Source organism: Prunus persica, chromosome G1 (assembly GCF_000346465.2).
Source record: "Prunus persica cultivar Lovell chromosome G1, Prunus_persica_NCBIv2, whole genome shotgun sequence".
NCBI classification, from domain to species: Eukaryota; Viridiplantae; Streptophyta; class Magnoliopsida; order Rosales; family Rosaceae; genus Prunus; species Prunus persica.
The window spans coordinates 19,879,133-19,949,880 of NC_034009.1; the positions used below are offsets into that span (position 1 = coordinate 19,879,133).

Sequence of the window (70,748 nt, forward strand, 5' to 3'; positions counted from 1 at the left end):
ATATTACTTCAGGGTGGAGAAGCGACTGTTACAATGCCTACAGAGATAGGCACAGAGGGCAAAACGCAGTTTAGAGGAGCCTCGTCCAGTGGTGGGATCCAGACTAGTGTTGCCAGCCGAGGTGGCAGTCAGCAGCAGGGACGAGGTGGACGTGCTAGAACCACAGGCAGGGTGTATCACATGTCCCAGCAGTAGGCACAGGCGTCGCCAGATGTGGTGACAGGTATGTTATCAGTCTTTGGAACTCCTGCTAGAGTATTGATTGATTCTGGGGCTACGCACTCATTTGTTACGCCTAGTTTTGCCCGCAACGCTGATGTCAGACAGTCAGCCCTACGGGATGAATTAGCAATCTCTGTACCGACAGGAGAGATCTTTTATGTAGGTACGGTATATAGTAACAGTGCAGTATTAGTAGGGGATGTGTGTTTAGAAGCAGATTTGATTCCACTAGAAATGGTGGGCTTGGATGTTATATTGGGCATGGATTGGCTAGTTAAGCACCATGCCTCAGTAGATTGCTTCCGGAAAGAAGTTATACTTCGTAGCCCTGGACGCTCTGAAGTGACATTTTATGGTGAGCGTAGAGTGCTCCCATCTAGCCTCATTTCAGTGATGATGGCAACGAGATTTCTCAGAAAAGGGTGCTCAGGATATGTAGCTTATATAGTGGATAGTAGGACTCAGGAGTTAAAGTTTGAGGATATACCAGTAGTTCGGGATTTTCCAGATGTATTCCCGGATGATCTTCCTGGGTTACCTTCCCATCGGGAGATCGAGTTCACTATTGAACTCATGCCAGGAACAAGCCCTATATCACAGGCACCTTACAGGATGGCACCTGCAGAACTAAAGGAGTTGAAGGTGCAGCTGCAGGAGTTAGTAGACAAGGGCTTCATCCGACCTAGTTTTTCTCCTTGGGGTGCCCCAGTATTGTTTGTGAAGAAAAAGGATGGTACCATGAGGTTATGTGTCGATTACAGGCAACTGAATAAAGTCACAGTGAGGAATAAGTATCCGCTACCCCGTATTGATGATTTATTTGATCAGTTGAGGGGTGCTAAGGTATTTTCCAAGATTGATTTGAGATCGGGGTACCATCAGTTACGGATCAAAGAAGAAGATGTACCTAAGACAGCTTTCCGCACCAGGTATGGGCATTATGAGTTTTTAGTAATGCCATTCGGATTGACGAATGCCCCAGCTGCGTTTATGGATTTGATGAACAGAGTGTTCCGACGTTATTTGGATCGCTTTGTCATTGTATTCATAGATGATATTCTGGTGTACTCCAAGAGTCGGAAGGCGCATATGAAGCATTTAGAACTGGTACTGAAGACGCTGAGGAGGAAGAAATTGTTTGCTAAGTTCAGTAAGTGCCAGTTCTGGCTAGATAGAGTAAATTTCTTAGGGCATGTTATTTCTGCAGACGGTGTTTATGTTGATCCTCAGAAGGTTGAGGCAGTAGTGAATTGGCCGCAGCCAACCAGTGTTACAGAGGTACGGAGTTTTCTGGGGTTAGCTGGTTATTATCGTCGCTTTGTAGAAGGTTTTTCTATGATAGCGGCGCCTCTCACCCGTTTGACTAGGAAGGGAGTTAAGTTCGAATGGTCAAAGGAGTGTGAGAAAAGTTTTGATGAGCTTAAAACCAGGTTAACTACTGCTCCAGTATTGACGCTTCCAGATGACAGTGGTAACTTTGTGATTTACAGTGATGCCTCCAAACAGGGTCTTGGATGTGTACTGATGCAGCATGGTCGGGTGATCGCTTATGCTTCTAGACAGTTGAAGAAGCATGAGTTGAATTACCCTGTGCATGATTTGGAGCTAGCAGCAGTAGTATTTGCTTTGAAAATCTGGAGACACTACCTGTACGGAGTTACCTGTCAGATTTTCACAGATCATAAGAGTTTAAAGTATTTATTCACTCAGAAGGAGTTGAATTTAAGACAAAGGAGATGGTTAGAGCTGATCAAAGACTACGATTGTACCATAGAGCATCATCCGGGGAAAGCTAATGTAGTAGCTGATGCACTTAGCAGGAAATCATCTGGTTCAGTAGCTTATCTCCGAGGAAGGTATGACCCATTTATGGTTGAATTGAGAAAGCTTAGAGTTGAGCTGGATGTAGATGACCAGGGAGCATTGTTAGCTACTCTCCGGGTGCGACCATATTGGTGGAACGCATAATAGCAGCTCAAGCAGAGGATCCTTTAATTTGTACTCTTCGAGCAGAAGTGGAGAATGGCACTAGAACAGACTGTTCAGTGAGGAACGATGGAGCTTTAATGCTGGGTAACAGATTGTATGTTCCTCATGATGAAGCTCTGAAGAGGGAAATTCTTGAAGAAGCCCACAGCTCAGCTTTTGCTATGCATCCCGGGAGTACTAAGATGTACCACACGCTGAGAGAACACTACTGGTGGCCTTTCATGAAAAAGGAGATAGCAGAGTATGTCAGAAAGTGTCTAATCTGTCAGCAGGTGAAAGCGGAACGACAGAAACCGTCTGGCCTGTTACAGCCTCTTCCGATTCCGGAGTGGAAGTGGGAGCATATAACTATGGATTTCGTGTTCAAGCTTCCCCGAACACGAAATAAGTATGATGGAGTGTGGGTGATTGTGGATCGACTTACGAAATCTGCTCATTTCTTACCAGTAAGAGCAAATTATACTTTAAATAAGTTGGCCCAGCTCTTTATTGATGAGATAGTAAGACTTCATGGAGTACCAGTTTCGATCACTTCTGATCGAGATCCACGGTTTACCTCACGATTCTGGACAAAGTTGCATGAAGCTTTTGGAACCCGGTTACAGTTCAGTACTGCTTTTCATCCTCAGACGGATGGTCAGTCTGAGAGGACGATTCAGACTCTAGAAGATATGTTGAGAGCTTGTGCATTGCAGTTCAGAAATGACTGGGATGAGAAATTGCCACTCATGGAGTTTGCGTATAATAACAGCTACCAGGCAAGTATTAAAATGTCACCCTTTGATGCTTTATATGGAAAACAATGCAGAACTCCATTTTATTGGGATGAAGTCGGTGAAAACCGACTGGAAGTGGCAGATGATGTTGAGCGGACGAAAGAACAGGTGAAGATAATCCGAGAAAGGCTAAAAATAGCCCAGGATAGACAGAAGAGTTATGCAGATAACAGGAGGAAAGACCTCCAGTTTGAAGTAGGAGATTGGGTATTCCTGAAGCTTTCGCCTTGGAAAGGCGTAGTAAGATTTGGAAAGCGAAGAAAGCTAAGTCCTCGTTATATTGGCCCGTATGAGGTTGTAGAACGGGTAGGCCCAGTAGCCTACAGACTTGCTTTACCTTCAGATTTATCTCGGCTGCATGATGTGTTTCATGTCTCGATGCTCCGGAAGTACATTCCAGACCCATCTCATGTACTGGAGGAGCAACCGATAGAGTTGCAAGAAGATTTGACTTATGTAGAGCAGCCAGTGCAAATGTTAGATCGAAAGATGCAAGTTTTGCGCTCGAGAGAGATCCCTCTTGTGAAAGTTTTATGGAGGAGCCACACTATGGAAGAGGCTACCTGGGAACCTGAGGACCAGATGCGGGAACAGTACCCGTATCTCTTCGAGTAACAGGTACGTAAATTTCGAGGACGAAATTTTCTTAAGGGGGGTAGATATTGTAAGAACCCAAACCAAAATATCTAAAAATTGAGAGCCAAAAGACGATTTTGCCCTCGCATATTTTAAAAAGGGGAAAATTTGACTTTTTGATCGGAAAAGAATTTGGCAATTCCGCTTATGCCGTTGCGTAGAGCACGGCGAAACGAGTTTGTAGACATGGAGTAGACCCGAACCGGAGTTGTAATGAAGAAGTTACGGTCAAAATACTCACGAGGGCAAAATGGAAATTTTGGGAGATCATTTTTTTTAAATCTGTTTTCTTCTCTCACTCTCTCATTCTCTCTCTCTCTCTCTCCCTCTCTCTCTCCCTCCCGATAGTTCAGAAAAACCAGAAGGGCAGCCACCTTCCAAGCCACCCCGACCCTCCGGAACGGACCCAGCAGCACCGGCCAGCTCCCGCCAGCAACCTCAGCCCGTCCGCCGCCCCTGCTGGAGCCGCTGGAAACTGCTGGAAAATGCAGCAGTTTTGGCCGATTTTCCAACCTCAGTTTCTCCCTCATCCGGACACCAAATCAGTCGTGTGAGGTATCGATTTCTAGCTATTTTTCGTGCTCTAACTGATGGTTGGCTGGGTTTAGATCGATTTCACCTTTAGGTTGCTTAATTTTCGATTTGAAATTGGCCGAACTTCGGCCGCCGGAATCGGCCCTTTTCAGCCACTTTTCGGGGGTTGTCCAAGAACAAAAGTGACTCCAAATGGGGTGTTTTACCTAGGGTAGGAGTTTGGAGTCTCGGTTCCAAGATTGTTTTTCGGCACACCCGAATCGCTTTGGACACCCAATCGGTCCGCGCGTGTGGTGGCCCGTGGGCCAGGGTGGTGGCAAGGCTCTGGCCAGTTTTGAGACCCTTGTGCCATCACGAGCGCGTAGGATTTCGCGGAACTCAATTCGGAGTCCGTTTGAGCCCCGAACGGATTTTCCATAATATGCGATTCCCGGGTACAGTGTCGTCTAGCCGTTGGATCGCACCCCATTTCGGATATGTTGTTCTACATTGTTTCAGGATAGTGTAGGATTCGACGGATTGCAAATCGGAGTCCCGGATACTCTTGAATCGCGAACCCTGGGGTTAGGGTTAGGGTTTTAACCGACCGTCCATTTCGGACCAAACTCGCAGGGCATGGGTTTTACACAGTGAGGAACCTCTAGAGAATCCCAGATTGGCCATCGGAGATCGTGGACCCCACGGGGTTCCGGATCGGCCGGTCTAACAGTTTATCGCTTTGTAAGGTTTCCGGTCTTTTAAGGCCATTCTGGACATAGAGTTGACTTTACAATGAGAGCACGTATTTCTAGGAGCCGGGGGTCAGGGTATTTAATTTAATGTTTTTATTGAGCAGTTTAGTAATTGAATATTCATGGTTAAACAGGCATCAGAAGCCAAACTGAACCACAGGAGGGACCTTCAAGAGGTCCAGCTAGCTCGGACCAGCAGTGAGTGGACCTTTCTTTTTTTTATGATTTTCTGAATCAGTTTTATTCAGTGTGATTTATTCCTATGAATTTAAAGATTCCTTCTATACATTGCTTAGCTGATTTTGCTAAAGTTATTTGGACAACAGACTTTGAGATTTATGATTCAGAAATATCTAGCTCAGATTTTATCAGAATACAGAGGATGTCAGATTTTATCCAAGATAATTATTTTAGACCACCATGAATTATAGAAAGCAGAGTTTGAGTTTTCTATCAGATAGAAAGGGCAGCACAGTTATAGATTGAATAAAGATTCAGTTATTCATCAGATCTTTCAGAAATATTATGATATTTATATTTGATATTTTCTCAGCAGTTAATATTTCCTTAAACCACTGTGGGTACCCGGTTACAGAAACAGGTTGCCGTCAAATAAGACGATGTCTACGGACATCCAGATTGCCTTCGGTTTATGTTGCCTTCGGATATGATGATGTCTACAGACATCCAGTTTACTTTCAGTTACGTCAGTGCACTTGACATTTGCCTCACGAGTTTTGGGGACGCCCGGACCGTGAGTGCCAGGATTGCGGATCAGGCTGACTACGGTCTCCTGAATCCTGCCAGTTTGCGGCTCGGATACACTATGTGTCGCCGAGACCTGCTAGGGGAATTGACGGATTTACAGAGGATTTGACAGTTTTACAGGGGTACACCTAGGTAGTAGTTTTAAAGAAATTTCAGTGCTTTTATGCAAATATTGATTTCAGTGATTTTACTCAATATTTCCTTGGTATTGAGCATATCCTACATCTGGATATATATATAGATGTATATATTTATGTGAATGCTTGAATTTACCCTAATTCAGTGCAGTTTACATATTCAGTTTTATGATTATCATTGTTTTTACAGTGGGGGTTATTATGTTCATACACTGTTTGAGAACTCTATTTTGGTCCACTCACACTTTTAATGTTTTGCGCCCCCCAGGCCGTAGAAGAACGAAGGAAACCACTCGGGCCATCATCCTAGCTTCCGACCCACCACCAAAGTGTAGGAGTTCGTTGTAACTCTTTTGTAAATCCTGTAAATTTGTATAGAAATGCTCTGAGATCTTGTTGAACATAAGGAACTGGTAGGATTTTTGAGACTGTTTGACAGGTGGAAGACTTTGTGTTTGGTCAAAATACAGGGTAGACTCTGCCGGATTTTCGGCAGAAGTCGAAAGTAAATTTTAAGAAATTTGTTTAAGAAAAGGGTAAAAAGGTCATTCGTGCCCGGCATTCGCCAGGTGTCGGACACGCACAGGATTCGGCTCGGATTCCAAAGCGGAAATTGGGTCGAGTCCTGTCACCTAGGATGTACTAACCTGAGTCATGTAGGCTACAAAGAAGAACAAAGTGTATAAGATCAAAGCTTTTTGACGCGAGCCTCGACGTTGGTTAGACAAGAGGCCCGGTTACTTGGCAAGGATCAAACACTTATTTTACTTTTCTTTTAATTAAAGAGATGTTACAAAAAAGTGAGCTCAGTAGCAAAAAGTATAATGCAAATCTAGTATCAAGACAAGGGCAAGATGAGGATTCATTCAAAAATTAAACAAGATTAGAGTGTATGTGCTAAATGAGAGACATGAGATATAATATAAAGAGCATTTAATTGAATTTAAAAAAAAAACAAAGACAGTCGAGAACCATTCACATAAACCCAATCTTAATCTGCCAATGTGATCCAACGCCAAAAATCCAGTCTAAGATCAGCAAAAACTTCCAGAGGTCAGTAGGATTGATATAGCTTATCAATCCCTGCATGTGCTGAACAAAATACTTAGAATTTAAACAAATTTCAAAAACAGATAAGAGAATAGCTGGAGTCTTTTGGCATGCATGCAAACAATTATTCAAAAGAACAAATACCTAAAGATTTTCTAAGAGTGTCAAATCGAAGATTATCCAAGGGTTTTGCAACAAGACATTTAAGATCCAAATTTTCTAAAGCAACGGGTTCATGCACAACATTAGTGGAGGCAAACATACAATTATGATTTTCCTTTTTCCTCCACACTAACTTTGTCTTAGTTGACGGCAAATAATGAAAAGAAGATAGTTTGGATAAGCGGTTTACCTCTTTCATAAGATTTGAAATCTTATGTTGGATACTTACTTTTCCACCCATGCCATGAGAATTTGAATGAACAAATTCGTTTCGAAGCTTATTGCATCTTGGTCTTATGTGCCCACGAGTTCCGCAAAAGTGACAAATTGGAATAAATTTTTTGACTTCATGAGCGGCAGAAGGTTCAATAGGTGAAGTGGATTTGACAAACTTTGTTTTAGACACAGCGGAAGACTTATTACTTGGTTGAAATCCCAAGCCTCGTTTGTCACCATCTCTTCGTCCCATGCTAATCATCTTGTCAATTTTTTCTGCACCAATGGTTAAAGAAACAATCCTTTCCTTTGAATTTTTAAGTTCAAGTTCAAGGGCTTTGTTGTCAGAAGTTAGAGAAGCAATTAATTTATTCTGATCAGTCAATTTTTTCTGCAAAAACATCAATTTTTCGTTCATACCTGCACTTACCTTTTCGGAATCTGCATCAGGGGATTGAAGCTCGTTTGCAATCCTGCAATTTTTCAGCTTCAGCATAGCAACTTCTTTACAATCATCATCCTCATGTGATTCATCCAAGCTAACTGTGGTTATGAGTGCAACCGTCTTTTCATCATTCTCGCATTCCGATTCACTATCACTCCAAGTAGTATGCATTGCCTTATTCTTGCCATCCTTTTGTTTCTTTAAGGTGTTGGCACATTCCGAAGATATGTGTCCATAGCCTTCACATTCGAAACATTGGACCTTTTCTCTTGGATTCTTTCGTTCATTTGACCTGCGAAATTTAGACCCACCATCAGTATAGTTAACAAACCTATTTTTAGAATTTATACCTTTTGAATCTCGACTCCTTGGATCCTGATTCTTGAGAAAGTTCATGAATCGTCTTGTGAGAATTGTTAATTCGTCATCACTGCAATCTTCCTTTGAATGCCCATCATCTTCTTCATTCACAACCTTGAAAGCAACGTTTTTGCTCTTTTTAGGAGCTAGATGTTTCATCTCATAGGTTTGTATGGACCCTATGAGTTCTTGAACTTTCAAGGTGTTCAAGTCACGGATCTCTTCAATAGCCGTGATCTTTGGTTGAAATCGTTGAGGCAAGGATCTCAAAATCTTTTTCACAACCCTGTCTTCTGGAATTTTTTCACCTAAACTTGAACAAGCATTCACAATTACACATAGTTTAGCATAAAATTCAGAAAAAGTTTCATTCTCATCCATCATGAGTGTCTCAAACTGTAAAGTATGCATTTGAAGCTTGGCTCCCTTGACAGTATCTGTTCCTTCATGAGTAACCTGCAAAATATCCCAAGCTTCCTTAGAAGTATCACAACCAGATATATATTCAAATTGATCTGAAGAGACAGCAGTACATAAAGCATTTAACCCCTTTTGATTATTAGTGCTGTGTGTGACTTCTGCAGTGGTCCACTCCTCTCTAGCTTTGAGGATTGTGGTTTCTTCATCTCCTTTTCCGATTTTCTTTGTGGGTTTAGGAAATCCATGAACCACTGTACTCCATACACGTTCATCTAAGGACCAAAGAAACGACTTCATTTTGGCCTTCCAAGCGCCATAGTTGTTGCCATCAAAATATGGTGGATGTGCAATTGAGCCCGAGGCACGATCCATCATAAGGTATATTAGATCTTACTGAGTATGTCCAGCAACCTGCTCTGATGCCAATTGAAAATACCTGTAGGATATCTATATATGCCTAGAGAATGTTAAACAAGCTAATTCGAATTTTTTGCAATAAATAATGATCAACCTTTGAAGCAGGATTGATATTAGTTATCAATCCTGAGATGTGCAAAGCTTAAAATAAAAGAACACGTAGAGAATTATTTTACGTGGTAAAACCCCACCTCTGGGGAAAATCCACGGGACTCCTCAGTCCAACTCAAATCCACTATAGAATGATGATTACAAGAAGTACTCACATACTTATCCTAGACTCATTCTAGATAATGTTTACCGACTTCTTCGTAACTCAACTTCTGTCACGGGATGATCTTCGACACTCCTTATGTTGAACGCAATACTGGCCACGATTGCTTCAAGCTCGCCGGAGGGAAACCGCCACCACGGTCTTGGTGCACTCAACCGTATGATTCACCGACATGCATATGAATGCAATATGAATGATTAAAGTGTTTGATAAATCACCAAGTAAAACATGGAACACTTGATGATTTATCTCAAATATGTGCACAACAACTTTTACTTAAGAATTCTTTTCTACAACACAAAATAACAAAAGCTGCTTATATAATAAACAAGACACACGTTTTATTCAAAGCAAGTTATCTCTAGAAAGAGAGAAACCCAATAGACCAACAATTCTTATTCAAATGTGATTCTCAAACTTGGTCCCATATGGACTCAAGTCAATCACGTCAAAACACAAGCCACACTACTGTGCCATTATGAATAATAACTTTGATTCAATATCAACTTCCTGTAAGGACGCCAAACATGAGACTACAAATAGTATCAATCATGAATATCAATTTTGATCAAGTATGGACTCTAAATGACGATGCCAAACAACCAATCTTTGTGGGAGAAACAATATCTCCTAAAACAAACTAATTAGACCAATCAAGTAGGAAAGTAATCTCAAGAGATAAAATCTAATCCTATTAAAAATAAGATTAAGATAAAAATACTTTGAGTGAAAATAACTCCAATTAGGAATCCTATAATGAATGCATGATTATGTCATGATTTACCTGAAATCAGTTTCTCATATCGATCAAGTCAAGCCTCGGATGTATGGGGTTGAATGAGTTGTGCCAAAACGTCCAGTAACAATTCTTCACACACTAATTTTCAACTTATGCTAGAGTCTAGGAAATGACAACACTATTTTCATACTAACATCCTTCCTTTTTGTAACTGAAACTAAAGATGAGACCCGAACCTTCATTTGGAGAAGAGGCCCACATTATAGCACCTTGTTGCCACTGTGGGAAAGTGGCTCGGCTTCAAACCTCATGGACTGAATTGAACCCAATGAGGAGGTTCCCTGTCTGTTCAAAATCAGGGGTAAGTGATGGTGTGATAGTGCTATGCTTTTGCTTGTAATGTTTGAAATTTATGAAATTTGGCTTGTCTTTGCAGCGGAGAAATAACAGTTGTAGGTTTTTCTATTGGGTTGATGATGAGATGCCTCCACATAAGAAGGGTGTGATGGCTTGACTTAGAGGAGAATGAGACAACTGGAACAGGATGTTGAGTGTATGCGAGCAAGAGAAAGGAAGCTCCGGGTTGCTCTGTTTATTTTATGGGTTGTTGTGGTTTTTGTGAAGTCCTCAAGCTGAGGCATGTAAAGTAGACTAGGCAATGTTACGTAAAATAGACGCAATGTACAGTTGAAGTAATGAAGTTGGTTTTTTAACCCCAAGTAATGAAGTTAGTGAAGTTTGAGAAAAACATTTCTACTTAGAGCTCAAATAATTTATGCCCAACATCACGAAGTTAGAGTTCAAAATACAAATTTAGAGCTCAAATAATTCACACCTAAAAGCATTCAACATTGGTAGTTATAATCATAACAAGCATTCACATCATACAGTTAAGAGTTACAAAAAAAAAATTAAAAAACCATTGACATAAACATAGCTATAGTTCATAGCATTCATAATTAACATCATTCATCCAGTTCAAAATACATAATTCATATCAACATTGGCAATGGCAATTCCAGTTCAACAAAATATCAACATTAGGCTATCTCCAGCCATGGGCTATATCCCAAATATAGCCTTAAATTAATGCAAAACTCATCTCCTGCCATGGGCTAAATACAATTTTGGCCAAATTTAGAGGGCCACATTTGGCCCTTTAGCCCTCCAACCGGGCCAAATGTAGCCCAGCTTTGGCCTAGGCCAAAATTATAGTGGGCCCCATCCATGTCCTTCTCAACAGCCAATCATTAAAGCTCTCCCCACTCCCCTTTCTGAAAATAATAAAATATAAAGGACCCTAAAATATAGCCCTGCATGGCTGGAGATGGAAAAATTTAGCCTTGCACTATTCTATAAAAAAAATTAATATTTTGGGTGACAGGGCCCGACCCAATTTTCGCTTTGGAATTCGAGCCAAGCCCTGTGCGTGTCCGACACCTGGCAATTGTCGGGCACAATGACCTCTTTACCCTTCCTGGAGATAAATATGGTTAAAACTTTCTCTGGACTCCTGCTTTAATTTCGACAGAGACTCCCCTGTAATTTGACTAAACCCAAATTTTCCACCTGTCAAACAAACTGATAAATCCACACCAACTGCCAGAATAGGGTAACTAAATATTCACCAGTTCTGGTTATCTAATCCAACCAGATATCAGAGCAGTTACTAATTGTTTACAAGAATTTAAGTAGGTTACAAGAAATCCTACAGCTTGAAAATAGCGTGGGAGCTAGGAGATGGCCTGGTGGTGGATTCCTGCACACTCGACTGCCTGGGGGGCGCAAAACATTTCAAAGTGTGAGTGGACCAAAATAAAGTTCTAGAAAACAGTATATGAACATAATAACCCCCACTGTAAAATAATGATAATCATACGACTGAATATTTAAACTGCACTTGAATTATGATAAGTCCAAAGCATTTAGGTAAACATATATATACCGTTACTGCTCGATATTAAGAAACTCAAGTAAAATCACTGAAATCAATATTTGCATAATTGCACTGACATTCCTCTAAACTGAATATGTAAACTGCACTGAATTAGGGTAAATTCAAGCATTCACATAATATATACATCTATATATATCCAGATGTAGGATATGCTCAATACTAAGGAAATATTGAGTAAAATCACTGAAATCAATATTTGCATAAAAGCACTGAAATTTCTTTAAAACTACCATCTAGGTGTACCCCTGTAAAACTGTCAAATCCTCTGTAAATCCGTCAATTCCCCTGGCAGGTCTCGGCGACACATAGTGTATCCGAGCCGCTAACTGGCAGGATTCAGGAGACCGTAGTCAGCCTGATCCGCAATCCTGGCACTCACGGTCCGGGCGTCCCCAAAACTCGTGAGGCAAATGTCAAGTGCACTGACGTAACTGAAAGTAAACTGGATGTCTGTAGACATCATCATATCCGAAGGCAACCTAAACCGAAGGCAATCTGGATGTCCGTAGACATCGTCTTATTTGACGGCCACCTGTTTCTATAACCGGGTACCCACAGTGGTTTAAGAAAATATTAACTGCTGAGAAAATATCAAATATAAATATCATAATATTTCTGAAAGATCTGATGAATAACTGAATCTTTATTCAATTTATAACTGTGCTGCCCTTTTTATCTGATAGAAAACTCAAACTCTGCTTTCTATAATTCATGGTGGTCTAAAATAATTATCTTGGATAAAATCTGACATCCTCTGTATTCTGATAAAATCTGAGCTAGATATTTCTGAATCATAAATCTCAAAGTCTGTTGTCCAAATAACTTTAGCAAATTCAGCTAAGCAATGTATAGAAGGAATCTTTAAATTCATAGGAATAAATCACACTGAATAAAACTGATTCAGAAAATCATTTAAAAAAAAGAAAGGTCCACTCACTGCTGGTCCGAGCTAGCTGGACCTCTTGAAGGTCCCTCCTGTGGTTCAGTTTGGCCTCTGATGCCTGTTTAACCATGAATATTCAATTACTAAACTGCTCAATAAAAACATTAAATTAAATACCCTGACCCCCGGCTCCTAGAAATACGTGCTCTCATTGTAAAGTCAACTCTATGTCCAGAATGGCCTTAAAAGACCGGAAACCTTACAATGCGATAAATTGTTAGACCGGCCGATCCGGAACCCCGTGGGGTCCACGATCTCCGATGGCCGATCTGGGATTCTCTAGAGGTTCCTCACTGTGTAAAACCCATGTCCTGCGAGTTTGGTCCGAAATGGACGGTCGGATTGGCCAAAATCGCGCTATCGCTTAAAACCCTAACCCTAGCCCCAGGGTTCGCGATTCCGGAGTATCCGGGACTCCGATTTGCAATCCGTCGAATCCTACGCTATCCTGAAACAATGTAGAACAACATATCCGAAATGGGGTGCGATCCAACGGCTAGACGACGCTGCAACCGGGAAACGCATATTATGGAAAATCCGTTCGGGGCTCAAACGGACTCCGAATTGAGATCCGCGAAATCCTGCGCGCTCGTGATGGCACGAGGGTCTCAAAACTGGCCAGAGCCGTGCCTCCACCCTGGCCCACGCGCCGCCACACGCGCGGACCGATCGGGTGTCCAAAGCGATCGGGTGTGCCGGAAAAAGCTTGGAACCGAGACTCCAAACTCCTACCCTAGGTAAAACACCCCATTTGGAGTCACTTTTGTTCTTGGATAACCCCCAAAAACTGGCCGGAAATGGCCGATTCCGGCGGCCGAAGTTCGGGCGATTTCAAATCAAAAATTGAGCAACCTAAGGGTGAAATCGATCTAAACCCAGCCAACCATCAGTTAGAGCACGAAAAATAGCTAGAAATAGATACCTCACACGACTGATTTGGTGGCCGGATGAGGGAGAAACTGAAGCTGGAAAATCGGCCAAAACTGCTGCGTTTTTCAGCGGCTCCAGACAGCAGCAGGGGCGGCGGACGGCCTGAGGTTGATGGCGGGAGCTGGCCGGTGCTTCTGGGTTCGTTCCGGAGGGTCGGGGTGGCTTGAGGCGGCGTTGGGGGTGGCTTGGAATGGGGCTGCCCGAATGGGTTTCTGAAACTATCGGGAGGGAGAGAGAGAGAGAGAGAGAGAGAGAGAGAGAGAGAGAGAGAGAGAGAGAGAGCTGACAGATTTTCTTTTTATTAATTCAACTTCGAAATATTTACGGTTCTGCCACTGAGACTCTTTTGACCATAACTCCTTCGTTACAACTCCGATTCGGGTCTACTCCGTGTCTACGAACTCGTTTCGCCGTGCTCTACGCAACGGCGTAAACGGAATTCCCAAATTTCTTCTCGGTCAAAAAGTCAATTTTTCCCCCTCTTAAAAGAGGTGAGGACAAAGTCGTCTTTTTGCTAGAATAAATTAATACTAATTTTAGAATATTTTATTTTGGGTTATTACAATCTACCCCCCTTATAAAAATTTCGTCCTCGAAATTTACCTCCCTGTCATTCAAAGGGGAGAAGAACTGTTCCTGTATTTGCTACTGGGGTTACTATGCTAAACACTTCCTATACCAAAATCTAAACTGCTTGTTTCCCACACATTCTATATTCTCATTGGGTCTGATAATGCTAGGATTTGACTTCCTTGTTTCCTTCAATTTCACTACCTCTTCTATAGGTGATAGAAATTGAAGAATACCCAACTGAAGATCCTTCTTCTAGTATTTGTATAACTTCCTGTCAATCCTGGGTCGCTTGAGGCTTTTACCAGTTAATCCAATAGGTTTCTGTAGTTTGTACAACACTTCCAGATACCAAGAAACTCTGTCTTCTATTCCATCTTTCCACTTGAGTGGTCTATATCATGCCTCATATTGAGTAGCAATTAGAAATATTTTAATTATAGAGACTAGTGGCAATGTGAGATTTGTAAGCTAAGGAAGTTCAGTTTAGCTGACAATTGTCATTTGAGGTATACACCGTCTCAAATGGTAACCCCAATCACTCCAAAACTATAGGATACAACACCCCAACAATTCCCCTAAAATTTGAATCATTCTCTTAAATTGAGCATCTGTCTGGGGTGAATTGTAGTATTAGACTGTAATTAATTTCTAAAAGCTTCCTTTAGCTGAGTTCAACTGGATCTTAACCGGGGTTTCTTGATCTAAATCATAGGGAGTTGTATTCCATAGCATTACAAGATCTTATCTGTGAAAATCCTTGCCAGTTTGTTTCAGATTATACTTGGTTCTCACCTGCGGAACATATGCAGACTTATTGAATCGATCCTTAATTTCCTACACTCCACCCTGCTTTCTCTATGTTCAAGGAGACTGAACACCCAATCCATTGTAAGTTACTGCTTCTTCCTTTCAGAAATCGAAAGTGATTATAAGAACATTATTGATTCTTGTTGCGGAGCTATTCCTTACTGATAATTCCTACTGTTCCTTTCATCATAAGAAGCTCCTTGTAAGATTTCTGTTTTAAACTTTTGCTTTTCATAACATCTAATTCAACCTTTTACTAAGATTCTGAACTTAACCTGCTCAATTATTATAGTACGAAAGGAACATATAACAGATAGATTTTTTCCACCTGCAAAGAAGGTGCAGGTTCTGTAGAATCTATAAATTACATTAGGTTCTGGAAGCCTCTGAAGGAAGAGGACGACGCCTCTTAAGCCTAGCCATAAGTCTCTCGTGGTCTCCCAAAATTCTTTCATTGGAGACCTGCAGCATGTTTAGCCTTCTCAGTGTATCATCGGAGTACGAACTCACCAGTTTCAACAAAGAGTTGTTCTCTCCTTTGAGTTTCTCAACTTCCTGTTGAGACTCATGAAGCCTTCTTTGAAGAGACGAATTTTCAGTTGTTAGCTGCTGAACCTCGTTTGCTCTAGCCCGCAAACGATTAGCCATGTTTGAAACAGAAACAGCACTCTGAATGCTAAAAGCCATTGAGTCATGCATGGCCTCTTCCTCAGACCTCCCTGTCATTAGCATTTCATCCATTGGAGTAATACAATTCTTAGCTACTATGACAGCAGTAGCATCATTCATCATCACCGAATCATTAACTGTGAGATGACGATTGTTGGATACAAAGGATGGACGCCAAACTGTAGCGTCACTAACTGTTGTGGGAACATCATTTAAATTGAAATAATTTGGGCAGGAAGAAGAGGAAGCCATTCTAAGAAGGTTTCTAAGAAAGTCTTGTAAACACTGAAGAAAGTTGAGCTGAAATGCTGTTGCTCAATCAAGTTTTACGAAGGCAATATCTATAGATGAAAATGTGGCAGCTTTTCGGATTCCAAAATCTTATCGAATCCCCACATTATTTTTCTCTTTCACAAGAGTCCAAAACTTCACGTGGCCTCTAATAATGCTGTCGGTACTTTCGGCATTTCAGCGGATTATCTTCGTCAAGCCGATCTTGCTTTACGGATTTCACGGAGCTACTTTGTCAAAAGTACCCCGAGAATCTCGCAATTTTCCTATGGTTAATTTGAAATTCACTGATTCTACCTCTTCATTGTACTTGTGTATAAATGTGTTACTAATGAAACTTCTTTGCAGAAGACATCCAATTTACTTCATACCAGTGATGCGATATCTACTTGTTTTTCTTATCAATAAGCACTCAATATGCCCGAGAAGCAAGACTATCTCTGATCATCCACTCAGGAAGCAAGACTATCACTGATCATGTTTCAGCAAGATCAGGGAATCGTGAAGGCGGCCTTATGCTCTAATCTCCTGAGGTCCTTCTAGACTAGGAGAATTGATGAGCTGGTTGTCTGCTCTCATCAGCTTCCTTCCCTGATTGCTTACCTTACCTTGCAATCAATATCACAATTTTTGTATCTTTTCTTTCTTTTTATAATTCTCTGTTCCTAAGGGATTTTATTTCTGTACTGTGATCTTATCTTGCTACCTTGTGTCCATGTATAACTTCATGATGACATCTCCTTTCCTTAAATAACACTAGAACACTTCACTGAGGAAAGCGCTAAGCTGAATGACCTTCTTCGTTATCATTTCCGGCAAATATTCCTTATTAGTCTTTAACTCATTCAACTTATTAGTATTCCTTTATACTTTACCGGAGAAAAAAGGCTCACTTCCTGGAGCGAGCTCAAACATAAACCCAATCTCCCAATAAAAAGTAAGTCTGTAACACTGTATCTGGTCAGAGTAATCCAACTCTAGGATGATCTCCAGTCAACCATGCCGGAGAGGAATTCAATCTGTATCTACAGTAAATAATGCTCATGCTTCCTACTGAGATATAATATACTGTCTACCTGCGGCTTAAAACTGTTGCCACATAACCTCATGGTTGACTGCTTCCTCAACTAGCCATACTGCTCTGGGCCCATCGCTAAACAGAACTCCCATAAACTGTGGTATTTTCGGTAACTTACCTTGCATACTTGTTTTGCTGCAGAAATGATCTTTTAATACTAAGGGAACAGCGGCAATCCCTTTTGAAAGGCTTAGACTATCCATCATCTTATTCTCCCATAATACTCCTCTAGTAGGGCCCGGAATAATGCCTTCCACACTTGGCACAATAGGGCAACTTCTCCTGTTAGAGACTGATAACAATTGTCTTCCAACACTCCTGGCTATACCAACCCCAGAACAATTGCCAATATGACTATCTTGACTGGTACTTTCACTGGAACTAAATCCAGATCGGTACTTTCCGTATCTGCGGCCATTCGGTGATCGGAGACTATAATCACCACTGTAGACACCCCTCTTAAATTCCTCCTGATTAGTATTACCTATATTCAAATACTGTGCACAGAGTGCACCTCATGGTCTACCCATTATCTGGCTGAGGCAGACATTATCACGGCACCAAAGTTAATTAACCACTAACTGATCACAATATCTTGGGGGGGGAAAGGCTTTTAACCTTATCGCAACTAGGTATTACCTCTTACTTTCAGATCTCTTTTAGTAGAAAACAGTGTATGGAACTCGGATCCAATTATTATTCTCTATTCTGCTGCAAAACCTCTTGTATCCTCACCTTCTGTAAACTTACAGATAAGACTAGCTATTAAATTCGGCTCTAAAATACTTGTTACGTATTAATCAAAGGATCCTGGTATCACTTCTTAACTAAATCCCACCAATACTTTACTCTTCTGTAGAGCAACTAAGACCTCCATGTCCGGCTCTATTCCTTCAATTTAATCCTCTTTTTAGTACTAGGTACCACAATTATCCCAATTTATAGCTCTCAATCCTTTTCACTGGATCCACCTATCTCACGGATGGATCTCTGGCTGACTAAACCCTGAGTTATCAACTCCCAAGGTCTACTGGACATTTGGATCTTCCTGCCTACTTGGTACAGTAGGTACGGCTCTTGACGAGCCTCTTAACAAAAAATTACTCTACCGGTTCAAATACCGGTGCAGTTTCTGTTCAACTTAGAAATCTCATTTCCTTACATCGAGATATCTGTCCAATTGTCTTACGGATACCACCACCATTAGGGCCCAACTCGAAAAGAGAACGAGGATGCACATAGTGCGAAGTCTACAGGAAGTAAAACCTATGCTCTGATACCAAATTGACAGGACCCGACCCAATGTCCGCTTTGGAATTCGAGCCAAGCCCTGTGCATGTCCGACACCTGGCAATTGTCGGGCACAATGACCTCTTTACCCTTCCTGGAGATAAATATGGTTAAAACTTTCTCTGGACTCCTGCTTTAATTTCGACAGAGACCCCCCTGTAATTTGACTAAACCCAAATTTTCCACCTGTCAAACAAACTGATAAATCCACACCAACTGCCAGAATAGGGTAACTAAATATTCACCAGTTCTGGTTATCTAATCCAACCAGATATCAGAGCAGTTACTAATTGTTTACAAGAATTTAAGTAGGTTACAAGAAATCCTACAGCTTGAAAATAGCGTGGGAGCTAGGAGATGGCCTGGTGGTGGATTCCTGCACACTCGACTGCCTGGGGGGCGCAAAACATTTCAAAGTGTGAGTGGACCAAAATAAAGTTCTAGAAAACAGTATATGAACATAATAACCCCCACTGTAAAATAATGATAATCATACGACTGAATATTTAAACTGCACTTGAATTATGATAAGTCCAAAGCATTTAGGTAAACATATATATACCGTTACTGCTCGATATTAAGAAACTCAAGTAAAATCACTGAAATCAATATTTGCATAATTGCACTGACATTCCTCTAAACTGAATATGTAAACTGCACTGAATTAGGGTAAATTCAAGCATTCACATAATATATACATCTATATATATCCAGATGTAGGATATGCTCAATACTAAGGAAATATTGAGTAAAATCACTGAAATCAATATTTGCATAAAAGCACTGAAATTTCTTTAAAACTACCATCTAGGTGTACCCCTGTAAAACTGTCAAATCCTCTGTAAATCCGTCAATTCCCCTGGCAGGTCTCGGCGACACATAGTGTATCCGAGCCGCTAACTGGCAGGATTCAGGAGACCGTAGTCAGCCTGATCCGCAATCCTGGCACTCACGGTCCGGGCGTCCCCAAAACTCGTGAGGCAAATGTCAAGTGCACTGACGTAACTGAAAGTAAACTGGATGTCTGTAGACATCATCATATCCGAAGGCAACCTAAACCGAAGGCAATCTGGATGTCCGTAGACATCGTCTTATTTGACAGCCACCTGTTTCTGTAACCGGGTACCCACAGTGGTTTAAGAAAATATTAACTGCTGAGAAAATATCAAATATAAATATCATAATATTTCTGAAAGATCTGATGAATAACTGAATCTTTATTCAATTTATAACTGTGCTGCCCTTTTTATCTGATAGAAAACTCAAACTCTGCTTTCTATAATTCATGGTGGTCTAAAATAATTATCTTGGATAAAATCTGACATCCTCTGTATTCTGATAAAATCTGAGCTAGATATTTCTGAATCATAAATCTCAAAGTCTGTTGTCCAAATAACTTTAGCAAATTCAGCTAAGCAATGTATAGAAGGAATCTTTAAATTCATAGGAATAAATCACACTGAATAAAAATGATTCAGAAAATCATTTAAAAAAAAGAAAGGTCCACTCACTGTTGGTCCGAGCTAGCTGGACCTCTTGAAGGTCCCTCCTGTGGTTCAGTTTGGCCTCTGATGCCTGTTTAACCATGAATATTCAATTACTAAACTGCTCAATAAAAACATTAAATTAAATACCCTGACCCCCGGCTCCTAGAAATACGTGCTCTCATTGTAAAGTCAACTCTATGTCCAGAATGGCCTTAAAAGACCGGAAACCTTACAATGCGATAAATTGTTAGACCGGCCGATCCGGAACCTCGTGGGGTCCACGATCTCCGATGGCCGATCTGGGATTCTCTAGAGGTTCCTCACTGTGTAAAACCCATGTCCTGCGAGTTTGGTCCGAAATGGACGGTCGGATTGGCCAAAATCGCGCTATCGCTTAAAACCCTAACCCTAGCCCCAGGGTTCGCGATTCCGGAGTATCCGGGACTCCGATTTGCAATCCGTCGAATCCTACGCTATCCTGAAACAATGTAGAACAACATATCCGAAATGGGGTGCGATCCAACGGCTAGACGACGCTGCAACCGGGAATCGCATATTATGGAAAATCCGTTCGGGGCTCAAACGGACTCCGAATTGAGATCCGCAAAATCCTGCGCGCTCGTGATGGCACGAGGGTCTCAAAACTGGCCAGAGCCGTGCCTCCACCCTGGCCCACGCGCCGCCACACGCGGGACCGATCGGGTGTCCAAAGCGATCGGATGTGCCGGAAAAATCTTGGAACCGAGACTCCAAACTCCTACCCTAGGTAAAACACCCCATTTGGAGTCACTTTTGTTCTTGGAAAACCCCCAAAAACTGGCCGGAAATGGCCGATTCCGGCGGCCGAAGTTCGGGCGATTTCAAATCAAAAATTGAGCAACCTAGGGGTGAAATCGATCTAAACCCAGCCAACCATCAGTTAGAGCACGAAAAATAGCTAGAAATCGATACCTCACACGACTGATTTGGTGGCCGGATGAGGGAGAAACTGAAGCTGGAAAATCGGCCAAAACTGCTGCGTTTTTCAGCGGCTCCAGACAGCAGCAGGGGCGGCGGACGGCCTGAGGTTGATGGCGGGAGCTGGCCGGTGTTTCTGGGTCCGTTCCGGAGGGTCGGGGTGGCTTGAGGCGGCGTTGGGGGTGGCTTGGAATGGGGCTGCCCAAATGGGTTTCTGAAACTATCGGGAGGGAGAGAGAGAGAGAGAGAGAGAGAGAGAGAGAGAGAGAGCTGACAGATTTTCTTTTTATTAATTCAACTTCGAAATATTTACGGTTCTGCCACTGAGACTCTTTTGACCATAACTCCTTCGTTACAACTCCGATTCGGGTCTACTCCGTGTCTACGAACTCGTTTCGCCGTGCTCTACGCAACGGCGTAAACGGAATTCCCAAATTCCTTCTCGGTCAAAAAGTCAAATTTTCCCCCTCTTAAAAGAGGTGAGGACAAAGTCGTCTTTTTGCTAGAATAAATTAATACTAATTTTAGAATATTTTGTTTTGGGTTATTACATTGGGGGGCTAAATTTTTAGCCATGGACTACATTTAGCCCTATAGCTAGAGATGGCCTTAGAATGCCAATTCTGGGCAACTAAAAGACAATACCAAATCTAGTCAACCAAAAGACAATGCCACTTCTAGGCAACATTGGAATCCCAAATTAACTTCAAAGTACAAGTTCAAACAGTCTTCAAAATACATGCCAATTTTATTCCTTCTATTCCCAACTGTCTCAGTATCTCCAAACTTGATATTTGTCTAACATTTTCTTCCTTTCCAAAAAAGCCTTCCTCTTTGCTGGTGACTTAAACCTCTTTCTGTGAAGGTCAACTGGTGGTTTAGTTGTCTGAGACTATAAAGCTTGCTGAGACTGAGAAGCTTGCTGAAAATGAGACATAGGGTGAGGCATAGGCTGAGACAGTAAGACATAGTATTCTTTTGGGAGTTTTTTTATGATCTGAAACAAGCATTGACATAGGCCATAGGTGGGAAATACCTGACTACCAAATTGTCCTTCCTTTGCCTTGAGACATCTCCTCATATTATGTCCAGCTTGGTTGCATATTGAACACTTAATTTCCATATTATACATTGGTAGTTTTGTTGCATTAGGATTATAGGTTAGGAGTGGTTCAGCTGCTGACTTAATCCTCTTCTTCCTAGGCTTCCTTGGCTGATTGTGGTACTTAGATGGCAGCAAAGGTGCCAAGTTACACTTAGGCCACATATCTTGGCTTGCCATGGGATGCACCATTTTTGCATATGCTCTAACAAATGCCTCCTTAACAAGCATTCACATAAGCAAGGTGATCTCCATTCAATTGCCCAATTTGCAGCACAAGCATGCTTACAAAGGATCCCAGTGATATCCCATTGTCTGCATGAACAAGTGCTTCTTAAATCAACCACCATTTGAGTTCCACCAAAGTTTTTGACTTCATATGTTTGTTCCCCAATAAGCTTTGGAATGCACTAGGCTATCTTACACTTCTCAACTATACTGAAAATCTATGGTCCTACATCATGGTGCCATTTCTCAAAAGCTGCTTTTCTACTTGCCATTAATAACATGATATAGTACCTTAACTAATTTTATTGAATTTTTAAATAATTGAAACAATTTTAAAAATAATTTTGGAAATTTTAAAAAAATTAAGTTAGCAAAATAATTCATTGCTATTTATTAAGTAATTTATAAAACTAATTAAATTACTCATTCAAGAAATTGGCTTGTCTCTTGCATCAACGATTGCACTTACCCATGCACGTAGAAAATATAAAAGAACTATGTACTACATGCGTTTTGTGGGGTAAAACTCATTATGTCATCATGATTAGGTGTAGTCTTATGTTATCAATGAATTTCACTTCGTACTATCAAGTTTAATAGCTATGTGCGTAAGGTAAATTTAGCCTAACCCAATTTGAAATCCTAGGTCTGTCCCTGATCATGCTCTCTTTATTTTTGTATGGATCATTAAAAAAAATTGTAAAATAGTGGAATTGTTTTCTAATGTTGTGTTTGTTGTGTGACACCCTGACCCAATTTTAACCATTTATTTACTATATTTAATTGTGAAATTACAAATTTGCCCTTGGAGTAAGGTCACAATGGTCACTTTTCGATCCATAAGGATTTTTGGGATTTGAGGGGCACCATTGCGTAGAGCTCGTTGATAAGAAGTTACGATCAACGGAAATGCAGTGGCACAACCGTAAATATTTCAAAGTTAGATTTTAAAACCCCAGTAGCTTCTTTCTCTCCCCCGACTCTCTCTCCTCCCTCTCTCTCTATCTAGCATGACACTGTCAGTTTCTACTGCTATTCCAGCGCCATCTGGCCATCAAATTCAACGCCATAACTTGTGAAACGCTCCTCTCCACCTCCTTTACACAACTCACTAAATTTCCAGACCCGATTTCGAGCCATGAAGCGACTAGAACGAGGGGAAGAATCCCGATTTTTTCGTCGCCATTTTCAGCGATTCCGGCAACGGTATCCGACGAGTGATGTATGCTTCTTCATCCATTTTTCGTGTTCTAGCTGTTTTGATAGTTGGTTTGGATTGATTTGGAGCCATGAGTGTTTGATTAGAAACCTAGATTTTGTCCAACTTTGGAAGGGTTTTCCGGCCAAATTGGAGGTCGGCCTAGTTATAAAAGTTGCTCGCCTAGTTGCCCTGATCACGTAGGTATAGATATTGTTGGGTGATTTGAGAAATTTCCGTCGCTAGAAATTTTTCAAGCTACCTAAGCGCTGGCGGTGCGTGTGGCGGTGAGTGGGCCCTGTGGTGGTGGCCCATTTTGTTTTAAAACGTTCCCCATGTCAAACGCGCTCTGACTCAATCGAATGCAACTAGGATGTCCGTGGACATCATTATGACCGAAGGTAACAATTTATCCGAAGGCAACATTTTGGGTACCTATGGTGGTTTAAAAACTTTTCCTGGAAAATTATAATACTATTTCTCATTAAATCCTTAAATCCTGTTATCATCTCCTTTTCTTTCCAAGCCATTCACATTTAAACATAAACATAATTTAATAAAAATATTTGAATTCAAACTAATTGCTTGGAAAGCAAAACCATAAATAATTCATTCAAGAGAAATAGTAAAATTTTAATTGCATAAAATTCATTTATAAAACAAAAGTCCACTCACTGAGAGTCTGAGCTAGCCTGACCATTCGAGGGCCCTTCCTGTGGGTTCAACAAAGCCCGAGTACCTATTTAAGCGATTAAAAATATTTAATTAATAAAATAGCTCAACCCCAAATATTTAATCAAAACGCTGACCCTCGGCCTCAAAAGTGCGTGTACATAACTTAAGAAGGTTCCTAGGCCCATTTTCAACATTTCTGACAGGTGGAATGGTCTGAAAAGACTCCAGATTGAATACGCGGTTAAATTTCCATATTGGTCATTCCAGTCCCCGTGGAGTACATGACCTCTGATTACCAATTCGAGAGTTCCTATAGTTTCAACACACTTTACTAAACATGCCCTGAAAGTTTGGTCCGAATCGAACGGTCAGATCGCTCGTGATCGCACGATCGGACAGTTACCGTTTACTTAAACTTTGAATGATTGAATCGGAGTATCCACGACTCCGATTCTCAATCTGCGAATTTTCTACATGATCCTAGAAGTTCCTAGATCAACATATTTGAAAATGAAGTCGATCCAAAGGTTGGAACATATCGAACCTGGATAACTCCTAATATGCGATATCCGATCAACAGTCAAACGGTAACCAAATTGAAATCTGAGCATACCATCATGCTTAGGATGACGTGGGGATCATTTTAGAATCAAAACCCAACCTTGACACCCCGCAGACGCGCCGCAACCGCCGACGGCTGTAGAGAAATTTTCTGGTGGTAGGAAAACTCCAAACCATCGGCCAATATTCATACCTACAGATCAAGCACATCAAGGGGAGTAACTTTATACCTTTGCTCCAAGACAATTCCTCCGTTAAAGGCGTCGAACGAACAATTTTGTGTTTGAAAAACCTAGAAAGTTTTGGGTTTGGATTTAACAATTTCTACTTGAAATTGGTTCGGGTCTTTGAAGGAAATCACATAAGGAAGGTAGGAGAGTGTTTTGGAAGTGATTTGGTGGCGGGTGGTGGCCAGAGTTGGCCGAAAAAAGCGTCGGTGGCCACTGTTTGAAACAGCCCATTTTTGGGCTCACATTGGCTCGAATTATGGGTTTAATTCCTTGGGTTTGGGGGCTGAAAATTGGTATGGATATGAAGAGGAGAGAGAGACGAAGAGAATGGGATCAATTTCGTGGCTGAAAATGCTGTCGGAAGCCACAGAGGTCGTGGCTATTTATGAACAGAGGAGAGAGAAAGAGGGTTCTGCGTGAGAGAGGTTTCTGGTTTTTAAAAACTGACTTCGCAAAACTTACGATTGTGCCACTGGACTTCCTTTGATCGTAACTTCTTCAATATAACTCCAATTTGAGCCCAGTATGTGTCTACGGACTCATCTCGACATGCTCTACGCAATGGTATAACTAGAATCCCATATTCCTTCCCGAACAAAAAATCAACTTTTAAACCATTAAAATATTCAAGGGATAAAATAGTCTTTTATTTGAATAAATTAATAATTAAATATTAATTTAGGATCAGGTTATTACAATCTACCCCTTTTATAATTATTATCATAAGCAAGCGACATCCCGATGCTTGATTGATAACTATTATTATATAGTTCAATTTGGGAACCCACTAAATTGAAATTAATTTTGTTTGGAGTTTTCTGTTTGTTTTCCCCAAGATTGGTCGGTTGCTCCAAATTGGTAATTGTGTTTGTGTTTTCTGTTCTTCTCATAAGATGCACTAAACCAAACTGCTTTATGTGCTTGATAATTCATAATACATATCTATTTATGTCGTTTTGTTTTGCTCCTTAATAACATAAATTTGAACTCTTAAATCTTCTAAATCTCTACAATTAGTTCGATTGTTTCATGTCTATCCAGTCTCTCAAGCTGTGTTTATTGGAATATTTTGCCATCCTCTATGAAACGAGATGATAAGAAATGGTGTCAAGATGATTACATGATATAAGAGCTTCAATTGCCGCTCATTCTATTACTAGTGAAAATAGAACAGCAAGACAGAAAAATGGACTAGAATGTTTTGGGTTATAGGAATGAATAATAGTCATTCAATTTTCTCTCTATAGTCATAGCTTCTAATTATTGTCTTGCTTGAGAGGTTGATACCACCTTTTTTTTTCTTCTTATTTTTGATGATTGTATAGAAATGGATATCTACATGTATTCATGACATGTGCATATGTAGTTATTTATGTACAAAATTTATGAAGATAGAAGTTTGTGACATACAAATTAGCACGTAGCATGAGAATAAAACATGTGTGAACTTAGACCCAAATGGATGTAAATAATTATGCAGATGGGCTACTTGAACTCGAACCCATTTTTTGGGACATGGCTGGCCTAGCCCAGTAATATGGAAGGCTTAGCTCAGGCCCGTTGTTTAACTATTGGGTTAGCTCGGGCCCTATGGACAGGCTTAGCGAGGCATTGATTTGTAGCGTCATTCTATGATAAGGGTGTCATATATGGACCATAGATGTGGACCTTCATATTAGCCACATGATTAATCTGAATAGTAACTTCACTTAAGTTTATTGAAATGATCATGTGTGACAAATACGAAGGTCCACATGAGGGGTCCATATATGGCACCCTTACTATAAAATTTTGCTTCATTTGTAACCCCTTGGGTAGCCTCACCTATATTTATTAATTCTTTTTATGAATTCTTTTGTTAAAAACACAAAAAGTAAATAAAAAGACATGTGATGCACACATATTAACTTTGAGTACGACTTGTGCGCACACATATTAATGTTAAGAACCACAAATGAAAAAAATAAAAACATAAGCTTGTTTGGTATTCAACTTGAATTCAACTTTTTAAACTCAAAAATAGACTTTGAATCCAAAACAAAGAAAACATGTTTGGTAGTCATATTTTTAGAAACTCAAACTCAAGAACAACTAAATAACACCATATTATTAAGAACAAAAAATATCTGTTTTTTCAATTTTTTTTCTAACGACTCACAAGTTCTCAAATTTTTAAGATTTGAAAACAGTTTTCAAGTTGCATACCAAACAAGTTTTTGAATCTTAAAAATAGATTTAAGAACTTCTTGTTTTTAAGAAAAATCAAAGTTTTTGAATTCTCTATTTCAATAGGATAGTAAACGCCCCCTAAAAAACGAAACCTATAGTTTTGTGAATCTCATGACTTTTTTTTTTTTTGGGTTTTGTTTGGCTTTTTATTATTATTTATATTTATATTTTTAAAATTATTTATATGGTGACTGGTCAGAGCTGAGACTAAAGGACTAGCAAGCACAGAGAAGAAGAGAAGAATGGTCATTGTAGAGCAACCATGAAGAACAACAGCAGCCAAAGCTACAACAGTGAAGAAAACAACTCCAAGAAAGAAAGTGCTTTCTCAACCCTGGATTCAAGATTCAACCAAACCCTCCGAAATGTTCAAGGGTACCAATCCCTGTTCCCAACAGTTTCTCTTTTTTATTTTCATTTTAAATTTATAGTTTGTTTTCTCCTAATTTATGATTTTCCTCAGATTTGAAAACCCATTGAGCAAAAGCTTCTATCTTATACATAACTATTAGACTTTCATAATTCGACTGTTTATCTCACACTCGTAAAATATAGCTTATTTCTCTCCAATTCTACAAGGTGATTGAGAAAATGACTACGGGTTTTGGTGATTTCGATTTATTATGTAAATCAGTAGAAAAAATTCTGTGATTTGTGAGATTACTGTGCTTAAATTGAATTATTCATTAATACTCTGTTCTGTTTGGTTGATGAGAAAATGGGGACAACAGATGCAATCAGACTATATTAATTTAATTGGTAATTCGCAGTTTGATCCTGCTTATTGTGCTTAGTTTTCTTGTTTACCCATTGTATAGGCGTAACCTTAAATTGATGTCATGTAGCTGAAAATTGGTGACAGTAAATTCGATTATTTCTGGGTTTATTTTCCTGACTAAGAAGTACGTACTTGGGTGTCTCAGATTTACTCATTTGTGCCATTTATTATATTTAGTTTTAGAACTATGGTTCAGTTCTTCAGTAATTTTTGCATTTATTTTGTCCCAGTCCTGCACTTTCCATGAGCTCTGGATTTAGATTTTAGGTACATTTGGTATAATGTTCTGTCTGATATCTGCAGTATCAGTGGTTATAGAAGTTCGCATGAATCCTTAATGTGTGTCAAAATTTCTCATAAAACTTTTGGTTATTATTAGTTTGTGTCACAAAGTGAAGCAACCCAGAGCTCTTTTGATAGCATATCAGGAAGTCTTGTGGTTCTGTTGTGTGCTTCAGTTACTAAATGTCCTTCTGGACAAAACAAATGTGATGTATTGTCCTAAAATTTGCTAAATATCTAATTTTTTATGTCTGTCTTGGTTTATTTGTCATGCTTTCTAGGTTGCTCAAAGGGCGTAGTATTCCTGGTAAAGTGTTACTGAGTAGATCAGACCCACTAGATCAGTCAAACATACAAGAGCACTCTCCAAATTATGAAAGGAGCTTCTCATACAATGATGCTGAAACAAGTGATCGCATGTCCAAGGACCTAGAGGTTTATTTTGATATATCTTTTCTGTAATAAATTTCCATATCATAGTATTTGCTATAAAGTATTAACTGAGAATGTAACAGCTTGGTTTTTACTTCTAACACAGGAAGAAGTGCAGAACCCGAACAAGCCAAGCAATAATGCAAATTCAAATGGCCTAAATTCATCAACCTCAAATATTGAGAATACTTCCAAAGAAGCACAAAAATCCACCATGGGTGCTAGAGCTACTGATTCTGCAAGAATTATAAAGTTCACAAAGGTCCTTTCAGGGACAACAGTCATACTGGGTATAATGACTAAGTCATTACTCTTTCCCCTTTCTTTTCTCCCTTCAATTTGATGAAATTATAGTTATACCAGCAGGGTCGTGCTTGTAACTGTTAGAATATGTTCTGGGTCTTGTTTCTTGCTTAGGAGCTTTACATTTTTGTATAACCCAATCTTCATGATCACTGGCCAACCTCATCATGTGATCTAAATTTGCACACTTGTTATTGTTACTCTTTTGATATATCTATTACCTCCACAAATTTTGTTTGTTGCTAACCAAGCTCTGTATCTTTTATTTCCTTTTCCTTTTTCTTTTCAAAAATTTAATTTTCTATGGTTTGTGTAGAGAAGTTGCGTGAGTTGGCTTGGAGTGGCATACCACCATATATGCGACCTGATGTATGGAGACTTCTTTTGGTAAGCTTGATGCTTTGATACTTTTAAGATTAACATTGAAAGTTTTAGAATTTTAGTCATTGGATAGTATTCAACCAAAGAATTTAGCTGTCATGTTATTTCCTATTGGACTGCTAGAAGGATTTCAAGTAGGGTGGGCATTACATGAAAATTATCCACTTTGTATGGCTTGCATATAGTATAATAGGCTCGCAAAGGCATGTCCTTGTAAAGCTCCACAAAAGTGAAGAATCCCAAAAAAGCCATTGGTTTTGTGCAAACCTTGTGAGAGGGAGCATTATGGACATAGAAGGTGCAAGGTTCTCCTTATGGTCCACTAGGTTTAGTTTACTTTGTATTGCCTTCTGTAGTTCTGTGGTTTTGTTTATTGCAACCATCCATGCCTGCAGCTAGGTCAGAGTTGTCAAGTGCACCCTGGGTGTCCATTGTTCCGCCCATGCTTTGAACTTGAGGTTTTATGCATCTGTTTTTTTTCTTCACTTTTTCTAGAAACCTTTTATTTATTTATTTTTTCCGTTTATTAATATATTTTTTTGTTTTATTCTTTTTGGTAATTGAAATGGAAGTTCTAGAGAACTTGTTCAAGATAGTATCATTTCCTATAAAAGGAGTTTATTTTTATCAGCCATTTTAATGACCTGGGATTTTTTTTCATCTGGTAAACATTGTTGCTTGTTTGAAATTAAACATGAACTGACAACAGGGATATGCACCACCTAATTCAGATAGAAGGGGGGGAGTTCTGAAAAGGAAGCGCCTTGAGTATCTTGACTGTGTTTCCCAGTATTATGACATTCCAGATACTGAGCGTTCAGATGATGAGATAAACATGCTTCGCCAGGTGTTTTAAATTTTACCCACACTGCCTACCTGCTTAGTGTAATTCGTGCTTCGTGGCTTTGACAATTGCTTCTTTATCCTTATTAGATTGCTGTCGATTGCCCTAGAACTGTGCCAGATGTATCTTTTTTTCAGCAAGCTCAAGTCCAGAAATCCTTGGAACGCATCCTTTACACATGGTTAAAATACTATACATGTCCTTGTTTATTCCGTATGTGTTCATGTCAGGAAGAGAGAAATATTGCATTAATGTGGAATTTTTTTTTTTTGTTAACCTAACAGGACTTGCCAACAACAACCCCTGCCCCCCCAAAATAAAATAAAATGTCTTGATAGTTCTCCAACAGATTTACCAGTTTTGATATGTTTGACCTTTGTCTTTTATGTTTTTGTCCAATTGTCCTAGTGGTTGTGTTCATCCAAAGGCCTTTGGTTCATTAAACACTTGGGTAATTATGTTGCAATGTATTCTCTACACTATATTTTTGCGGCTTGATTGTATTGACACTGTACGTTTAGAGAGCTGGGAAACATGGGGCCTGATTCTCAACATGTCAGTTAACTGAACATATATGTACATACATCTGCACTACTATCGAATATTATGATCAGGACATTTTAAGGTTCTAGTTTTATTCCATCAGTTTTGGATGGTAAGTGTTTTCCTTAGATGTGGACCATAAGTTGACAGAGTGAGTCATAATGTTTACTTATCAAAGTGACAAGATTATGCCAATACTTATTATGCTAGAATGACTAGTTGGTTGAGCAGAAATCGGGTTCCAGTAATTTAGCTTTTAAAAATTTGATTGAGATATGGAGCATGGTTTCAAGATGCCACTATTTTGAGTTATTTTTTCTCAATTTATGTAGTTCTTATGATTATTAGGATGTTTTTTCAAGTTGCTTTTCCTAATGTCTTTCAGGGCCATTAGACATCCTGCGAGTGGATATGTTCAGGGAATAAATGACCTTGTTACTCCCTTTCTAGTCGTTTTCTTATCAGAATACTTAGAAGGGAGTGTGGATAGTTGGTCAATCTCTGATCTGTCTCCTGATAAAATATCTATCATAGAGGCTGATTGCTATTGGTGCCTATCAAAATTACTTGATGGTATGCAAGACCATTACACATTTGCCCAGCCAGGAATCCAGAGGCTTGTGTTTAAGCTAAAGGAAGTGGTCAGGCGGATTGATGGTAACCCCCATTTCTCTGTTTTTAGTTTCTCTTTCTTGCACCTTTTTTTCTACATGAACTGATACTTAAATTTTGTATGGACTTACAAGATGCATTTTCATTAATTTTGCTGAATATTTCTCTAAATTATTTGTAGAATTAAATATTTTCCTCTGTCATAGTTTTCAATATGGAAGTCTCATTGCTTTTCTTTATGCATATTAGGACTTACGAATAACCAGTGGCGAATGAGGGAGCCAAGGCAAAAGGCTCCAATTCCTGTAGGGTAGTTGAGAAAGAGTTGGTTGTGTTGCTGGGGCGTAGGTTATGTTGTCAATAGAGAGTAATTAAAGGGTGGTAGAGTGGTCTAGAGATGGGTATGGCAGGCATGACTTCACATATGTAGGATTCTGGCTAAAGAGTGGAGCATTCTGAACATATAGGAATTCATGAAAGGAAATTCAGTACTTGTGTTAAATCCGCAAACATTATACTAAAATGTATGCTTCTATATTATTATTTATTTTGAAAACTGTACCTATTTTATAGCGGATAAACAATAGAATTACGGAATAGTGACCATAACAAACTTCACGGAAACAACAAAACAAAGTTACAAGAACTATGTATTGTTAAAACAGACCCAACCAAAACATGAACATCTGATGCTTGCCAATTTAACCAAAGATAAGCCCCTAATTTCTGTGGAAACAGATGCCAAAAGAGAGCTAATATAGAACTCTCCTTTGGGCCTATATGCCAGCGAAAGGGCTAGAACTTCAAAAATCATTTTGCTTCTCTGCAGCCAAAATACCCAGAACACAGTGAGGACCATGCAACCCTACATAACTTTGGCTTTCTTCAACCTTTCTGCCACTTTATCCTTCTTGCAAAGAAGAGAAAGAATGTATCTTGGAATAACCCAGCTTACTCATTTCCCTAAACAGTTTCAGTGAAAGACACAAAGCCCACAGGATACTTTAAGAAAATTGATCCACAGTCCTTTAAACACATTATTCACCATTGAGGGTAGAGGCATGCATCAGGCTAAATTTGGGGTTGGCTATTATATGTTATAAAGATTTTGAGGTAATTTCTTTGCATTTACTGTTTTTCCAATTCTCCACCTGATGCAATAAAATTTTGGTACACATTTTTATTGTAGCAAGGAGGATTCTTTAATCGGTAAATGTGAATTCTTGAAAGTATATTTCTAGGGATGTTTCTTATTTAGAAGAGAAACCTGTCGAAGTTTTACAATTATCCTTCATGTGTATACTTACGATTTATTCTTACTGTACTAGAACCGGTATCTACACACATGGAGGAGCAAGGGCTAGAATTTCTTCAATTTGCTTTCCGCTGGTTCAACTGTCTTTTAATACGTGAGGTGTGATCCTAAAGATCTTTTCTGCATACATTTCTGTAGATTTCCCTGTTTTAACGATATTCATATATTATGGACAATGTCACCCTAAGGTTATTGGGTAGCTAAGAATGTTTCTAAGTGAAATTTGGTCACAACGTTGTGGTTTTGTCATTTATTGCAAAGCTAATGGCAATTTTTTCTTTATCCTGCTCAGATTCCTTTCCATCTTATTACTCGCCTATGGGATACTTATCTTGCTGAAGGAGATGCATTGCCAGACTTCCTTGTGTATATATTTGCCAGTTTTCTTTTAACGGTAAGATAGAAATTCTTGCCTTTGAAAGGATATAATTTCCTTGGTTACATGTTTGGATGTATTAGCTGTGGTAAGAATATGCATCTGTTGATTTATTTGTGCATTAACAATGTGTTTTCTTTGCCTTCGGTAAACTATGGGGGGTCTAAGCTAATTAATATGTTTGACATACCTTTCTCAGCTTTGGTTATGGAAGAAATCTATTATAATGCTTTGACACCTTATAGATTGTTTTAAAGATTTTTCTGAATAACATTCATGGCATCCAACTTATTCAAAACTGAAGAAATATACTGTGCACTACTTTCCATTAACAGAAATAGTGGGTGCATTCTTGTTTATCATTGAAGTGACCATTTTGGTGCTCTTCTTTCTTTTTCTTTTTCCTTTTTCAAGTTTCTTTCATGTCTTAGAATCTGGGAATGGTTATGTGTGGAACAAAAACGTCAGGCCCCACAAACTACCAATTTCCTGCAATACCATGCATGATGTTTTTAATGTTGACTGGGAGGCTCAGGGAAAGGTCGCCTTTTATTGGCTTTTCTGCTAATTTTCCTGGCCCATGTTTGCCTTCTCTCCAGATTGTTTCTGCACGTATATACTATGCTTATTCGGTGGGTGCAACAACTTATTTATTTCTTTACTACGTTTGTTGTGCTTGGGTTAATTTGACTGCAGAGAATCTGAATGGCTGTATTCTCTGGCTCTGTGTATTATGCATGAGGAATGACTGCCTTTCTGTTATTGCGTGGTCAGCTGAAATTGCTTGTTTTTTCTTTTTGGTTGAAGTGGATGTCAATAACTTAAAAAGCACTATTATTTGATTCAGTGGTCGGATAAGCTTCAGAAGCTTGATTTCCAAGAGTTGGTTATGTTTCTTCAACACCTTCCAACTAATAACTGGACTCACCAAGAGCTAGAGATGGTGCTTTCAAGAGCTTTCATGTGGCACAGTATGTTCAATAGCTCTCCTAGCCATTTAGCCAACTAAAAGGAATTTGTAATATCTATTAGCGGCTTTGTAATTTGTTTGTTTGCTTGTTTTTTTCTTCTTCATTTTGTTGTCCCTTTTTCTGATCTTAATTTGGTTTTATTACAATGGTTTCTGTTATGGTGGAGGGCCTTGCCCATATAGTATCAGGTGTCTGTAATATTTGCATTTTCAAGCATTTCGTTGTAGAATTTGGCTTTGATCAGTGGAGGAAAAAGAAAAATGATGTATTATTATGTACTCTTCTTTCTTTGAATGGAGCTGATGGAATTTGTGACCCAATGCTTTCTATAAATGTTAATAAACTGCCTGCAAATCCTGATACAATCCCTTGTGCACCCTGCACACTGGTGGCTGGGTTTGCTTTTTTCTCCGCATAGACCTGTGAGACTCAAAATCTAAAGGGCTTAAGAGCACTCCCTTCGTAATTCCTTCTTGAAATTTTAAAAATACAATTACAGATCCATTAAAAAGAAAGAGAGGGAGAAGAAGAAAAAGGAATACAAAAAATAATAAAATAAAAACCTCCTCTTGCCTATAACCTCAGATTCCATATAACAAACAAAACTTAATTTGCTGATTACCAGTTATGTTCAGTCAATTTGTCACTGAATGGGAGGGAGAGGAAGGTGAGGAAAGGCATGCAATATTGCCATATATGATACATCCAAATTGTCTTCGTTTGCTCTACTTGGATGACAAGCATGCAATATTTTCATAATCCGAATTTATTGCACAACCATATGTAGTGAACAAGATATATAATCACAAAATTGTTCTGCTAGGAGGTTGTACTCTATAGATCTTAAATCAATTTTCCCTAATACGAACGCAATAGCCCGAAAAAGGCTTCTGAACATGCTGCCTTATGATAAATTACAAAAAACAATTTGTTAAACCATTTTCTCTAGTTCCTCACATGAGCATTACTAAGGTCAGTGGTCCACAATGCATCAACGACTAGGAATTCGTCCACACGCAGGCGAGCAAGCGACTGACCTACCATCTTTCTGTACTGGTAATACCACTGTCAACAGACCCGATATTTGCAGTCCCAAGAGCGGGAAATTATCAAACAAGATTGAACGATCTCGTCCTCTGCAGTAATAAATTAATAATAAATGGAGCAGTCAGATACTTAAAATGTAAAATTCTAAATAGATGGATGAACTAAATTTCATAGGAAATGCATTTAAAGTGTCATATGCTCCTTAAATATTTCCACATTTTTCATACTAAAATGAACAATATGTAAGAAGCACAAATTTATCCAGTTAAAGCTAGATTCTACTGGGACTCTATTTGAAGAATTTTTCCAATGGTCATGGATTTACACACTGATCAGAAGTACGTCTCCTATAAAGAGAAAACATAAAACTACTTGTATCATTGATAGATACGTTTCTAATGATAGGCAGCCAAATATAAGATTAACAACTTCCAATGAAGTTTAAAATTGCTCACATTCCACTTTGAAAAATGCTAAGAGATGGCCTTACCCTACTTTTAACCAACATGACATCCACAACAACTAGTTTCCCTAACATAGATCACATGAGTGAGGAAATCAAGTACCCTTTGTTTATTTTATCTCCTTTTATAACATGCTTGTACTAGGATTTCTTTAGAACCAAGGAATCAAAATTCTTTGCAAGGAACTAGAGTGACTTTATACATTGGATACATTGATACTAGAAGCCAGGAATATAATGTTATTGCAGTATATAGCCTACTTCATCTGTGATGTACTCAGCCTCTGTGCGTCCCAAGATTTACAATTGAAATGGTAATAGAAAGTGATTAAAAAACAACATTTACTGCAGAACACTAAATATGAACTTGATTGGCCTCTGGCCTGCATTTCCAGATGATGAAGGCATGAAATTTTATTACTTAAGATGGAGATTACAAGAAAATAACTATCACAAATTCACTGCAGACACCCTTAACAACAGACGATTCTATCTCATTAACCCCAAAACAACATATTCATATATTATGGACAAGGTCAGAACATAACTATTTGAACACTTACATGTTTTCTTTCAACTTCTTCAAAGAATTTCTCAGGAGAATCTACATATTCAGCACAATATTTCTTTATGTGAGCCGCCAATTCTTCTTCTCCAACCTTCTCAAGGTTTCTAATCAATATTGTAAACGTTAATTTATCTGGCGCACAACCTGATGCCTTCATCAACTCATATGTTTCCATTGCCTTTTCGGTCATACCCACTTGTATATAAGCTCCAATCATCTCAGTAAAAGCCCTAGTGTCATACTCTAATCCTTCTTCCTTTAATCCAGAGAAAAGCTCTTCAGCCATTTCAATCAGTTTGTTCTTTCCCAACAATAGGATCATGCTACAGTATAATGATAGATCTGGCTTATACCATACTTCCTCCCGCACAAATTTGAAGACCTAAAGCCTGATTCCAGTTCAGATAACATATAACATCTCAAGTTGAAAATAACAATATTCAACCATTATCATAGAAAACATTATAATAAAGTAGTTGACAACTTAGAGCTTGCTTTGTGACCATTTTGTTTTTAGTTTGCATTTTTTGTTAGAGATGGAGGGAAAATATATAGGAGAACGGAGAGATGAAGAAGGATGGTGGGAGGATGTGAAAGAAATGCTTGTGAAATGGTGCGTAAGATGAAAACTGAAAACTAAAAAATGAAAAAAATATATATAAATTTAAGTTGTTTTCATTTTCGAGTTTTTGTTTCCTACATTCTCCTTTATTTTCTCAATCCTCTCTCGCACCACCCCCTTCATGTCTCATTGCTTCATACAGTTCCCCTCTATCTCTAGCCAAAAAATGGAAACTAAAAACGAAATGATCACAAAACGAACCCTTAGTTTTACAGTTTTCATAACTGGAGTCAGAAATTCTGAAACTTACAAACTAGCCGTTACAGGATTGTTAATTGTATAGAACTACAATTTAATTACATCATGCACTTTTCAAACTAACTAAACATTCCAACCTGGTTGAATGAGCAGCCAGAATTGGCAGCAAAGGGCTTGTTTCTTATTCATGCCTCAAAAAAAACTATGTGACTGTTATAAGTTACATTAAGAAAATCTGAAGCTGTGAAAGTGGCAAAAAGCAGGAGACAAACCATTTTTCTCCTTTATTTCATCCCAAATTAAGTAGTAAAATAAGGACTTTGAATTATAATCAGAACCGTAACCAGAAAAGCATTGCGTTATTCAAATTAGAAAAAGTAAGAAAATTTCATCTTCCTTTTCCTTTCAGCATCATTTAGAAAGCACTTATGGATTAATAACTTTTGATATTCTTTAGAATATCCTAAGCAGAATGAAAAAGATACATCCTTTGACAACAAAACTATCCATCACGTAATTCAAATCCTTATGAACAGACTAATATATCCAAAGATATACTCACAACAATCAACATTCAGTTATTCATATCTGATCACAAAACCATAGTTCATTGAACTTCAGAATAAAAAGTCATTTGCTGGTGTGAAGAAATCCATAAATTCCATATAATTGGACTTGTGGTCATAATTTTCTCAAATTTACTTTTAGTGCCGCTGAGAGCATACCCTCTCACTTATTTCCCAAACCCCAAAAGCCAAAAAGATTATCAAACCTGCTCTTGATGATTTGGTATCCTGTTTAGTCGTTTATGCACAACAATAACAATCCAAATTGTAAAGGGTAATTTTGCCAAACGTTTTCTTTTATAAAGTTTCTAAACATGGCGCAAGAGAGATGATGACCAAAGGGAAGAACCCTAACCTTGAGCGCTAATTCCACTTCATTTTGTCTCTGCAACTCAGCCAAGGCGTCTAACAAGTCAGCTTTCAAGAGCCTGGAGAGCCTACCGCCCATAACCTGCTCGAGCTTTGATGGGTTTGATTTGGAAAGCTTTAGAGATTGAACTGCCTGAATGGCTTCAGTTGAGAGCACCCTTGACCTCCATAAAGGCTTTCTTGGTCCCCCTCTGAGGCCACAGACGATGTGGCTTGGGGTTGAAGAAGAAGAAGGTAACGCCAAACGATAGCGTAGGTGGGGTTCTGGGTAGTTTTTCTTGAAACCCAGTTGAGGAATATGGAATTTGATAGAACTCATGAGAGCTTCCGTGGAAGGTGTTGTATTCCTGTAGACTGTGGAGCGAGGTCGTTGAGGTTTAAGAAACCTTCCACCCAAACTCCAAGAGAAAAACTCGGTTGCAACTTTGGTTTTTATATTTTTGGTTGCCACTTTGCTATCCTGGCTCATATGGGAGTTTATGTTATCACACGTGTCATAATTTATTTGGCCGGAATAATAAAATACAAGTGTTTCTCAAACTTCCAAAGGGCAACACTAACAATCAAACCCAAGAAATTTGGTTTTTTGCCTCCATAAAAAATAAAAATAAAAAATAAAAAATAATGCTACTCTTATCATATTTTCATATCACAATTAAAAAGTGTTGTAGGGGTTTTTTCATTCCAGTAGCTACAGATGGGGCTGAGATGCTGTAAAGAGCCAAATGTATGAAATTGCCCTCGAGTTTAAGAATCAGACCCCAAGAGTGTTTCGAAAGGGTAGCTGAGCCTTAGGAAACACCTTGGTCTTCTTTACCAATGAAACCAACAATCGCTTACAGATAAATTCTTAGCTTTGCATAAAAAGCTTGCGGCATGGGAGCTGAGTATTCATGAGTTTAGCATGAGAGAGAGAGAGAGAGAGAGAGAGAGAGAGCTACGATTTCCTATGAGAAACAGAGGTTTTAAGGCAAGAGGGAAGGGATTCTAAAAGGATTCGTTGAAGAGAGAGAGATTGGGGAATAACAATGGGTGTGTTGAGTAGTTTCCGGCAGCTTGACGAAAACTTTGTCAAGCTCTAAAATGATTTACTAGAGGAGAAAATGGGAGAAGATAGAGGAATGAGGTTCAAAATTGCATAGGTTTCTGGGATGAGAGATGAAGCTTGCTCTCTGGATGTGTGTTGCTTAGGATAAAGAAGAATGAGATAAAAGGTGAGGTACTTGGGCTTGATGTTTCCAGTAGTTAGAGAATAAGCTTGCTCGACTGCTCTGTAATGGCTTGATGGAAGAGAAAAAGGGAATCAATGGAATTACATGGCTTGAAATCGAAAGGTTCCAAGGATGAGAGGTTGATGCTTGCTTTCTCTCGATGTGGGTTTTGAGAGAGAGAGGAAGAAGATGGAAGAACAAAGCATAAAATTAAAGGGTTCAGAGGGGATGCTTGCCATCGATCTGTTGTTTTTGCAGGGTAGAAAGTGCCCCCTTTTATAGACGCTGGAAACCTTAATTTTGTCAAGCCTCCTTCCTTTTTTTCTTCACTTTCTTCCATTTAATCTTGTTTGGTGAAATTTCCATAGCTTGAACACATAGGCACGCAGCTTTTTGGGGTTCCAAGGTCCTCATGCAGCTGGACTCCTCCACGTGGGTGAGGCGTCACCCACTTTTTCTTCTTGTTTTCTCACCAAAGCTTGAAGAGGAAAGAATGGGTAAGGGTGCTAGTCAAAAGGGTGATTAGCACATGGGTTTGCTTGGTTTTGATGGTTTGGCTTCGATCTTGTTTTAACAGAGATGCTGGATATTTTCCACGATGTTGGGCTAGGCTATTCGTATTTTGTTTCCAGCGGCCTGTGAGTTTGCTCAAGCTGCTGGAAACAACCTATTTGATTAAGGTGCTGGATATTTTGGCTGATGTGGAATTTCTCCAAGTGTTTACAAGCCATTGGATATTTTCCTAAGCTATTGAGCCACTTTTTCTCTCTCATGCTTACCCATATGTTTGGGCTTAAGAAATGGGCTTGAGTTTTGGTGCTCCCAAGAAGCCCAAAACTTCAACTTCTTGGCCCATCAATGGGCCTCGTGAATGCTCGTAACCATCCATACCACGACCCGCTCAGCAAGCCTCAGGCATTCGCGTGGCTTGGGCCCATTTAAGCTTGTAGCGTGGCGTGTTGCTTATTTGCTTGGCGTGGCATGTGTGCAAGCGTATATGATGAACTCTTGCTTACCCAAGTTGAGTTTCTTTCCAAATTAGGTGTCATACTGAGCTAGAAATATATTTGGGCCCTGCCTTGGATTTTTTGGGCCTCAACAAGTGTCAATAAATTATAAAAGAAAAAAAGAAGTTAAATTAATGAGTAAATATTACTTTTACCACATTTGTATATCACATTCTCATATCATCTTATGTGATAGATGTGGTATACAAATGTGGTAAGAGTAGCCTTACTGAAAAAATAAAAGTTAATTCCAATTTTCGTTTTCAGTGTTGATATTCATTGCAATTTAAAAGATGAGTGCTGCTAAACGAACCCTAAAATTAACTGAGTACACCATATGATCTAAGTACACCCTAATATTTGAATCAAAATATAAAATTAACTAAGTACACCTTATTTCACTACCAAAATACCCTTAGTACACCCTAATGAACTCTATCACACAACACCCTATTTGATATTCATGTTTTAGTTCAACAGTTTAATTAGCCAAGCGGTGTTTTCTTTCACAGATGACACTGCAATAGAGCTGCACATGAGTTGGCATCCTATGTTTCTAGGATGGGTGGTGATTAGGTCTGGGATCAAGCAGGTCCAGCATGGGTAGTGAGGTAAACAATCTTATTCATCTTTAATAAATTTCCCTGATGTTTTGACCCAAAAAAAGGATATGCTAATAGAGTTACAATCGTTAGGAAGCTCACAATCATCCCTCCTAGAAGAAAGCCCTATCGACAACCCCTCATTCACCCAAACTTCCTTGGGTTTGCTCTTGCTTTTTCTGGGGTCAGAAGCCTATTTCATTCTCAACAGGTTTCTCAACATGGTTCTTTCGCTTCCTCAGTACCCTAAATTTTGTTGAACATTAACAAGTCTCATAATGGTTGGAATCAGGGAAGCATTTTTCTTGCTTAGGCCTTTTCATTAGGGTTGAATATGGTGAGTAGGGTGTACTTATTAAAATTATATTTGTTTTTCAATTCAATATATCTTTTTTGGTCATTTTATATTAGGGTAAATTAGTAATTCAATAAATATTTTAGTAGTAGGGTGTACTCAGTTAATTTTAGGGTTCGTTTAGCAGCACTCTAAAAGATAAGATCAAATTTCTTTCTAATTCCTTTATAATCATGTGATGAGATATGTAAACATTTATTCTAGACAGAATCTTGGATGGGAATTGAATTGCAATGGATATCGAACTTGACAGGACCCGACCCAATTTTCGCTTTGAAATTCGAGCCAAGTCCTATGCGTGTCCGACACCTGGTGAATGTCGGGCACAAAAGACCTTTTTACCCTTTTCGTTTCAAAATTTTTTTAAAATGTCCCTTAGACTTCTGCCGAAAACTCGGCAGAGTTTCCCCTGAATTTTGACCAAACCCAAAGTTTTCCACCTGTTAAACAATCAATTAAATCCACACCAACTGCCAGAATATCTCAAATAACAGATCTCAACTCCAGTTTTTCAGTTTCAACTAGATATCAGAGAATTTTCTAAAGTTTACAGAGTTCCAAGGGCTTTTCTACAAAACTCTACCTGATTTGATGGCGCGGAAGCTAGGAATTGCCCGGTGGTGGATCCTGCGCACTTCTACAGCCTGGGGGCGAAAAACATGTTGAAAATGTGAGTGGACAAAAAGAATGTTCTCAAACTAGTTTATAAACATAATAACCCCCGTAGTCAAAATAATTATGTATGTAAATCTAAAGTTCATCGGCAATCAAATATATAAAGCATGTAAATCAACAGGTATACGTATATGTATATATATATAGATAATAAACGGCACGAATGTTAAGAAAACTGATATAAAATTTTCTGAAAACAATAATTTCATAAAACACTGAAATTCCTTTAAAAGTACCACCTAGAAGTACCCCTGTAAGTCCGTCAATTCCCCTGGCAGGTCTCGGGCGCCACGCAGTCTACCCGAGCCGCAAACTGGCGAAATCAGGGGACTATGATCAGCCTAATCCGCCGGCAGGTCTCGATGACACCAAGTCGACTCGAGCCGCTCTGGCAAGATACAGGGGACCGTAGTCAGCCTGATCCGCAATCCTGGCAGGTCTCGGGGACACAAAGTCAGCCGAGCCGCAATCCTGGCAGGTCTCGGGACACCAAGTCTGCCGAGCCGCAAATCCTGGCACTCACAGTCCGAGCGTCCCCGAAACTCGTGAGGCAAAGTCAAGTGCACTGACGTAACTGAAATCAGACTGGATGTCCGTAGACATCGGTCCGATTGTGGGTAATCACCAAAGATAAATGGGTACACGGTGGTTTTAAAATAAACTATTTTAAGAAAAATCTAATAACTCACTGCATCTCGGTAAATCTGAAGCTTTGCTGCTATCTCCTCTGGTAAAGTTCTCAAACTCTGCTTTTTATATTACTAGAGCTTCAGAAATTAAGCATCACGTAGATCAAAGTACTAAACCGTACAAATCATGCTTAAAGGAAACAGTTCATAAAACTTATCCAAATAAACTCATTTATAAAAGCTTATTTATATAAAATCAATATAAAATCATTTAAGTAAACTTGTTTATATAAATCATTTATATAAAATCAATCATGAAAGAAAGTCCACTCACTGATGGTCCGAGCTAACTGGACCCTTCGAAGGTCCCTCCTGCGGGTCGCCTGGACTTCTGGTGCCTGATTAACCATGAATAGTAAATCAATAAACTGCTGAATAAAAAGAATTTAAATTAAACACCCTGCCCCCGGCTCCTAGAAGTACGTGCACTCGTTTCAAGTTACTCCTATGTCTACATTAGCTTTTTAGGCTCTTAGATCATTTTTGGAAGACCCGATGCTTAGCTAAGCGATAAACCACCAGACCGGCCGATCCGGGACCCCGTGGTTCCACGGTCTCCGATGGCCAATCTGGGCTTCTCTAAAGGTTCCTCATAAAGAAGGAACCATGTTCCGCGAATTCGGTCCGAAACGGACGGTCGGATTGGCCAGAATCGCGTTATCGCTTAAAATCCAAACCCTAGCCCCAGGGTTCACGATTTCGGAGTATCCGGGACTCCGATTTGCAATCCGTCGAATCCTACACGATCCTGGAATCATGTAGACCGACATATCCAAAATTCAGTGCGATCCGACAATTAGACGACACTGCACCCAAGGATCGTGCGATATGGAAAATCTGTTCGGGGCTCAAACGGACTTCGAATCGAGATCCGCGAAATCCTACGCGCTCGTGACTACACGAGGATCTCAAAACTGCCCAGAGTTACTCCACCACCCTCGCGCACGCGCCGCCACATGCGCAGGCAGATTGGGTGTCCAAAGCGATTATGGGTTGCCGGAAAAACTCGGAACCAAGACTCCAAACTCCTATCCTAGGTAAAACACCCCATTTGGAGTCACTTTTGTTCTTGGACATACCCCAAAAAGTGGCCGAAAATGGCCGATCACGGCAGCCGAAGTTCGACCAATTTTCAAGTTGAAAATCGAGTGATCTAGAGGTGAAATCGATCAAAACCCAGCCAACCATCAGTTAGAGCACGAAAAATAGCTGAGAATCCATACCTTACTCGAACGATTTGGTTGAGAAACGAAGGAGAACGAAGGAGATGAAGTTCGGGTGAAAACCGCCGATTCTCGTCCAGTTTCCGGCGAGCTCCGGCCGGTGCAGGTGCGGCGAAGGGTCGGGGCATGACGGCGGCGACGAGACGAAGCTGGTGGTACCAACATCGGAGATCGGCGTGCCCTGTGGTGGCGACGGGAGGCGCTGGAAGGGAGGAGGGCGCACGGCTTGCGCGCGATGGGAGGAGAGAGAGAGAGAGAGAGAGGAGAGAGAAGGGAGAAAGAAATAAAAATCTGACTTTTGTCCAAATTACCGTTTTGCCCTTCGCGGTATTTTGACCGTATTTTCTTCGTTAAAACTCCGATTCGAGTCTACTCCGTGTCTACGGACTCGTTTCGCCGTGCTCTACGCAACGGCATAAGCGGAATTGCCAAATTCTTTCCCGATCAAAAAGTCAACTTTTTCTCTATTAAATAATGCGAGGGCAAAATTGTCTTTTTGCTAGAAGATATTAATCCTACTTTTTAGATATTATATTTCTTTTTAGATATTTTATTTTGGGTTATTACAGAACTTATAGAGGCTACAAGTCTTGTGGCTCAAATGGTTAACAACATTTACACATGCATCTGAAGTCTTGGATTCGATTCCCCCCTCCCAAATATCGTAGGTATTAAAACAAAGACAAATAAGAAAACAAAAAGTGACTCTTTCAAATAAATTTTCTTTTATTATTATTATAATTCAGAAAAATGATGATTACACAAAAAATCAGCAAATAAATAAAGAAACTCATAAAATATTGAACTATAAAGTTTTAGACAGGAATTTAATGAGTGATTATAGTATACTATGATAGCACGGTCAGATGTTACATCTTATAAACGTATTATAATATAAGTGGATATTTATTGATATTATTCCTTAAAAGAGGGAAAAATAAACCATATCGTCCACCCATATTATAATACATGTACTCACGTGACCATACTGCTATAGTATTCTATAATTTCTCGAAATTGAATTTGCAATAAATATCAAACTAATCAATAACATCTGAATCAAAGTGTAAAATCCCACAAAGAAGAGGGAAAAAATGTGGACCTTTTCCAAGAATATATATATATATATAGTCTCGATCTCTTGGACCACATGAGTCCAAGAGATTGTGGTCACCCACCGTTGGATATTAATCCAATGGTTCAAAAAAGTTTCTTAAAAAGAGTGTAAAAGTGAGTGAACCGTTGAATTTATATCCAACGGTGAGTGACCACAAATCTCTTGGACCCCTATAGTCCAAGAGATCAGATCTGTATATATATATATTCCTGCTTTTCTGGACCCTTGTAGTCCAAGGAGTTTGTGGTCACTCACCCTTGGATCTAATCTAAGGGTGGAGGAAAAATTTATTTTAAAATCCATATAAAGGTTTAAAAAAAAAAACTCTATTTATTAAAAAAAACACATTTTCTGGGAAAAAGAAAAAAGAAAAAGAAAGAAACAAAACACGTTCTGAAAACTTGGAGTGCAGCCACTGTAGAGTTCGACCCCTTTATCACCTTCTGATTCTTCTGACATTGGGGCAACGGATTCTTTTGATTCCTTTGCTATGTTTTTTTGGGTTAGTTTGTTCAGCTTTTGTGGATGGATTGTAAAGAAAGAAGAGTTAATTTGGGTGTTATGACTTTTCTTGTTCTTCTTCACCACTTTGATTCAATTTTTCTGATTTGAATGATTGAGGAACCCATATTTGAAATCATAACTTTTCTTGTTCTTCTTCACCTTGATTCAACACATCATTGATTTATCAACAAACCAATATCAATTTCTCAAAAAAAAAAAAAAATTCATTTTTATATAAAGATTGCTATCTTATTAATCAAAAAACAGAAGAAAAAGCAATGGTAGAAACCTAAAAAAGTAAAAGAGCCCAGAATTTAAAAATTAAAAACTGAAGTTTTCTCAATATTTTGTTTTTTTGAAAGTCCATAAGAGATTAGAAAAATTAATTAGCAAAAATAGAGCAAAATAGTCAGCGACGCCAGAGTCAGAAGAGCTAAAGAGTAGAGTCTGCATCACCGAATCAAACAAAGCTAAAGAGTCGACCTCTACAACGGGGTCTGGGCAGCGACTCCGCAAGTTTCCAGAAACGTATTTTGTTTTTGGCTTTTTTACTAATATATTGTTCAATAAAAAAAAATGAAATTACCTTTTATGTGTTTCAAAATAAGTTCTTTCTCCACCTTTAAATTAGATTCAAGAGTGGGTGATCACAAACTCCTTGAACTACATGAGTCTAGGAGAAGGGGACTATATATATCAGCAAATAAATAGATAAACTCACAAAATACCGACACACTATCCGTTGGGGCCTCAAAACGTGAAACCCAACGCTGCGCGCATAAAACCAGAGGGGAAGGAGAGATGGGAATCTCAAGCTCAAAGCGAGTGAAGTCGTCGCTCTCCAACTCGGCCACGTTCGACTCAGCTTGCGACTCGGCCTTCACTCACTGCCTCTCGCTCACTGAGCACGCTTTCCAAGGCGTCTTCCCCTACCAGCTCCCCACAGCCTCCAACCACCTCCACGAAACGCTGCGCACCGTCCACCCGCACCCCCTCATCCTCAAATGGGTCCCATCTCCGCCGAATCGCTCCCGGGTCGACTCGGCCCTCGAGGTCGTGACTCGCTCGCCGCGGGCCCAGACGATCGGGCCGGCTGAGTTCAAGCAGTGGGCGGTGGAGCTCTTCGCCGGAGCTGTGGTGGAGAACGCCAGGAAGGCGGTGATGTGGCGCGTTCCGATTGGCGTGGCTGGGATTGCTGGGGTTGGAGCCGCGACGAGGTCCGGGAAGGAGTTAATTGGGACGGCGATTGGGGTGTACGCGCTTGGCGTTGCGACTTCGATTTCTCTGAGTTTGTCTGGGTAGGGTAGGGGGTGAGAATGGGAGAATGTAGCAGTGAGTGAAAAGTAAATTTAGAAAACGAGCGTAAAAATGAAGTTTCCGGTAACTTTTTGTAATGCAAATGGTTTATGCGAATTAGTATTTTAAATATCATAGTTTCTTCTTATGATATCTAATTTCTTGTGCTTTGATTGTACCCCATCTAATTATTTTTTGTTATGCAACCACAAATCATAACACATGATATCCAAGTTATATTGAGTGTGTTTTGTACAAATGTAGGAGGGGGATCGAACTTGAAGGTGAATACGAGGGTAGGTTAAAGTTACATAACTTAGGACATCAACCCATATCAATCAAGTAATATAATATAACTGGTTCATACATTCCTAACTATAGGATCCCAAGTAACTTGTTTGATTGAATTGAGAAACAATGGATGATTTAAACCATGTCTATAGAATATTCAATCAATTTTCCTAAGAACCAAGCCGCTAAAATTTTTATTTGGACTAAGGCCACGCTCGGTTTATGGAAAAGGAAGTTTGGGGATGAGAAATCAATTGCTTTCTCATGTTTGATAAGTCAAATATGGGCAATCGTTGCTTGACAGATAAGAAAATAAGGGGAATGTGAAGCCATCCTCCCTCTTTAGGTTTTACTTTCCCTTCTCATGAGAAAATAAGGCCATTATTAATGCACATTTTTTTTGACTAATTTATCCTTACTAATAATTTATAATTACAATTTTATCTAACAACTATTAGTGTTCTTTTTTATTTTTTTAATTCATAATTCTTAAAATCCTCCCAGCAACATTCTATTTCCCTAGGACCTATTTCTCATAACTTTGTTTACACAAGGAAGGCAAAACTTCAACAACACCCAAGTTTTCACATTCTCATCCTCATCCTCAGAGCAACTTCAAACAAGATGGGTATTATACTTCTAACAAAATGAACAGATTTTTCATATTTTTAATAGGGGTACAATTGGGAAACTAAACAAAATTTGTTTTTCATTTTCTACTCAAAACAAACATGGAAAAGGAAATGAAGTGATATTTCCAAGTTACTTTCCTAGCATTACCAAATATGGGAAATGAATTACCATTTCCAAACATGGGAAATGAATTACCATTTCCAAACATGGAAAAAGAATTATCATTTCCCATCCTTTAGAAAATGATATGGAAAATTTCCCATCAAATCTGTTCCATGAACCAAACGGGACCTAAACGAACGAATTCGCCTTTAAAGAGGCATGTTCCCCCATTCAAGGGAAATTTGTGCACTCTATAAGCTTTGATTGATAATATTAGGTGCAACATAACACTACATATTGGTGGCATGCAGAACAGCAGTCCAATATAATTCAAACGGAAAGGAAACGTAGCAGCACACCTTCCATTTGGCATTTTTGAACAGCAGAGAATCGTAATCAAGTAGAATATGAAGTTGGCCAAGCTCCATGAGGGCAGCTGCAATGGCCTAAGCCAAGTTCTTGTCCTCATCAGCATTATAAAAGCATTTGCGTTTCTTTGCGTCAAGAATTAGTTTCTTCCAAATAGAGTTAGTTCTAATCAAAGTCGCTTCATTCCCCAAAATCCAAAGACAGTGTCAACAGACACAAAGAAGCAGATAAACTTCATTAGAAGCACCAAAAATTCAGACAGTACACCTAAGCTACTACACGTACAGCCGCAATGTGACAGAAGCACCTTGCACGCGTTAGCATCACGTTTGCTCTTTGAAGATTGGATATGAAACCTACATATACTTTCTCATTACATCTGACTCTGGAGATCATATTAATTATCACATCATCTTCACCATCTTGGAAACCATCAACAGATTGAACACTTACAGAGAACCATCAGTGCCAGAAACTCCACTGTGTTCTTTTACTCTCTCTTGAAGTGACTTGGGCTTGAAATTACCAGAACACTAACCTTCTTTTTTGTTCGAATAAATTCTGTGGTCCATAAAAAAAGTTACAGAAAAACCTTCCAAGCATCACAAGCATAACTGAAGCAGTTAAGAACATCTACACTAGAATACAGCAAAAATTACCTCTGTAAAGGCTTGCAACAATTTCACAGACCACAGCAACCTCAACCATATTTTTATGACTATGCCCGTGATCAAATTCTTCTTGTCCATTGGCTACATCATATAAAGGAGTAGCATCCTTATATTTTTCCTGAAAGAAAGCACTTCTCATAGCTTCTTTGCTTGACATTTGGACTGTCTAATATCCGGTTGTTGTAAAACTCCATTTTTGGGAATAAGCAGATGGATGCATTCTATACTGGACATTGAGAAGGTGCCTCTCATGTCCCAACAGTAGAGGTCTTCCGAACAAACTTCTTCCAAAACCATCCTTCTCTTCTTGGAGATCTGAAAGTGCATTGTTCAAAATTCACATAAAACATAAAGCTTTACAAACTTTTTTAACTATACAGCACAAAGGACAAAATGAAACCTTGATTATAACCATAGCAGGGAGTTGCCTCTCATCTCCTATGAGAACAGCATGGTGAAGACCAAGGTGTTGCAAAGGAATTGCTGATTCACATTCTTTAAGCTGAGCGGCTTCATCAACCACTAACAAATGCAGGGGTGCCTTTTTCTCTGTCTGCAATTTAGCAGAGCTTGACACGATGCAAAATATTAAGGAAGCATTTGCCAAGCACAATTTCCTTATTTTCTCCAAAATCCAAAATTTTCAAATTAGGAACACAAAATTTACGAAGTGACCTCAGTTTATGAAGACAATCTTTTAGAACTAATTGTGACCTTTCATTAGCAAAACCAACCTCACGAAGTAAATATTTAAGAGAATTGAGCAAATCCAAAGCTCCAATCATGTCTGTCACAACCTCTAGTGAAATGCAAGAAGTTGGTAAGTGAGTGTACAAATTTACCATGCAAAACTCCACATGCCCACCAATTGAATTAAGTTTTTCATTCACAAGCGAAGGAATGAAAGTTTTCATGTGACTCGTCACAGTCGAAAATGTCTTAGGAATTTTTGTCACCTGTAGTAGTAGGTTACAAACATCAAAGCAATAAAATTGACAAGCATGCATAACTCATCACATCGTATCTACTACATGACGAGATACGAACACGGTTATAAGTACGCATCCCTGCGGATTATATCCCCAAGGATATAAATACAGCATTTCATGTCATGTTCCGTAACTTGAACTAACCTTCTGACGAACTGGGGATTATATCCCCGAGGATAAACAACTCACTAAGCAAATTTAAGACAAAGTATGAGATGTGAATAGTATACTTAACATGAGCCAACATTTCTTGTCAGTAAAACTGAGATTACTTTAAACACCATAAAAGAAACAACATTCAGAGTAGATTCCAAAGAAACAAAATTGCAGATACTGTCTTGCCATGATAAGAAGAAACCTCAGGCAGGTAATAAGTAAAAAACATAAGATAAATTGACTCATGAAAATTGAAAAAAAGAAATCAAGTTTCATCTTCTTCCCGTGATCCTCAACAAAGGAGAAATTATACCCTGTATCTCTTGCAATGATTGTTGTATTCGTATTTCCTCCTCAACAGACCTTTTAAGGTTTCTAATATGACCCTTCAAATCGTCAGAAGCTCTAATGTCTTCAGCCCTCATCTCTAGAACCTTCTTTGTCAACCCCATCAACAACCCTGAGTAACTAGGGACGGTCGAGTGCTTCTGCAAAAACATCAGCAACAATCCAAGCTCCTCTGTATCCAAATTCGAAACACATTTCAGCAATTTCTTCCTTGCTACTAATTCCTCCATCACAGCCACAGCATTCTCCGGATTCTTACTACCCAACACAGACACTAGAGCTTCCTTGTGCCTAAATTTCTTCAACAGCTTGTCATGCTCACCTAATTTCAGTTTCCTTGGTCTCATTACCAAATACTCCCCCTCGGATGGCTTCTCTCCTTGCCCTCTGTGGAAATACCGAAAATTAGTAGGCTTCAAAACCCGAACCTGTGGTTCCTCCACAGGTCCCAATCCCCCAGCATCCCCAGAGCTTAACGCCTTCAGCTTCTTTTGCCTCCTCTCATACTTGGAAAGCGGCCTCTCTAGCTCCTCATCAGAGCCACCCTCAAAATCTTCCTTGTTCTTCCTCCTCCCAGCGTATATTGTCCCATTCGAAGTCCCAATAACCCTGGTCAAACAATCCGGCGAAAACCCTACTGACATGAGGGGAGCAGGGAACCTCATGGAATGAGTAACTTTCATTTTGGCATAATCAAACACCTTCATATAACCATCCAATGCCACACTCAAAATCCTGTACTGCTGTGCTTCTTCCCCACCATCCTTCCCAAGTTTTCCAACACAAATGGAAGTCACAGTCTTGTTATGGCTCTCCATTGAATACACCATTTTTCCACCTCCCATCAAATCCCAAATCTTCACAGAATTGCCACCAGCTGTTGCAACTAACCCCCCGGATGGCAAGAAAATTACGTCCTCAACCGGCTTGCCATGATTCACTTCCATTACTGACCCAGAATCCTTAACTCTTACATCCCAAAGCTTCACTGTGTGATCATAAGACCCAGTTATGAACATGTCCGCACTAACCGGTGAGCAATCGCCGCACCTCACATAGTCCTTGTGGCCGAGCAAGTCGCAAATTGGGGTCTCGCCGGAGACGTCCCAGTACTTAACGATTGCGTCGTCGCCGCCGGAAACCAAATGGAGCTTATCGGCAACTGGGTATTTGACGAAACGGGCTGGGCGTGTGTGGGAACGAAGCTTGCGAAGTGGGGTTCGGGTTTTGACGTCGAATACTTGGACGAGGCCCGAGAGGTCTGAGGCGGCGATGAGGAGACCATCGCATCGGAACGAGGCAGAGGAAACGACGTCGCGGAAGGAAGAGATGGTGGCGGTGGGTGAGAATTTGTTTTGGGGATTGTAGAGGGTGAGAGAGGCCGAGTGCGCCGCAGCGAATGAGTGTGGGGTTGTGGGTGAGAAGGTTAGGGAGGTTATGGAGGAGATGAGGTCTGGGATTTGCTTGGTTTTGAAGGAGGACCAGTATTTGGATTCTGTGGTTTGTTTTGGGGTTCGGGGCTTAGGTTTGTGCTTGGGTTTCACAGGGTACGTCTTGGAGATTTGGGGTTCCGCCATTGAAGGAGCTCAAATTTGGTCTGTCTCCTGGTGGTTTTTGGCGTTAGGGTTTTGGTTCTGATGGAATTAGGGTTTTGGGTTTTGAGGGAAGATTCTGCAACGACGCCGTTATGTACTCTTCTAAGAGCACCTCCACCCAAAGGGCAAAGGCAAGGGCAAAACAAAAGCGAGGCAATGTTTGACAGTATTCACGTAAATAGTGGCAGCCTTACCTTTTTTGGTTCCATTTCAAAGGATAAGGGTAAGGGCAAACCATTAATTTTGATAAGGTTTTCAGATAATATGTTCAGTTGTCATGTGTCACTATTTATTATAAAATTATCATTTAAAATTTCAGATAACATTTTCGAATAAAATTTTCGGTTGCCATGTGTCTATCAAATTTCATATAAGATTTTCGGATGAGATTTTTAGTTGCCACGTGTCTTATTTCAGATAATATTTTCACCCTCTAAAATTGCGCCACGCGTCCCATGTCATATAAGATTTTCGGATATTTATTAAAAAATTATAATCTCATATTTCAAACAAGATTTTCACCCTCTAAAATTGAACAACATGTCATCTCTATCTTCTCAATCCCTCTATAAAACTACACCATCAACTCATACCTCTCACACCATATCTTCTCTATTCTTTCATTTATCAGATTTTACAAAACACATTCTACTCTCAATGTCTAACCTGAGAAGGGTGTTGGAGAGGCAAGAGGGAGAAGAGGAAGAAATCAGGCGCAAACGTGCTGAAGAAGATCGTGAGGCCAATGAAGAGGAGGAAAAAATGGTTGTAGCGGTGTGTATGCTCAATGAATCAAGGCAACACCACCGTCGTCGTGCCCCTAATGTGGACAGAAATAGGCAGTGTTGGGGTAAGAATCTCTTGGAAGATTACTTTATCCTAAATTTGTTATATCATGTTTCTCATTTTCGAGAGAGATATAGAATGCAGCTCATTTGTTCCAAAAAATCAGGCATGATATTTGCAATTACGACACATACTTCGTTCAGAAGTATGATGCTGTTGGGGTTTTGGGTCTTCTTTCAGAGCAAAAACTTACAACTGCTTTGCCGATGCTTGCGTATGGTGCATCTGCAGAGCAGGTGAATGAGATTGCGCGGATGAGAAAATTCACTATCCTAGACTGCTTAGTCAGATTTTGTGATGTAATAAAAAAATTTCTACAAGAGGGAGTACCTCTGCAAACATACGACTAGGGACCTTTGAAGACTTGTACAAAAAGCCAAGGCTCGAGGTTTCCCAGGCATGATTGGAAGCATCGATTATATGCACTGGCAGTGGAATAATTGCCCAACTGCTTGGCAGGGAGATTATGGAAATCGAAAGGGCTAAAAAAGTATAATTCTGAAGGCCGTAGCTTCATTCGACACTTGGGTTTGGCATGCCTTCTTCGGAGTTGCCGGATCACAGATGACCTCAATGTGCTTGGTCAATCCTCGGTATTCAACGATGACTTGAGAGGTCATTCCCCCCAAATCACATATCAAATCAACAATACCGTATACTCGGGTGCGTACTACCTCGCCGATGGAATTTACGAGGTGGACGACATTCGTGAAAACAATTCTAAATCCCCAATCCGAGAAGGAAAAAAGCTTTGCTGCCTTTCAAGAAGTTATAGGAAAGACGTGGAAAGGTATTTCGGTATCTTGCAAGCTCGTTGGGCAATTATCAAGAGTGCTGCTCAGATGCTTGATGAGGATGTGCTGTGGAGCATTATGATGACTTGCATCATCCTCCATAACATGATTGTGGAGAATGAGTATGATTATGATGCTCCAGAGGTGTTCGAACCCGATCCCATGAACACGACATTGACTAGAATTTATGAATGGCCGATGGGAGCAAATGGACAATCAATGGAGCACGAATCGTTAATTCAGAATGGTCGATACAACAACCCCATGACTGATCGTTATTAGGAAATGTAATCTTCGTATGTTCACGAGAGACGTCAAATTGAGTTCATCGAGCACTTGTGGGAGATGAAAGGCAATCATAGTGGATGAAGTGAAGTTTAATGCTTTGTTTTTAATTATGATTTGTTTTATGTGTGGTTTGTTTGGAATTATATGTTTTGTTTTTCATTGTGCTTTGTTTTTAATTATGCTTTATTTTGTGTGTGGTTTGTAATGAATTAAGGTTTGTTTTTTAATTATGCGATGTTTTGATGTATGAAATATTTTTAATGAATAGCTATATTTTTTAATGCTCTCTTTATTGAATAAAAGGGAAACAATACAACAAATTAATACATATTGAATAAAAGGGAAATAATACAACACATTAATACATATGGCAACTCTTTCAATACAACCTAATGGTTTTGAACATTTAACCAGTCCGTATTGCAAGGTCCATCGTCATGGAGAAACTTTCTTCTCATAACATCCCTTCGTTTTAGCTTCCAATAGAACTTTGCTTCAGGAGACAAATGGTTCGTATCCATGGCCATGATTTTCATCTCTTTGTCCTCCATGTCTTGTTCTTGTGCCTGCTGCCTTTGAATTGCAAATGCTTCATGTCGTGCCTTGTTCGCTTCTTCTCTTTTCAAGTCTCTCTTAATTCTCAGTGCAACGTTCCTAACAATTTGCTCCAAAAATTGTGCATATTCATTGTTCGAAGTGCTCCCTCTCTTGGCCTTTACCGCCTTTCTCCCAATAGGTTTTGGTTGACGTTGGACTGGTGATTCTTGATCCATTAGATAGTCCAACTGTAACGACCCGGTCCTAAATAAATTAGTGAATATTAATTTTTTTGAGAGAAAATACCATTTTACCCACAAAATTTTTTATTAGGTTTAAAGTTGACTTTTTGACTGAGAAAGAATTTGGGAATTTCGACTATACCATTACGTAGAGCACGGCAAGATGAGTCCGTAGACACGCAGTGGACTCGAATCGGAGTTGTAACGAGAGAGATACGATCAAAATACCCTCAGTGGCATAATCGTAATTTTGGAGAAAACGGTTTTGATAAAAATCAGATTTCTCTCTCTCTCTCTCTCTCTCTCTCCTCTCTCGTGCGCGCAGCTACAGCAGACCACATTTTGGCCGACTGTTCTCTTCTCCAGCCACTAATGACGACGAGGCCAGTACCAAAATGATCGGGCTATCGTCCTCTTCCAACCCCAGCTAGGTCCCCCTACCAGCCACCGCGGTTTCGCCTGAAAAAGGAGAAGAAGCGGCCGGTGTCATCCGAACTTCTCCGACGTCGATCTCCCTCCTCCGGCCACCGATTTCGATAAATGAAGTATGATTTCTCACCTACTTTTCATGCTCTAGCTGCCTGTTGGGTAGGATTCAATCAATTCCTAGCGTAAGGAATTCGATTTACGAATTGAAATTCAGCCGATTTTGGGATTGCGATTCCGGCCACTTCCGGTCAGTTTTTGGGGTAGGTCAAAGAACAAAAGTAGCTCCAAATAAGGTGTTATACCTAGGGTAGGAGTTTGGAGCTGTGGTTTTCAGATTTTTCGGTGATGAGTAATCGCTTTGGGCACCCACGCTTTGCCGGCGCTCACGGCGGCACGTGGGCACTGTAGAAAAAGGGCACTATGTCCCGATGTAATCTTCTGGTTCTCACGAGTGCGTAGGTGTGCTCAGATTTTAATTTGGATACCGTTTGAGTCTAGAACGGATATCGCCTATTGCACGTTCTCCGGGTTCGATAGGTTGGGACCGTTGGATGGTCTTGAATTTATTATATGTTAATCTAGGCAATTCTAGGATCGTGTAGGAATTCACGGATCATGAATCGGAGCTTCGGATATTTCGATTTAATATTTTAAAGTTTATGTTTATAATAACCGTCAGATCGTGCGATCGTGAGCGATCCGACCGTCCGATCTGGGTCAAACTTGCAGGACTAGTGTCCTATACCTGGTAGAACCCATAGGAACTTTCGGATCAGAATGTGGAGGTCGTGGGCCCTGTGGGCCCGTTTGACCAAGTTTGGGTAGTTTGACCATTGGTTGACCGTGAGTCTTTCGAGGTAATTTTATGTTCCTAGAAGGATTATAATGACCCTAATGACAGGTCTTGAGCGTTGTTGAGCCATGCTGACTAGGTTGAGATTTTTAGAGTGTTTATTATTATCGTAGGAAACTCTTGGTCCTTATTTTTAAATGAATAGCATGACTTTATGATGGAATTGTTAGGCATATGAATTTAATGGTTTATTAAAAACCATTTTTTTTAATTAATAGTTAATTTAGCATTTTTGGTAAAGTATTGGTGATGTGTGGGGTACTTGGGATGATGTTGAGGTTTATACAATGTTAGAGTAACTTATATATTTAAATATAGATATAAATGTATAAAAAGAGTTTAGAATGTCAGTTTGAAGTGCTATACGCACTACCCTAGGTACCTCCCCGGATTTTGATTACACTATAAGTACCACTCTGTGTTCGTTAGGTCCCACGTGGTGTAGGTTATCCGGCATGTGGACAGACCCGATACGTGGCGTTGGTAGTACCGGCGTATGGGGAGATTGTGCGTGCTGCTTGTTGGGATATTAAATGTGTTTTTGTGCAGGTTGAAAATTTGGGAAATGATCAATTTACAGGGGAGACTCTGCTAAAATTTCGGCAGAAAGTCTCGGTCTTTAGTAAGTGGGCTCGGCATCGGAGAGATGCCGGAAATTCCACAGGATTCGTCTCGGGTTTCGGGAAATTCGAGGTGGATCCTGTCACCAACGGCGAATCGTGGAGCGGCATCTCATTCAACACAACCGTCAGACCTGTGGAAATTATTTTGAATCTCGGACACAATTCTTCACAACGTCCCAACATTGGTGATTCATGAAACCTTTTTTACCTCGACTCATGGCACCGAACCATATTTGTGTTTGTATGATTTATTAAAAATAAATAATTTTAAATACAAGAAAATATAAACAATTTGGAAATGCAAGAAAAAAAATGAATATGTAAGAAAATATAAATATATTGAAAATGCAAGGAAAAAAAAAAGATTATGCAAGAAAATATAAACAAATTGAAAATGCAAGAAAAAAAAATGAATATGCAAGGAAAAAGAAGTTACATTAAATTGAATAAAACGACATTTATAAATATTTTACCTCATCGGCAAGATTTTGATCGCTTCGAATGTTGTCCCTCGCTTTTGCCAACGCATCTCTCCATTTCCCTAACTTTTTATTCAAAATTTTCCACCTACTAGGCTATTTCCGTCCAAGACGAACCCGATCTTTCACAAAATTCTCCATGAATATTTCTTCACATATGACAGAACTTCATCTTATTGCCCATGACTGGGCAATGACTAACTTTCACCCAACACTCACACAACACAATATCTTCCTGAGTTGTCCAAGCGCCTTCTGCTTCGATAGAAGATGCCATTTGTTTTTTGATACAAATGGAAAGTAGTAGAAAAATGTGAGTGGAAAGTTTAAAATATTGGAAGGAGAAGAGTTTGTATGAAGATTTGATGTGGAAAGTGAATAAAATTGTTAGGTATTTATAGGGAAAAAATTCAAAATTTTTTGGTATTTTTTTTTAAAAATTTAGCCCAAAAATCAAGGCCGTCGGATTTCTGGATAAAATTCGATCAGAGCGTCCGGCAAGCGCCACGTCTTCCCATTGGGGCCTATCAGCTATAGTGTCAGCCGTGACGTCACGCTGACGTCAGCGCCTTCGGAGTTGAGCCCAGTCAAGAATTGCCCTTGGGCTTGTCGGGCTTGTGGATCCCATGCCTTGCCCGGGCTGCCTTTTGCGTGCTAGAGGTCCAAATCGCCCCTGGGGGGCCTATTGCCAGGGCTGGGGGCCTACGTTGGAGGTGCTCTAATAGCGGAGACAAAATTTTAAAAAAATGCGTGTGAGAGGCTTCTCTTGGACCATCTCCAACCATGTTGAGTTTAAACTCAAATTTTCACCCTTTAAAATACAACTATTTATGTACATTTAGTACTCAAATGATTTTTTCCTCCAACCTTGCTGACTCATGATTTGAGTCCACAACTTTATTAAATTGTTTAAGAATGGTTAATCCCTAATTTTTTTTTATTGTTAATTTTTTTGACATTATTTTTGTTTCAACATTCATGATTTAATTTTCTGAATATTTTGATCTAAAAAATTCAAAAATAATTTCACTTAAAGAATAAAAGCAAGTATAACAAAAAGATGGGTATTTATAGAGTTTGGGATGAGTTTTGAGGTTAGATATAATTTAGATTACTTATAAAAATTATTTGACCACTAAATTTCAATTTCAGCCGTTGGATGTGAATTTTTCTCGTCAAGATTTCCTAAAAATAATCATGGCCATTGATTATATTTATGTTGTACTTAAAAATAAAATAAAAGGGGAAACATCAACTTCTTTGGAATAGTTGTTGGTATTTAAAAAAAAAAAAGGAAAAGAAAGAGGATCAGGAGCTTTCAAAATGGAGCCGTTGGATTTCAATGCCTTCTTCATGTGCCAATGACACTTGTCACATGGAAATGAGGGGAGTGGTCGACATCAATCTGTTTTTTTCCTTTCACATGGGCTGCACAGTTGGCTACTGGGCTCCACAAAAATTACCAATCCATGCAATATCAAAACTTGTATTCCACCCAAAATTCTGCCTGGACTCAAATTCCACATGCCCAAATACATGGGAGATGAATTTTGGGCTCAAAATCCAAATTTTGACATTTCACCCCTTGGGTTGGAGATGGTCTTATGGCTTATTTATGGATATGCCCCATGTGCTTTCAAAATAGTCTCAGATTATCACATGTTTTTTGAAATGTCTCAGTATACTACCTATACTTTCATTAAGTGTCTCACGTAAGCGATTCCTTTAGATTTGAGAGAAGTTCTGTTAGCTGATGTGGCCCCCACTTCTTTTCAATCTCTTAACAAGGGAGATGAAGGGTTAGTCAGGTCGAGAAAAGGGGGAATTTGGGAGAAGAAGGTTAGGTTGAGGGAATTTCAGATTTGGGAATCTCTAAAAGAAGGGCTCGAATCTTTGAATAGGGAGGAAGGCTGCTTTTTCTTTGTGTGAACACTGACTAAGTCAGTGTGTTTATCTGGGTAGGGGGTTGCACGATTTCATCTATTGAGTCACTATTTGGCGTTGGACTTTAAGGCTACAAAGTGCAAAGATGGTGGTGCTTAGAGAATCTGGAGGTTGTCAGCCCATATGTAAGTGTACCCATTTTTCAGTCATTTTTCTTGTTGGCATGTGCATTGAACTATTGTTGGAGTTTTTTTTTTTTTTTTTGGTATGCATTTTTACTCTTTGCTAGTTCTTGTGTGGTCCTTGTATTGTCCTTGTGTGGTCCTTGTATTGTCTTTGTTACCTTTTTTGTTTTGTTAAGTGACTCTTCCTCATACCTCTTACACAGATAAAGATGCTGATGAGGTTGTTACATTTAAGTTTTTCTATGGAGGTAAACTAGTTCAAAATGGGTCAAGTGATAGTGAATGGTCTTATTTTGGTGGTGACTATATGTCCATCTTAGAGCTATTTGGAATGGCAAAAGATGTGGGATATGACGATGGTTATAGTGTGAGTTTTTATGGTGAAGAGTTTGGAGCTGGTAGACTCATTGAAATAGTATAAGATAGTAAGCATTTATTTTTTTTTGAGCACAATACCTAAAAGTAATAGCAGAGTAATAGTTTTGTAATTGTGTTGAAATGATAATTTTTGTGAAATAAATAAATAAGGCACAAGAAAAAAAAAAGGGGGGGATGGCTGCCTGCGTGGAAATTGTTTGAAGGTGAATGACAATAACAATGATTCATCAAGCATGTGTTTAAAAGGAATAAAAGTTCCTTTGATGCTATGGTTGTACTTAGAGTGTTTGTATCAAACACTAAGGCCAAGGAGTGATAGTTCACTCAATCTCAAAATCCTCTAGGCTCAGGGCCTATAAAAGAGCCATGCCTGCAACCAAAAAGAAAAAAGAGAAAAAGCAGAGCACAGAGCAGCCGCATGAAGGAAAAAAGATAGCAAGCACGCTAGAGAAAACAAAAGCCATCTCAAGGTAAAAATCATAGTTCTATGGCACAGTTTTCTTGTTTGTTCACAACTCCAGGTTTTAATGTTCTTGGCTATGATGATTTCTATCATCATAAAAAAGCAGGGTTCCATGATGATTTCAATCATCATATATTAAGATGTGTATGTTACAATAGGCAACTCCATTTAAATGCTTCCAATATGTGTTCAATATCCGATTCACAAGCAATCTGTGAGAATCGCTTGTCATGGTGGGCAAGCCATCACAAAACCCAAACTGGTGTACAACGCTTTTCAAAAGACATAGAGGAAAATCCTAGAATTCTCTGGATTCCTCTTACTGTTGAGCCACAATAGCCAAAATTGTTCAATGATGTTCGTCATGAGATGGACAGCAAACAAAAAGAATCAAAGGCAGGTAATTCATGTAATTACCCAAGAAGAAATTCCAAGCTTTCCCACGACACGGAGACAATTTGGTTTGTCCACAACTACAAAAAAGCAAAAAGGCGACGGTAAATCACCGTCGTGTATTGGGTTTTTCAATGGTCGTGGAATCCACCGTCATCTTTTCCCTCATAAACCACGACGCTGAATAACCGTCGTTGTTAAAATATACAACGTCATCAACAAATACAAAACGACGTCTTTGTACTGCAAAAAGATCTAAAAAAAGCAATCGAGGATGATAATAGATGACCAACTCTCTAAAAAAACCGTCGTTAAAAAGAAAAAATATGACACATATTAACAGAACAAGGCCGCAAGATAGACATACAACGACGAAAATACAAATACGACGACGTTAAATATAATTTTCACGACAATAAAAAATATGACGTCTTTAAATACATTAGAAGACGACGTTATTGATACCTACTACGTCGCATATATAAAAACAACCGTCGTAAAATTAATTTTCCACTTCGATTTTTCGATAAAAGATGACGTGGAAATAGTTGTCAGTGTCATTATTTACGACGTATATGTTAATAGAGTAGACGTTGAAAAACTAAACAACGTCGGTTACAAATATATGAGAGTCGTATTACAAAATTTATACGTCCTATTTTCAGAAACAAACAACGACGATAAATATTAGACGTTGTTAAATAAAACAACGTCGGAAAAAAATAAAAACAGACGTGTTTAGTCTGCTAAAGTTCTAGAAAATAGTCGAGGATGAGAATAGACGACCAACTCAAAAAAATCACCGTCGTTAAAAAGGAAAAATATGACACATATTAAAAGAACAAGGCCGCAAGATATACATACAACGACGACAACTAAAATACTACGCCGTTAAATATAATTTACCCGACAAGAAAAAATATGACGTCTTTAAATACATGAGAAGACGACGTTATTGAAATCTACTACGTCTCTTATTTACAAAAAACCGTCGTGAAATAAATTTTCCACTTCGATTTTTCTAAAAAAGATGACGTGGAAATAGTTGTCAGTGTCATTATTTACGACGTATACATTTATATAGTCGACGTTGTATTTATATGTATTCATTACTCACGACGCACTTAATAATATAGACGACGTTGAACTTCTAAACAACGTCGGTTCCAAATAAATGAGAGCCGTATTATAGAACATATAGACGGCGTAGATTATGATGAGAGCCGTATTACAAATAACGTCGTTTAATTGTTATTAGACGGCGGTTATAATGAATTTCCTTCGGAATTCATTTCGTTCCTCTTCGTTTATAAAAGAACTTGCGACGTGGAAAATGTATGATGACGTCGTATTTTTTAACGTTCAGATTATATATCTCGTTTTTTAGACGTCGTTATTATGGGATTGGAGTCGTGTTATTTTGAATTACATGGCGGTTCTTAATCCTTCCCCGACGTGATATCCTGGATAATTGCTTCACAATAGCGTCGTGGTTCTTCATTGTTACGTTGCTTTAAGACGTCGGTAAATATGCTGAATAAATGGTTCACCATAACGTCGTGTTTTATTTGAACAGACGTTGTTTTTTATGCAGAATATAATGATGTAATCTGGATCCAGTATTTTTTGCACTGATTGTTTTGTGGCCAAAACCTGTATAATGAAAGTGAAGAAATCACATTACAATATATTACAAAATTAATGTCATACACTGCCAATTACATAAGCATCATTCAATCCATATATCTTCACACCCATCTCGAATATTTTGACCGCCTAACTCACCTACCAGTTCATCAAATGTGTCAACATTTGGCATCCCTCTAGTAAATGGCTCACACTCAATTATCACATCACCTAAGACTTCATCACCAATAACATCATTATATTCTCTATTGGGCATTGATAACACTACCGACCAACCACGATGCATCGGGTCGTCAACAAAAAATATTTGTTTGACTTGAGAAGCCAAAACAAATTGGTCATTCCTATGTCCAATTTTACTCAAATCTACAAGGGTAAATCCAAGTTCGTCGACTACAAGACCAGAACTATCTATCCAATCACACCTAAAGACTGGGATTGTAAACTTTTGGTAGTCAAGGTCCCAAATTTCTTGAATGACACCATAGAAACCCATATTTGAGAGAATTGGGTTTTTATCCTTGGCACTAGCAACTTGCATGGTATGTGCAAGTAAATAAACTCCACTATTTTGAGTTGTCCGCACATCATCTTGTGCCTTGATATTGAATTTAATACCTTTAATAAGATAGCTCCTATATAATGGCACTGCCATGTTTGGACCAGCTGCTAGCCACCTTAAATTTTCTGATACGCCATTATTGTCTTCCTCAAGTTCACTTTGAACCTGCAAATTAATCAAATCTTAATTCAATCTAACATAGAAATAAGAAGAAAATTAAAAGAGAAATATGTTATTCAACAACATATACCTTGAAGCGTAGCCATTGAATGAAAGTGCTATTGTGCTTATCCTGCAGCCACTTTGTTCTCTTTCTAAATTTTGGATAAGCAGTCTTGATGTGGATCATATGTTGCCTACATGACACGAAAAATTCAAGCATTACGGTCCCAAATATATAAGATAAACATAAGAAATAATTTAAAATGGAAACTTAAAGAATAAAACTCATACGTACTCGATATAAGGTAGGACTTCCTCCGTATTCTCCAAGACATATAGATGTGCTTGATTCAACAGGTCCTGATCAACTACGCTCACTGTGCAACCTGATAATGGCTTTGAAACTCCCATCTTTTGGCTTGAAGGCACTCCAACTGTACTAACATCAGATAAATGCTGAGTACAAAACTCTACCGCTTCTTCAGCTATATACCGCTCAGCAATGCAACCTTCGGGACGAGTACGATTCTGAACATACCCCTTCAGCACTTTCATATATCTTTCAAACGGATACATCCACCTAAAATATACTGGCCCACATAGACGAACTTCTCTGACAAGATGTACTACTAGATGAACCATGATATCAAAGAATGAAGGGGGAAAGTACTTCTCAAGCAAACACAGAGTAACTACTACATCTTCTTCCAACTTATCTAGCTTGGAAACATCAACAGTCTTTGCACATATAGCATTGAAGAAGAAGCACAAACGAGTTATTGCATACCTTGCAGGCTTCTCCAAAACAGAACGAATTGCCACAGGGAGCAATTGTTGCATTAAGGTATGACAATCATGTGATTTAAGGCCAAGAAGTCTTGAATCTTGTAAAGATACAAGATTTTTAATATTTGAAGAATAACCTTCAGGGACCTTCATACCATAGAAAGAATTGCAAACCTCTCTCTTCTCTGCTCTTGACAAATTCCAAGGCCCAGGAGGCAAACGAGTATGTCTTTCTCCATACTCGGGTTGCAAATCAGTTTTGACCCCCATGTTCAATAAATCTAATCGAGCAGCAATCCCATCTTTATTTTTTCTAGGGATCTCCAGCAATGTACCAATGATACTATCGCAAACATTCTTCTCAATGTGCATAACATCTAGGGCATGCCTCACAGGAAGGTATTTCCAATACTCGAGATCAAAGAATATTGATTTCTTCTTCCAACAAACTCTGTCACCATTTTCAACCATATGCAGCACTTCTTCTCCGGTTAATGGCTCGGGAGGTATGCCATATTCAGGTTTCCCATTAAAAGCTGCACGTTGCCTTCTATATGGATGATTGATTGGTAACCATTTTCTATGCCCAATGTAACAAATTTTGTGGCCATTTTTCAACTTGTGACTAGGTGTATCATCGCCGCATATTGGACAAGCTTTATATCCTTTAACAACACAACCAGATAAGTTTCCATAGGCGGGGAAATCATTAATTGTCCACATTAATGCAGCTCTGAGTGTAAAGTATTCTCCATTATGTGCATCATACACTCCTCTAATCCCAACCCACAAGGATTTTAAATCATCAATCAAAGGCTCCAAGTAGACGTCTATATCATTTCCGGGTTGTTTAGGACCGGAAATCAATAAGGTTAACATCATGAACTTTCGTTTCATGCACAGCCATGGAGGGAGATTATATGTAACTAAGATAACCGGCCAACAACTATATCTGCTACTTAGAGAACTGTGGGGATTGAATCCATCAGATGAAAGAGCCAATCTCAAGTTTCTCGGCTCATTACCAAAGTCAGGCCATTTATCATCAAGAAGTTTCCAAGACGGGGAATCCGCCGGATGAGACATCTGACCGTCAATTGATTTTTTAGCAGCATGCCACCAAGTCAAACTCTTAGCTGTCTCATGTGATTGAAACATCCTTTTAAACCTTGGAATTGGGGGAAAATACCACACCACCTTCGCTGGCACACCCTCTTTCAAGATTGAATCTTTGCCTTCCTTCCACCTTGAGATACCACAAGTAGGACAATTAGTTGAATCCTCATACTCCTTCCTATACAAGATGCAATCATTGGGGCATGCGTGCATTTTCTCATAACTCAGCCCCAATGCACACAAAGTCTTTTTAGCCTCATACATGGAGGTTGGTATTGTATTTCCTTCTGGAAGCAAATCGCCTTGAAGTATCAATAATTCTGTAAAACAGACATCACTCATCCCATGTTTTGCCTTCAAAATATACAACTTCACTAATGCCGATAACTTCGTGTACTTTCTACAACCAGGGTACACTGGTTGATCTCCATCCCCAATCACATTGGCAAACTCATACGGATCCGAACCAAAATCACCAAAATCATTATCATCCATATCAATTTCTTCAGACACAAAACTGTACCTACTATGGCCATCATCTTCTTCAACATTTCTACTAGCATTAGTAGTTGCTTCCCAAGGTTCTCCGTGAAATGTCCAATTCTTATAGCTTTGGTCAATTCCATTAAAGTATAAGTGGTCCCTTATAATTCCAACCCCAAACAACTTCAAATTAACACATTTAACACATGGACAACGGATATGTGTTGTAGTTAGAAGATTTTCTACAGCAAAGTTCAAAAATGCTTCCACCCCAAATTCATATGCCTTCGATCTTCTATCCGAGTGCATCCATGACTTATCCATCTCCGACACTATAACCTATTATCTGTAATAAATTGAAAATACAGGCAATGACCATCACTATAGCAGATTATACAATGATCTAATCTCAAGTAATACACAACAGAGACGACGGGTTTTAAACAAAAACAGACGTATTTGGCATATATAGACGACGGATTTTCAACAGACGTCGTCTATTATAAGTAATACAAACGACGGTTTATGAAAAAACCGTCGTGTATAAGTAATACAACGACGGTAGTTTAAAAAAACCGTCGTGTAATCGTCGTCGTATGCCTTAAAATTCGTCGTGTCTCAGTTTATTTTCAAGAACACAAAACCCATTAAGAACACAACATATATATGAAACCAAGCAAGAAACCAACATATACATGAAACCAAGCATGAAAACAATAAATCCATTCCCAATTCAACATAACATAGGGTGATTAAAAGATACGACAAAATTAAATCCATTCCAAATTCAACATAACAGATAATGTAATCCATGAACCCATTAAACAGAAAATCCATGAACCCATACCTATAAGCACATTATTAACAGATCGCAAAGCATACACATAAAACCCTTTAACAAAACAACCTAATATCATTCAATGAATTTACAAGGGGAAGATAGGGTTTGTACTTACAGGTTAGACGAGCTCACAGATTCGACGGAGCCTGGAGAGTGCAACTTTTAATTAGAGCAGAAGTGAGAGAGCGAAATGTTATGTCGCGCGAAATCTGAAAATTTTAGGTTTCAGGGTTCGAAGTATAAGAATAAGAGCGAAATCTAAAAAAATTTAGGTCGCGCGAAAATTTTTAGAGCTCGCGCGTTTTAAAACGTCGAAAGAAAAACCAAGGCGAAAGTTCTACAAGTACCGACGTAAATTTAATATTCCACGACGGAAACTTCATTTTTCGGATTAAGAACGTAAGGCCGTTCATTTTGAAGCTTCATTTTTCGGATTAATTTTAAATTTATTTTGAATTTTTTATATAACGACGACTGAAAAACCACGTCGGTGTTAAGAAATTAAAGACGTTGTAAATTATATAAACCGACTTACATATTAAAATGACGTCGTTTAAAGCGTAAACCATGTCGTATGTTTTACTGTACGACGTAAAATATATATTCCACGACGCAACCACCATCGTTAAAAATTAATACCCTAAACCCATAAAACTAAATTACAATTTAAAAAATTAAGTTTATAAAAGGTTTTATGGTTTTAAAGCCTAACATATACCCTAGACTACCCAAAAATTATACTTTAAAAATAAACCCCAATAAATAACAACCCTAATCTCTAAACCCTAGACTCTAAACCCTAAACCATAAAACTAGAAGTGATTTTATGACTCATCAAAACAATTTTGTTTTGGATGGTCATTTTAAATTTTTGTTATTCAAAATGAATTTTTTCAAGGTTTATGTGGAAGAAAATATATCAATGACTTCATAGGAGTTGACTTTTCAATTTTCTGATTTATTTTAAATTTATTTTGAATATTTTGATATAAAAATAATAAAATATTCTTACCACAACAACAAACCACGTCGGTGTTAATAAATTGTAGACGTTGTAAATTGTAATAGACTACTAAGTCGTTAAAATGACGTCGTTAAAATGAGAAACCATGGCGGCTATTTAACTATACGACGTAAAATATATATTCCACGACTTAACCGCTGTCGTTACATAAACGTCGTCGATGATACCCTGAACCCTTAAGAAATTGAAGATGTTGTAAACCATAAACGACTCAATTGTTCAAAGAACGTCGTCTAACTATATTTTTACGTCGTATTTGTTTAAAACACGAAACAACAAAATACGACGGTTTTTGACTTTATTAGGTCGTTGGAAAAGTATTACACGTCGGTTAAGCAATTTGTATGTTTGTTTTTTTTTTTAATTTAAGAAAACCTCAACAAATTTTTACATTACATATTATAGAGAAAATTTGTACATTATACATAAATATCAAGTGTTCAATAATTGCCCTGTTTAATAATTTGGAAAACAAACTCTGCCCATTCATTCCGGACTTCATCAATGGCTTCTTGGGGGTATGAAGCTTCCTGGTTTCCCTTGGCATACTGCATAAACAATGACTATTAGGGTTTATAAATAAAAAGAAATTCAATCACAGACGACGATATTTTTCATAACCGACGTAGTATATCTATTCAACGACGTTTATTTTACATGACCGTCGTTGATAATACAAAAAACGACGTTAAATGTATGAAGGTAATTTCTTCTTACCTTATACTCAAACCCCAAGGAAGGATCCATGATGATGTCCCTCATGAAGCGCATCACATAATACCCGCATTCGACATTGCTGGGTTGCTTTGGTGTGCCTGAGAGAGTTTTTCAAATTACATTTTTACGTCCTGCTCGGGCTATGTGGGTATTATATATTTTTAAAGCACTGTTCACGATGTTTTTCGCCTCTTCGTCGACCACACGATGACCTGGCAGAGGATCCAGAAAATAGACGGTCTCCTTCTTTGCTCTTACAATCAGCAAGATCCAATGACGGCTGCACAAAATTAATATAAAAACGACGGTTATTTACAAAAACGACGTATTATAGTATTTCACACGACGAAATAAAGTAGATAACGACGACATTATATATTTATCACGACGATAAATAAATACCGACGTGGTTAGTAGTTTCAAACGACTAAATAAAATAAAACACCGACGTGGTTAGTTTATAAGCTGTCATTTATTGAAAATCATAAAAACAAAATCCTAAGGAGACTAACCCTGGATTGTAAGGCATCATGAAAATCTGTTCACCGTCTGTCTTCTGAAGTCGAGCTGCTACCAGTCGTGATCTTTCAGTTATTGTGCCAGAGTTGGCACTAACTGTAGCAGGGTCGATAAAGCCAACCATGCTGCACATATTGGCTTGTTTCAAAACATCGTGTAAGTACCTAAATACATAAAATAATATAAACAAGTCAGCACAAAAACACACGACGGTTATGTATAAAAAAATGACGTATTATAATATTTCACACGACGTACTGAAATAGATGAGGACGTTATAATATATTTATCACGACGGTAGTTAGTTAAGACGACGTGGTTAGTTAGTTAAGACGACACAATATATAAACCAACGAGGTATTATTTTAGAAGTACAAACCTCATATATACAGCCAATACAGTAGCTCCAATTTCTTCCATGCCTGCAAATTGTGTAATATCTTCAGGCAGGAGGAAGGTATCGCGCTCACCACCAAACACCTCCTTATCAATTGTAAATTGGAGTGTCTTATCCTCAGGCAGGTGTGTCGTTTCCAGAAAACGACAAAGGGTTTTTAAAGAAGATGGCGCCTCCATATTTGAATAATCACCAACTTCAATAACCTGTTTAAAGAAATAAAAAAAATGACGTGGTAATTCAATAAAGACGACGGTTTAAGGAATAAAACGTCGTCTTAAAAGTATTTAAACGACGGTGAAAAAACTGTCGTGGTAATTCAATAAAGACGACGGTTTTATGAATAAAGCGTCGTCTGAAACCATTTAAACGACGGTGCAAAAACCGTCGTTTAAATATTTTATTACGTCTTAAAAAAATTCCGCCGTCTAAGTTGTAAACAAACGATGGATTAAATAAAAATATCGACGTCTGAAATTTTGAAAAACAAATAAAAAAGGCAAAGTTATGTGAACATACCTTGTCGTCATGCTTTTCTTCATCTTCTTTCTCCTTTTCTTCTTCCTTCTCTTCATCTCTTTTTTCTTCTTCCTTCTCTTCATCTGGCTGATGTTTCCCCATTTTGGCAGTATCATCCTCCAAATGTAGGGATCTCACATCACCTCCAGAGCAGCTAGCTTTGTCAGACATTGGATTTTTGGGGCTTTGGCTAATTCTTGGTTTAAGCATGCTTGGATCAAAATTGGGAATTAATTGGGAAAGCTGACTCAGGAAATGCTCCCTCTCAGCCTCTACCAATTGTCTTGTCCTAGCCTCCATCCTTAAGGCCTCTTCCCTTGCCTTAACCTCCATCTTTTTAGTCTCTTCTTGAAGGAGAACTCTTAAACTGTCCTTCAAACGGTCGTCAAAGCTCACCCTCTGTGGTTTGGGCAAATTGAAATATTGCCTTGGGGAAACACCAGCACCAACTCCCCTCACTCTGCCTGGATGCTCGGGGCCCAAAGCCATGGTCAGCACATCATTGCTGCCATCTACTCTGACTTTGCCTTCCGAGACTTGTTTCTGCAATTCATCCTAAAAAAAGATAAACAAAAAAACACACGACGGTTATTTATGTACAAACGACGTATTATATAATTTCACACGACGCAATAACGTATAAACCGACGTTATTATTACTTATCACGACGGTAGTTATACCGACGTGGTTATTTATTTAAAACGACGAAATGAATAAACAACCGACGTCTTATGCTATAATTAAAGAAAACAGAGTAGTGATTCCTATTTAGATCGTTAACGACGTTTTTAAAAAAGTTTCGACGTGGTAATATCATTCACACGACGCGAAAATGAACCACCGACGTCTTATGCTATAATTACAGAAAACATAGTAGTGATTCCTATTTAGACCTTTAACGACGTTTTTAAAAACTTGTCGACGTGGTAATATCATTCACACGACGAAAAATATAACATACGACGTAATAAGAATAATTCACAGTTTAATAAAAATTTAAAACAGAGTGAGAGTAGGCTTACAATTAATTTTGCTTTCTCTGCCACCTTTGGATCAGGGATGTTACCATGTTTGTCCTGTCTAGCTCTCTTCCATAAGGTAGATCGATCAATTTCTACCACAGGCATGGTTTCCTCCAATTGATCCTCCAATCCAGCATATCCTTTTCGAGACAATCGATGATTGTACTCGAGTTTCTCCCTAATCTGTGCATGTTGAGAATGCACAGACTCAAAATCTTTGGATAGCCTTGAAGCTACAAAGGCATCCCATTGTGCTTTCTCTATGAATTTATATGTTTCAGGGGGTTGGCTTAATTTCTCCCTGTCATTGGTGTATGGAAGGATATAATGCCTCGTTAGTGTAGACTTGAAATCCTTCCATTTCTTGGCAGCAGAAGCTAAAACAGAGGTCTTGCCCCCTTGGCCTACGACAAAAGCCATGTCAACTGCTTCCCAAATCTGCTCCTTTATATCCTTGGGGATTTGGGACCATTTCTTGTCCACAAGTGGGATCCTGGAGCGTGCCAACACACCAATATACGACTGCATCTCAATATGTGCTTGGCCAACACCTTTCCCCCTTTTATTGTACTCAACAATTGGCCTCAGTTTCTGAAGCTTTCTCTTCACAACACGAGGCATTGTGCTCATACCTCGACCAGTCTTTGAATCATCAGAGATTGTTGTCTGGCTGGTTGGTTCTGTCTCAGCAGATGATGAAGCAAACTTCATCTTCTTCGAAGACTTCATCTCCTTCGAAGACTTGTCTTGAGGAGCTACCATTCCAAGCTTCTTGGAGCCAGAATCCTTAGCTTGTTGTTGAGAAACCATTTTAACAGACAAAACTGCAAGTGAAAATATTTCAGGAAAACATTAAGAACACAAACGACGGTATTAAAAAAATACGACGTATGATATGATTTTAGACGACGCAATGAAATAATCTCAGACGTAATAAATGTTTAAAACCATTATTTATATAACGTCGTGGTATA

At 39.0% G+C, this 70,748-nt stretch overlaps 6 protein-coding genes, 3 long non-coding RNA genes and 1 pseudogene across 12 annotated transcripts; 3 read left to right on the top strand and 7 right to left on the bottom strand.

Moving 5' to 3' along the window:
• LOC109946582 lies at positions 4,865 to 6,322 on the top strand. Its single transcript, XR_002269706.1, has 2 exons — positions 4,865 to 5,086; positions 6,062 to 6,322. It is a non-coding gene; the product is annotated as an uncharacterized LOC109946582 (long non-coding RNA).
• Positions 6,769 to 8,818, bottom strand: LOC109946695. Its single transcript, XM_020555288.1, has 2 exons — positions 7,235 to 8,818; positions 6,769 to 6,876 (listed from the first exon to the last, which is right to left on the bottom strand). The coding sequence occupies exons 1-2, from the start codon at positions 8,816 to 8,818 to the stop codon at positions 6,769 to 6,771; spliced, it is 1,692 nt and encodes a 563-aa protein (XP_020410877.1).
• LOC109948838 lies at positions 10,852 to 12,964 on the bottom strand. Its single transcript, XR_002271284.1, has 2 exons — positions 12,771 to 12,964; positions 10,852 to 11,651 (listed from the first exon to the last, which is right to left on the bottom strand). It is a non-coding gene; the product is annotated as an uncharacterized LOC109948838 (long non-coding RNA).
• LOC109948664 lies at positions 17,806 to 20,116 on the bottom strand. The gene is made up of 2 exons (XR_002271251.1): positions 19,926 to 20,116; positions 17,806 to 18,806 (listed from the first exon to the last, which is right to left on the bottom strand). It is a non-coding gene; the product is annotated as an uncharacterized LOC109948664 (long non-coding RNA).
• LOC18790979 (GTPase-activating protein GYP1) lies at positions 27,229 to 34,238 on the top strand. Of its 2 annotated transcripts, none has more exons than XM_020567557.1 (10): positions 27,229 to 27,456; positions 28,423 to 28,576; positions 28,680 to 28,863; positions 29,193 to 29,263; positions 29,967 to 30,104; positions 30,191 to 30,282; positions 31,030 to 31,301; positions 32,585 to 32,670; positions 32,864 to 32,965; positions 33,644 to 33,788. In XM_020567557.1, exons 1-10 carry the CDS (start codon positions 27,344 to 27,346, stop codon positions 33,650 to 33,652), a joined length of 1,221 nt encoding a protein of 406 aa, XP_020423146.1. In that variant the 5' UTR covers positions 27,229 to 27,343; the 3' UTR covers positions 33,653 to 33,788. The 2 variants fall into 2 exon arrangements, with proteins under 2 accessions (XP_020423146.1, XP_007223240.1); XM_007223178.2 differs by lacking the exon at positions 33,644 to 33,788 and adding an exon at positions 33,795 to 34,238 and having other exon boundaries at positions 27,245 to 27,456.
• Positions 34,577 to 41,550, bottom strand: LOC18789683 (pentatricopeptide repeat-containing protein At1g62350). 2 transcript variants are annotated; one of them, XM_020567576.1, is made up of 4 exons: positions 41,510 to 41,550; positions 37,738 to 38,211; positions 35,992 to 36,378; positions 34,577 to 35,054 (listed from the first exon to the last, which is right to left on the bottom strand). In XM_020567576.1, the coding sequence occupies exons 2-4, from the start codon at positions 38,068 to 38,070 to the stop codon at positions 35,028 to 35,030; spliced, it is 747 nt and encodes a 248-aa protein (XP_020423165.1). In that variant the 5' UTR covers positions 38,071 to 38,211; positions 41,510 to 41,550; the 3' UTR covers positions 34,577 to 35,027. The 2 variants fall into 2 exon arrangements, with proteins under 2 accessions (XP_020423165.1, XP_007223738.2); XM_007223676.2 differs by lacking the exon at positions 41,510 to 41,550 and having other exon boundaries at positions 37,738 to 39,762.
• Positions 41,382 to 43,791, bottom strand: LOC109950044. Of its 2 annotated transcripts, XM_020567581.1 has the most exons (4): positions 43,514 to 43,791; positions 42,565 to 42,628; positions 42,291 to 42,347; positions 41,382 to 41,570 (listed from the first exon to the last, which is right to left on the bottom strand). In XM_020567581.1, exons 1-4 carry the CDS (start codon positions 43,676 to 43,678, stop codon positions 41,530 to 41,532), a joined length of 327 nt encoding a protein of 108 aa, XP_020423170.1. In that variant the 5' UTR covers positions 43,679 to 43,791; the 3' UTR covers positions 41,382 to 41,529. The 2 variants fall into 2 exon arrangements, with proteins under 2 accessions (XP_020423170.1, XP_020423175.1); XM_020567586.1 differs by lacking the exon at positions 42,291 to 42,347.
• Positions 45,835 to 46,601, top strand: LOC18790156. The gene has a single exon (XM_007223541.2). It carries the CDS (start codon positions 45,936 to 45,938, stop codon positions 46,434 to 46,436), a length of 501 nt encoding a protein of 166 aa, XP_007223603.1. The 5' UTR covers positions 45,835 to 45,935; the 3' UTR covers positions 46,437 to 46,601.
• Positions 47,353 to 49,626, bottom strand: LOC18790033 (annotated as a pseudogene).
• Positions 49,732 to 51,683, bottom strand: LOC18788196 (protein SLOW WALKER 1). The gene has a single exon (XM_007223057.2). It carries the CDS (start codon positions 51,564 to 51,566, stop codon positions 49,914 to 49,916), a length of 1,653 nt encoding a protein of 550 aa, XP_007223119.1. The 5' UTR covers positions 51,567 to 51,683; the 3' UTR covers positions 49,732 to 49,913.

Coding starts and splice junctions, on each gene's coding strand:
- LOC109950044 (XM_020567581.1), bottom strand. CDS start 43,678: ATGTTGGTACCACCAGCTTCGTCTCGTCGCCGCCGTCATGCCCCGACC. Junction 42,629..43,513: donor AACCAAATCGTTCGAGTAAG/GTATGGATTCTC, acceptor ATGGTTAATCAG/GCACCAGAAGTCCAGGCGAC. Junction 42,348..42,564: donor CCAGTTAGCTCGGACCATCA/GTGAGTGGACTT, acceptor TATAAAAAGCAG/AGTTTGAGAACTTTACCAGA.
- LOC18790979 (XM_007223178.2), top strand. CDS start 27,344: ATGAAGAACAACAGCAGCCAAAGCTACAACAGTGAAGAAAACAACTCC. Junction 30,105..30,190: donor AGATAAACATGCTTCGCCAG/GTGTTTTAAATT, acceptor TATCCTTATTAG/ATTGCTGTCGATTGCCCTAG. Junction 32,966..33,794: donor TTGCCAGTTTTCTTTTAACG/GTAAGATAGAAA, acceptor TATTTGATTCAG/TGGTCGGATAAGCTTCAGAA.
- LOC18788196 (XM_007223057.2), bottom strand. CDS start 51,566: ATGGCGGAACCCCAAATCTCCAAGACGTACCCTGTGAAACCCAAGCAC.
- LOC18790156 (XM_007223541.2), top strand. CDS start 45,936: ATGGGAATCTCAAGCTCAAAGCGAGTGAAGTCGTCGCTCTCCAACTCG.
- LOC18789683 (XM_007223676.2), bottom strand. CDS start 38,220: ATGAGCCAGGATAGCAAAGTGGCAACCAAAAATATAAAAACCAAAGTT. Junction 36,379..37,737: donor AAGTGGAATTAGCGCTCAAG/GTTAGGGTTCTT, acceptor ATCAGGCTTTAG/GTCTTCAAATTTGTGCGGGA. Junction 35,055..35,991: donor AAGAAGTTGAAAGAAAACAT/GTAAGTGTTCAA, acceptor TTATTACTGCAG/AGGACGAGATCGTTCAATCT.
- LOC109946695 (XM_020555288.1), bottom strand. CDS start 8,818: ATGGATCGTGCCTCGGGCTCAATTGCACATCCACCATATTTTGATGGC. Junction 6,877..7,234: donor CTCATGGCATGGGTGGAAAA/GTAAGTATCCAA, acceptor CAGCACATGCAG/GGATTGATAAGCTATATCAA.